The 72089-nt window shown below is 46.5% G+C and overlaps 2 protein-coding genes and 1 non-coding gene across 3 annotated transcripts in view; 2 read left to right on the plus strand and 1 right to left on the minus strand.

Annotated features, from left to right (window-relative positions):
- Positions 1 to 893, plus strand: part of LOC109758992 (probable cinnamyl alcohol dehydrogenase 5) — a 2664-nt gene extending 1771 nt beyond the window's left edge. Inside the window, exons 2-4 of the mRNA XM_020317837.4 lie at positions 1 to 79; positions 163 to 316; positions 450 to 893. The exon at positions 1 to 79 is cut by the window's left edge and continues 549 nt beyond it. Coding sequence (XP_020173426.1) covers positions 1 to 79; positions 163 to 316; positions 450 to 667 — 451 coding nt within the window. The 3' untranslated portion in view covers positions 668 to 893. The remainder of the gene's footprint in view (positions 80 to 162; positions 317 to 449) is intronic.
- Positions 894 to 2257: 1364 nt separating this feature from the next.
- Positions 2258 to 2399, plus strand: LOC120970113 (small nucleolar RNA Z247). Its single transcript, XR_005764859.1, has one exon. It is a non-coding gene; the product is annotated as a small nucleolar RNA Z247 (small nucleolar RNA).
- Positions 2400 to 13354: 10955 nt separating this feature from the next.
- Positions 13355 to 32846, minus strand: LOC109758991 (uncharacterized). Its single transcript, XM_020317835.4, has 14 exons — positions 32424 to 32846; positions 30367 to 30949; positions 28020 to 28977; positions 27813 to 27890; positions 26672 to 26743; positions 26478 to 26582; positions 26233 to 26382; positions 16219 to 16404; positions 16057 to 16136; positions 15529 to 15601; positions 15352 to 15453; positions 14807 to 14918; positions 14035 to 14119; positions 13355 to 13945 (listed from the first exon to the last, which is right to left on the minus strand). The coding sequence occupies exons 1-14, from the start codon at positions 32740 to 32742 to the stop codon at positions 13723 to 13725; spliced, it is 3126 nt and encodes a 1041-aa protein (XP_020173424.1). The 5' UTR covers positions 32743 to 32846; the 3' UTR covers positions 13355 to 13722.
- Between the last annotated feature and the right edge of the window lie 39243 nt (positions 32847 to 72089).

Raw genomic sequence — 72089 nt, forward strand, 5'->3', positions numbered from 1 at the left:
GCCAGGGAAGAAGCAGGAGGCCCTCGAGAGGCTAGGCGCCGACGCCTTCGTTGTCAGCAAGAACGCCGACGAGATGAAGGTATGCCCATGTGTCCGATCATCAAACAAGACCATAGATGGGTCTTTCTCCGGTGGTGCTTAATTGATATGTTGCGTTTGCAGGCTGCGATGAGCACCATGGATGGCATCATAAACACGGTGTCTGCAAACATCCCCATGGCCCCTCTCTTCGGGCTGCTCAAGCCCAACGGCAAGATGGTCATGGTCGGCCTCCCAGAGAAGCCCGTCGAGGTCCCTCCCTTTGCTCTGGTTGCCAGTAAGTCCTCCCATCTCACAAGCCACCTAGATGTCCTCTCCGATCTCGCAATTGGAAGAAATCATGCATTGATCGACCACATGCATTTTGTGCGTAACTGATACGCATATTGTATGTGTGGCTGAATGGACAGAGAACAAGACCCTGGCCGGGAGCTTCATCGGCGGCATGAGGGACACCCAGGAGATGCTGGACCTCGCGGCGAAGCATGGTGTGACGGCAGACATCGAGGTGATCAGCGCCGAGTACGTGAACACGGCCATGGAGCGCCTTGCCAAGGCCGACGTCAGGTATCGATTCGTCATCGACATCGGCAACACCCTCGACAAGGCCGCCGCCGCCGCCGAGTGACCGACTGACTGCCAGATCAGCCTGACTGCCAGACATAACTCAGCAATGCTCACGGTCTACTTTGGCCTCTGGTCCTGTGCTATTGTCAGTACTATTAACAATGAAGAATGTAAAATTCTTGTCAGTGATGTATTGTGCAATGTTGTTCATGAGAAAACTGCGTTGGCGGATGGATGGAAAGTTTGCTTCTTGACGGGATAATGGAGCTTCTTCCTACTGTTTCCTATTGTCTAAGGGCCTCTTTGATTTGAAGTAGTACTGTCAAAGGAATTGGAGGATGCCCCTGGAAATTTTCATCCACTCCAACCTCCCGTGAAGATTATGGTTTTCTTGTGCACAATTAAACGTCCAAACATTCATGTAGTATTTGAAATGGCATCATGTTATTCATGTGTTTTAGAATTCCTGCAGATCATAGTAGTAAACTGTTATCGTCCAGGTCCAGCTATCGAGTCATTTGTGTGCACTGAGCTCTAGCCACAATAATTACTCCATCCATTTTATCCATTCCACTTCAAAATATAGGACATTTTGTTTTGTTAACACGAGAATTTTACCAGAAATAACAAAATATTTGAAGTGGAAGAATTATTTGTTAACACCCCAGAATTAACGAAGAAACGACACAAATATGTTAGAAAATATTGTACATGTATATACGGTATAACTATAAGCCGTATATACTTCTGGTAGGATCTGGTGTTGCGTGAGTTAACTTGTAATCAGGTGGTTAGGTAGTTAGGATTTATCCTCATCTTGTATAGCCTTTCTTGAGGATCAATCCAGCTCTACCGAACCACCAAACTCTGTAACCTATCGATCTCTATATAACACGCGGCGTGTCCCTGCCAGAGGCATACACTTCAACCAATTATTTCATGGTATCAGAGCCAAGAGGTCTTGAGTTCAAAACCCTGCCAACGCAGTATTAAATAAAACGATTCTGCGGCCTACATCAATCCCACGTCTAAGAACTAAAATAGCCTAGACGTGGGGGGAGTGTTGAAATATATTGCCCATCTCTCTCCATCAGTTCGGACTTTTGGATGAGTTGGCTGGAGCATTAATTCAATATGGTATCAGAGCCTACTTTCTCTTCAACATCCAACCCTAGATATGGCTAGCTCCAGCGCCGGCGCCGCCGCTTTTCCTCTCATTCCCATCGCTGACAAGCTTCACCGGGGCAATTACCTGGTGTGGCGCGCGCAAGCCCTAGCCACCGTCCGAGGAGCGCAGCTGATCGACCACCTTAACCCCGATCATCCGTTCCCGGAGCCCAAGCTTGTTGACAAGGATGGCAAGCCAACCGATGTGCCCAACCCGGCGCATCTCATCGCACTGGCACAAGACTCTTAGGTGCTGAGCTTCATCTTCAACTCGATCTCAGCCCCTGTGATGATCCAGGTCGCCCACTGCACCAAGGCCGCGGTGGCATGGACCGCCATCAGGGAGATGTTCCTCTCCCAGACGCAGGCCAACATCGTCAACACGCAGATCGCCCTCTCCAACACCAAAAAGGGCACCACGACCATCGCCGACTACATCGGGCGCATGAAGGCGCTAGGCGACGAGATGGCTTCAGCAGGGAAGCCGCTCGACGATGATGACATGGTCTCCTACATCCTCGCTGGACTAGACTACGACTGCATCTCGTTTGTCTCTTCCATCTGTGCTGCGAGGACCGAACCAATCAAGGTAGCAGAACTCTACTCTCAGTTGATTGGCTTTGAAAAACGCCTTGTTGTGTTCGAAGGTGGCAACCACTCCTCCCAGTCCTCGGCCAACGTCGTCTCCCGTGGCCGTGGTGGTTTCGGCCGAGGTGGAGGTGGCCGCGGCAATGGTGGTCGCGGCAACGGAGGAGGTGGACGCGGCAACAGAGGCCGTGGAAATGGAGGCCACGGCAACGGCAACGGAAACGGAGGAGTTGATGATCTTCCTAAAGTCACTTGCCAAATCGGCAAGAGGCAAAACCACACCGCCCTCAAATGCTAGCGCCGCCTCGACATCTCCTTCACCAAGAATGACAAGAGCGCAGGGTCGGCCACCACCTCTTCCTACGGGGTGGACACAAATTGATACCTTGATACAGGGGCTACCGATCACATCACCAGCGAGCTTGACAAGCTGACGGTTCGCAACAAGTACAACGGCAATGAACAAGTCCACACTGCAAAACGGAGAAGGTATGGAAATTAGTCATATTGGTCAATCTACTGTTCGTACTCCAACTCGTGATCTTCATCTAAAAGACATCTTGCATGTACCTGATGCCACCAAAAATCTAATTTCCGCTCATCGTTTGTCCACTGATAATCACACCTATCTCGAAGTTCACCCAAATTTCTTTTTTGTTAAGGAACAGGGAACAAGGAAAACCCTTCTCTGGGGCAGATGTAGACGTGGTCTCTACCCCCTTTCATCGGCTCCTTTGAGTTCAAGCAATCAAGTTTTTGGCGTCAATAAACTGGTGGCATAGCCGGCTAGGACACCCTTCATCCACCATAGTGCGTCATGTCCTTAGCCAAAACAACATTCCTTTCTCAAGTAGTGAATTGAATAAAGAAGGTGTTTGTGATGCATGCCAAATGGGCAAAAGTCACCAACTTCCTTACCCTAGTTCGATGAGTGTTTCCAAAGCTCCTTTAGAGCAAGTTTTTTTCCGATGTATGGGGGCCTGCCCGTGATTCTATCAATAAGAAAAACTATTATGTCTCATTTATTGATGATTACAGTAAATTCACATGGATATATCTCCTTAAACACCGATCTGAAGTGTTCAAAGTTTTTCATGAGTTTCAAACTCTTGTTGAAAGGTTATTCAATAAGAAAATCATCACTATGCAAACAGATTGGGGTGGCGAGTATGAGCGCCTTAATTCCTTCTTTCTCCAGTTAGGAATTACTCACCATGTCTCCTGTCCGCATGCTCACCAGTAGAACGGATCAGCTGAAAGGAAACATCGACATATTGTTGATGTAGGCCTCTCCCTCTTAGCTCATTCTTCTATGCCCTTGAAATTCTAGGATGAAGCTTTTCTTTCGACCACATATCTGACAAACCGCACCCCTAGCAAAGTGATCAATTTTTAAACTCCATTAGCTCGTTTGTTTCAAGAGAAACCGAATTACCATTCACTTCGCATTTTTGGATGTGCCTGTTAGCCAAAACTCGTCCATACAATTCCAAAAAATTAGCCTTCCGTTCTAAACAGTGTGTATTCCTTGGATACAACAACCTTCACAAAGGTTTTAAGTGTCTAGATGTTGCTGTTGGACGCGTTTATATATCTCGTGATGTCATATTTGATGAGACAATTTTTCCCTTTGCATCCTTAAACCCGAATGCAGGCAACCCTCTTCGTTCCGAAGTATTGTTGCTTCGTGAAACATCTCTCTCTGAACCTATTGATCACGAGGGCGAACTTGTAGTTGATCAATAGACTAATTTTCGTACTAATTCTAGAGAAAATCCCGCTATTATTCATCATTTTATGCAGTCACAACAAGACAAAGATAGCGTCGAGCACGACGAGGATCCAGGTGCTGCGGCAACTGATCCCGAGGCAGCGACAGGCGCAGACGGCACGACAGCAGTAGGCACAGGCGGCCCAGGCGGCGAATCTGTCTCGGGCTCACCAACTCCACCCAGGGAGCGCCGTGCGTCGCGGGCTGGCCCGCAAAATCCTGCCTCCCCTGGCGGGCCAACAGCCGGAGGACACGTTGTGCAGGATGGGCCGCATGAACCCGCGCGGCGATCGTCTCCTCTCGCTGGCTGTCACGTGGACGAGTCCCATGCAGGAGCAGCGTGTGGCGCGTCTCGCGCGGTTCCTGAACGACAGGACGCGCGATCCTCTGCCGCTGACAGCGGATCTGTCACGGGATCCCGTGCCGCTGCTCCCTCCTCTACGAGATCGTCTGTGGCACACCCTGTTGCAGCATCTGGTGTGCCAACCCGAGTAACCAGATCACAACATGGTATTGTGAAACCTCAAATACGTACAGACGGTACGGTCAGGTATGACAAGTTAAAACTGTTGGAAATATGAGCAATTTACCAAATAATTTTGCTAACGGAAATACTAGATAAAGCATGACTAATATAGCAGAGATAAAGTAAGTCATGCAATCTGACAGAGTGAAGGTAAATAGCATCTGCATATACGAACTTGAACTAAACACATCTAGAACAGACACTAGATGAAGTTGCATATATGAAGTAGAACCTATCATATGTAGGGCAGAAACTAGAGCAAAGAACTGTGTCATGACATCTAACAGAAAGAGCAAGAACACGTACGGGACAGTAGCAGCAGAAGCACTGGACTTGGGGTCGACATCCTCTCCAGCCATGTCGTTGCTGAGGTAGTCGACGTCGGGGAAGAAGTCATCGTCAAGGAAGTAGTCGTCGGAGTCCGTAATGAAGAAGCCAGTAGTCGCGCGGAGCGCTCCCCAAAAACCTTATCACCCTTCTCCCGTACAGGACTCAAAAGGTGCGGTTCTGGAGGCCTACTGTCCCGACCTGTGGTGCACGCCGCAATCTGGGATGAGGAAGATCGTAGCAGTAGCTCAGTGGTCAGGAACTTGGAGGCGAGAGAGTTGTGCTGTTCTGGTGTGTCTCTCTGGGAGGAGCGACCTCCCTTTTATAGGCACAGGAGAGGGACGCGAACAGGCTGCGACGGGAGGTGAAGCAATGGAGGGAGACGAAGCGAACAGGCAGCGGCCGAAGAGGCGCGCCGTTCAAATTCAGTGTCCACTACAGAAAACGTTTCAGCTCCCACGTGACCTTTCGTATACCCGCCGCGCGTGGCAAAAACTTAGACATCGGCTCGGCTCACTCCCGCAACCCGCGGCGCGTCGCGTTGTGACGAGGCGTGGCGTGGCGTGGCATGGCGAGGCGGGCGGCGGAGGAGGAGCGCGCGTGGATGTCCCTCTTGTTCTCATGCTCATACATGTGGGGAAAGAACCTCCCTTATAAAGAGGTCCGACTCCCTCTAAACTAGCAATGTGGGACTAAACTTTAGTAGTGTCCCTTGCCTTGCACGAATGGGCTAAGTGGGCCTCTAAGATTTATTAGGAATTTCTGAAATTGTTATTGGGCTAGGCCCATAAATAGATAAAATTCCAGCAATCCCCCACCAGATCCTAGAGCCACATAGAATTTGCCTTTAGTTCCAAAACACTGTTTTATATACCGGTACTGCAGTGGAGACTGTTAAGTTGAACTTCCACCTAGAACTATATGCTAGACTAGTAAGCAACTTGAACAGTGGACTGGGCCTTGAACTGCAAGTTTTCTGCGAATCTAGCTTCACATAAAGCCTTGACCGATACGTGGCTACCGTGGGTCTTCCCCGCGGGTGGAGCTTATGCGTCATACTCCGAGACCTTTCATGAGTTTACTAGAGAGAACCCTACTCTCATAGATTGCGACGTTTAACAATCAGACTCATATAGGTGTGTTCTTCAAAAGATGTTCTGCAGGACAACATCTCTGCTTAAATGAGCCACTTAGAACACATTAAGATATACATCAACCTGCCATACAGTTTTAGGAGAGTATTGCATCTTCATGGAGTGGTATTGTTAATAGTAAGGATACTCTCCTCTCAGTTGATCAACAGCTTGTCTTCCACATCTAATTCACGGGATCTCCGATCACAAAGAATAGGTTACCACTGTGAACAACTCATATTGTGGGTCTTATACCCATCTCCCTCGATGCATTATCTATCACATTACGTGATAGACCCTTAGTAAAAGGATCTGCCAGATTTTTAGACATTTGGATATAATCCAATGCAATAACTCTGGAGTTTCTCATTTTCCTAACAGACTTTAACCTTCTCTGAACGTGTCTTGATGACTTCATGTTATCCTTTGAGCTGCTCACTTTCGTGATCACAGTTTGATTGTCGCAGTTCATAAGGATACCCGGTACAGGTTTCTCAACAACCGGCAAGTCATTCAAGAGCCGACGAAGCCAATCTGCTTCGACCGTAGCTGTATCTAGTGCTGTGAGTTCTGCTTCCATTGTTGACCTCGTTAAGATGGTCTGCTTGCAAGACTTCCAAGAAACAGCGCCACCTCCATGAGTGAATACATAACCGCTCATGGCCTTTATCTCATCAGCATCTGAGATCCAGTTTGAGTCACTATACCCTTCAAGCACCTTTGGGTGCCTAGTGTAGTGAATTCCATAATTCGCAGTGCCTTTCAAATAATGCAAAACTCTCTCTAGAGCTTTCCAATGCACATCTCCTGGTTTTGAGACAAACCGACTCAGTTTGCTAACAGCAAAAGAGATGTCAGGTCTTGTAGCACTGGCTAAGTACATAAGCGAGCCAATAATCTGAGGATATTTCAATTGATCTCTAGCAATTCTTCGATTCTTTTGAAGTAACACACTCGCATCATATGGTGTTGGAGAGGGCTTGCAGTCACTATAGCCAAAGCGACTCAAGATCTTTTCCACATAGTGAGATTGAAGCAATGTAATCCCACCATCATCGTCTGTCAACAACTTGATGTTCAAAATGACATCAGCCACTCCTAAATCCTTCATCTCAAAACAACGAGATAGGAAATCCTTGACCTCCTTAATAACATTCAGATTTGTTCCGAAAATCAGTATGTCATCAACATACAAGCAAAGAATAACTCCTTCGCCCCCACCATGGCGATAGTACACACATTTATCAGCTTCGTTTACAACGAAGCCTGCAGCGGTTAAAGTTCTTTCAAACTTCTCATGCCACTGTTTGGGTGCTTGCTTGAGTCCATACAAAGACTTCAGCAACTTGCACACTTTTCCTTCCTGACCATCTAGTACAAACCCATCTGGTTGTTCCATATAAATTTCCTCGTCCAACTCTCCATTTAGGAAAGCAGTCTTAACATCCATTTGATGAATGAGAAGACCATGTGAGGCAGCTAGTGAAAATAGAACTCGAATAGTGGTCAGTCGAGCCACAGGTGAGTAAGTATCAAAGAAGTCTTCACCTTCCTTTTGGGTATATCCCTTAGCCACGAGCCGAGCCTTGTACTTTTCAATAGTACCATTAGGCCTAAGCTTCTTCTTGAATACCCATTTGCATCCTATAGGTTTGCACCCATAAGGACAATCAGTTATCTCCCAAGTTTCATTCGCCAAGATGGAATCCATCTCGCTACGAACCGCTTCCTTCCAGTAGTCAGCATCTTTAGATGCATAGGCCTCTGAAATAGAACTGGGAGTGTCCTCTATGAGATACACAAGAAAATCATCACCAAAGGACTTTGCAATCCTCTGTCTCTTGCTCCTAGTAGGAACTTCATTGTTCTCCTCCACAGAATTTTCAAAGTGTTCCATCGAAATGGAAGGTTCGGTAATTGTAACTAGTTCCTGATTCGATGAACTAGGCATCTCCTGATTAGACGAGGTAGACATATCCTTCATGGGAAAGATATCTTCAAAGAAAGTCGCATCATTCGACTCCATGATCGTACCGACATGCATGTCAGGTACCTCAGATTTTACAACCAAGAATCTATAGCCAATGCTATGAAAAGCATATCCCAGGAAAACACAATCCACAGTCTTTGGTCCAAGCTTCCGCTTCTTTGGAATTGGAACATTGACTTTCGCCAAACAACCCCATGTTCGCAGATAAGAGAGTTTTAACCTTTTCTTCTCCCATTCCTCAAATGGAGTTATCTCTTTGTTCTTTGTGGGGACTCGGTTTAGGACATGACATGCCGTCAATATCGCCTCCCCCCACCATGCCTTGGAGAGACCCGATGTGTCTAACATGGCGTTAACCAAATCAGTTAGACTACGGTTCTTTCTTTCGGCCACCCCATTTGACTGAGGTGAGTAGGGGGGCGTCCTCTCATGGATTATACCATGTTCCGCACAAAAAGCATCAAATTCATTGGAAAAATACTCTCCACCACGATCGGACCTAAGCCTCTTGATTTTTCGATCAAGTTGGTTTTCCACTTCAGCTTTATAGATCTTGAAAAAGTTCAAAGCCTCATCCTTAGATTTCAGAAGATACACACGACAGTACCTAGTGGAGTCGTCGATTAATGTCATGAAATATTTCTTTCCACCTTTTTGTCAAAACACCATTCATTTCACATAGATCTGAATGTATGAGCTCGAGTGGTGCAAGATTTCTCGTTTCCGCAGTCGTGTGAGACTTACGAGGTTGCTTAGCTTGCACACACACTTGACACTTAGATCCCTTGACAGTGGTGAAACTAGGGATTAAGTTCAACTTCGCTAGTCGCGACATGCAACCAAAGTTAACATTACAAAGACGTGAATGCCACACATTTGATTCACTATTGTTGCAAATATGATTAACAACTTTATTGCAAACGTCTGATAAGGATAAACGAAACAGGCCTCCTGACTCATAGCCTTTACCAACGAAGGTTCCATACTTGGATATTACAAATTTATTCGACTCAAAGACAAGCTTGTAGCCATCTCTACACAGAAGAGATCCGCTAACAAGATTTTTATTGACGGAGGGGACATAATGCACGTTCTTCAGCCGCACGATCTTCCCCGAAGTAAACTTCAGATCGACCGTGCCAACACCACGAACAGAAGCACTTGAACCGTTGCCCATCAGCACGGTTGAAGTCCCTGCGGTCTGATAAGATGAAAACATGGAAATATCACCGCATACATGCACATTAGCACCCATGTCAATCAACCAATCAGGAGAATGACATACTGAAAGAATAGTGGGAAATATACCATACCCAGCATCCTTTATGTCAGTGTCTCCAATGACAACATTAGCGGTCTTGCCGCCTTTCCTAGGATGACGCTTGTCATAGCGATTAGGGCAACTAGGAGCCCAATGATCAGGATCCCCACACACATGACAAGCACCTTTCTTCTTGTCATTCTTCTTCTTGAAATTCGTGTGTTGCACAGCCTTGTTCTTCCCATCAAACTTTGCTTTACCATCAAACTTGCCCTTGTTCTTGAACTTGTGGGGCTGGAAGTTCTTCTTCTGTACCAGATTGGCACTAGATCCTCCCTCAATACCTCGAGCACGTGTGTCCTTTGCTCTCGCCTTTTCTTCCACATCAAGAGTGACAATGAGATCCGGAACGAAAAACTCCTGCCTCTTATGCTTCAGTAAGGTAGCAAAGTTCCTCCATGAAGGAGGAAGCTTATTGATGATACCTCCGGCAACAAACTTGTCCGGTAGCATACAACTGAAGTGCTCAAGTTCTCTAGCAAATGACTGTATCTCATGAGCTTGCTCAACCACGGAGCGCTCTTCAGTCATCCTGTAATCATAGAATTGCTCCATGATGTACAGCTTAGTGCCAGCATCCGAGACCCCAAACTTGGCCTCGAGTGCATCCCACATATCTTTTCCATTATCAATTGACGCATAAGCATCAACTACGTTCTCACCAAGAACACTCAAGAGAGCAGCCTTAAACAGAGTATCCATTTTCTGAAAAGCTTGTGCCTGTTGAGCATCAAGCTCTCCTTCAGGTTTGCCAAGAGTGGCGTCATAGCAACTAATGGTTTGAAACCATAAGACTGCTCTCACGCGCCACCTCTTATAGTGGATACCCTCAAACATAGGAGGTCTCATGGAAGCAGCACAACCACTTGGTGTAAATTGCCTATAATAAGGTTTTTGGATTGTTGGAAATATGAGCAATTTACCAAATAATTTTGCTAACGGAAATACTAGATAAAGCATGACTAATATAGCAAAGATAAAGTAAGTCATGCAATCTGACAGAGTGAAGGTAAATAGCATCTGCATATACGAACTTGAACTAAACACATCTAGAACAGACACTAGATGAAGTTGCATATATGAAGTAGAACCTATCATATGTAGGGCAGAAACTAGAGCAAAGAACTGTGTCATGACATCTAATAGAAAGAGCAAGAACACGTACGGGACAGCGGCAGCAGAAGCACTGGACTTGGGGTCGACATCCTCTCCAGCCATGTCGTTGCTGAGGTAGTCGACGTCGGGGAAGAAGTCGTCGTCGGGGAAGTAGTCGTCGGAGTCCGTGATGAAGAAGCCAGTAGTCGCGCGGAGCGCTCCCCAAAAACCTTATCACCCTTCTCCCGTACAGGACTCAAAAGGTGCGGTTCCGGAGGCCTACTATCCCGACCTGCAGTGCACGCCGCAATCCGGGATGAGGAAGATCGTAGCAGTAGCTCAGTGGTCAGGAACTTGGAGGCGAGAGAGTTGCGTTGTTCTGGTGTGTCTCTCTGGGAGGAGCGACCTCCCTTTTATAGGCACAGGAGAGGGACGCGAACAGGCTGCGACGGGAGGTGAAGCAACGGAGGGAGATGAAGCGAACAGGCAGCGGCCGAAGAGGCACGCCGTTCGAATTCAGTGTCCACTACAGAAAACGTTTCAGCTCTCGCGTGACCTTTCGTATACCCGTCGTGCGTGGCAAAAACTTAGACATCGGCTCGGCTCATTCCCGCAACCCGCGTCGCGTCGCGTCGCGTCGTGTCGAGGCGTGGCGTGGCGAGGCGGGTGACGGAGGAGGAGCGCGCGTGGATGTCCCTCTTGTTCTCATGCTCATACATGTGGGGAAAGAACCTCCCTTATAAAGAGGTCCGACTCCCTCTAAACTAGCAATGTGGGACTAAACTTTAGTAGTTTAGCAATGTGGGACTAAACTTTAGTAGTGTCTCTTGCCTTGCACGAATGGGCTAAGTGGGCCTCTAGGATTTATTAGGAATTTCTGAAATTGTTATTGGGCTAGGCCCATAAATAGATAAAATTCCAGCAAAAACCTCGTTTCGGAGGATTGACAATCACTGGTGAGCCAAGAAATTTGCAGGAAGCTTTAAATGACAGAAAATGGAAAATGGCTATGAATGATGAATATGATGCTCTTATTAGAAATAAGACTTGGCACCTAGTTCCACCAACAAAAAATAAAAATATTATTGATTGTAGGTGGGTCTATAGGATTAAGAGAAAGGCAGATGGTCAAATTGATAGATAAAAGGCAAGGTTAGTAGCAAAGGGTTTCTGTGTATTTTTTGGTCCCAACCTAATCTCTTGGAGTGCACGTAAACAGGCTACTGTTTCTAGATCAAGTACTGAGGCTGAGTATAAATCTTTGGCTAATGTTACTGCTGAGATTATTTGGGTCCAAACTCTTCTGCATGAACTTGGAGTTGCTCATTCACCAGTTGCTCGTCTTTGGTGTGACAACATTGGTGCCACATATTTGTCAGCAAATCCAGTATTTCATACAAGGACCAAACAAATAGAAGTTGATTATCATTTTGTTCGAGAAAGAGTAGCTAGCAAGCTACTGGATATTCGTTTTATTCACAGGTGATCAAATTGCAGATGGTTTTACTAAGGCCTTATCATGGCGAAAATTGGAAGACTTTAAGAGCAATCTCAACTTGATGAAGTTATGATTGATGGGGCGTGTTAGAAAGTATTGTACATGTATATACGGTATAACTATAAGCCGTATATACTTCTGGTAGGATCAGGTGTTGCGTGAGTTAACTTGTAATCAGGTGGTTAGGTAGTTAGGATTTATCCTCATCTTGTATAGCCTTTCTTGAGGATCAATCCAGCTCTACCAAACCACCAAACCCTGTAACCTATCGATCTCTATATAACACGCAGCGCGTCCCTGCTAGAGGCATACGCTTCAACCAATTCTTTCAAAGTAGAGGTACAATTTTTGAAACAGAATCTCAATAACCTAGTGCTCTTCAAAAGAATATTAACTGCGCTCTTTTTGGAAATTTCTACCACAGCTGCTAACAGACTGACAAAACAGGGTAAACAGAAAATGAAACGTGGAAACTTACTAGCGATCTGGTGATCTGTTCAACAGCTCCTCTTACCAAAGATCCGACGGCACGGTTGGGAGAAGCCCAGAGAGGGTTTGTGAGAGTGAATATTGACGCCGCGTTCAGTTTAGATGCGGAATCTGTTGCTGCAGGAGCTGTGACCAAGATATGACAAAGGTATGTTCGTTGCAGCGAGCTCCTGCAGGATTGCACATGCGGCGGATGCTCTATCGGCAGAAGCTCGAGCACGCCGAGACTGCTTGATTCTTACGGGCCAACCCGGGTGCAACAAGTTAATTGTCAACAGCGACTGCATGGACGTTGTGGAGTGGAGACCATGAATGATGGAGGGCGCTCTAGTTCTCTTGTTGCTGCCATTTACGAGGATTGCATCTTTTTAGTTCATAATTTTTCTAGTATCCTCTTTGTTCATTGCCCTAGGGAGAGTAATGATGTGGCACATGTGCTTGCATCCAAGGCGGAAGGAGACCTGTCCGTGATTTGGCAGAGCGATTCGCCAGATTTTATCGTTGATGTACTTGCAAACGATGTAAGCTTATTTGAGTCTTCATAAAGTGCCATGAAGGCACGAGATCACGGGCATCGTTCAAAACTGGCTGGCCTAGCACAGAGAACTCAGAGGTGAGTCTGCCTCCGAGCTCGCCGGAGGAGAGCTCAGAGGAAGAAGATCGGACAATGGAGAAGCCGGCCGACGACGAACCCGAGCAGGCGATCACTGACAGGGTCAATGTGGAGAGCTCGGAGGACGAAGACCAAACGATGTGTCCGATGCCCTTACTAAATCTCAGTTGTTCATTAAGCCTTTTAATTAGCATTTCTAACCTTTTTTTTGCGAAAGACATTTCTAACCATTCTCTTTCAAAAAAAATGCACCTCTAACCATTTCCATAACCAATCTACTCCTCACTTGTAGATACAAAATGCACCAATATTGTGCAAACTCACACACTTTTCAGACCGTAATTTCTGGCTAGTTGCTTGTATTTCTATGACCGAGATTCACGGAAATTATATCAACCACGGCAGCTTCACTTGGCAGCGCGTCAGGTGCCATTCGTTCAGCATGCAAAGAAACTCCTACTCCATACAAGATGCTCGCACAACCAGGAGGATTAGGAGCACACTGGGCTACTCCATTTGCAGCACAATACCTACTCAAGATCGTTCAGGAAGAGGGTCAGCTCCGAGAGCGGCATTTACAGAAGGTGGTGGTATCCCATCAGATGATCAGATCTCCTGCACAGCTTGCACTTGGCGGCCTGACAGGCAATGTGTTAACCAGCTGGGACACCATCCGGCATAGCCTGAGGATCATCACACGCCCCGGCTGAAGGTCGTCCCTTATGGAGGCCATCAGCTTGTCCAGGTTTGGCTGCGACAGTGTTGTCTGAGCTTGCCACACCTTGATCGGCAGCTCCGATGGCTCAGAAGGGTACACCGCGCTGTTCCAGATTAAGCAGAGGTGCCATTGTAAGCAAATGGTGTAGGTATGCATAGATAGATATATAGGCTCTGGTTTCGCTGGACTAACCGGCTCAGGTCTGTCATGTCAATGGTGAAAGCAACCCTCTTGGCGCTCTCGTAACCGATGAAGCGCAGACTGAAGATGAGTTGCCCTGCTTGACATGGTACAGATTTTGTAGTGACTACACAATTTTCAGGTTAACAGTGTAAATAGAGCTAGGAAAGAATTGAGCTTGCGATGGAGTTCATACTTACGAATCTTACATACTTAAATTAGTAAGGCCATCATGTGGTGCTCTCCGAGTAAACTCGGAGTTGTTAGCATGCCACTATCTTTTGGTCATATGCCCTTTTAGTTTTATCACATAAATACTTACACATATACTCCCTCCGTTCCAGAGTAGAATCCATTGCTATCTATAATGAGCAGTTTTAACTCCATGTGGAAAAAGGAGGTAACAGGGACCATGTTAAAATTAGCCATCTATAATAAATCGTAACGGTTGTATGGGTCAAGTAAAGTAGTCTCCTCATTTCCAGATGTACCTTCAGCAAGCAACGCGTGGCAACATCTCCATATTTTTCCATTAGTAACACTTGCCAGAAGTTCTGCTTACAGCCTAGCATGTGCACTATCTGCTTACCTACTTTCCATAAAGCAAAATAACAATAAAGACTACACACTGAGGATTTGTCTGAAAATAGTCGTGCATGTACCCGTTCTGTGAAACTTATTAGGAGTGTTGTAATATGTTAATAATATATGTTTATGAGTTAGTGCTTTATGATACAAGCAGTCACTGCATGAAAGTACAAAAGAGAATGGATAGAGAGGAAACCTGTCTGGGAGTCCACACTAAAATCTGCAGAGATCAGACTCAATAATTCCCCTTTAGCATCCTCGATTTCTTCTAGGACATCAATAAGATTACCGAGAAGCAAACTTGTTTCCTGCAAAAATATGTGGGGTTCATTATACTGAATTTTGCTATGTAACTTCCGAGACATGACAGCTGTTGTGGTTGACGCACACAGTTGTGAAGTCAAGCACCGAGGGTTGGGTCTCACTTCTACCTTGATTTTAAAAGTGTAGGGGAACAAGTCTTACCCCTCAAATCTCGATTCTTTTACCAAACCTAAAAGCTTAAGTGTCTTAATATTATTATAGGCATAACATCTCTCAAACTACAAATCAGTACACAAATGTGGTCTAAAATATGTGTATGCCGTATGTGTACAAAGGTAGTGCCCCAATGTCTGCTTAAGGCACACAAATATATTTCATATGCAACTGCATATTATAAGAATTACTTTTAACTTTACTCACAAGAATTAGTCCAAATTGTCTCATATGTAAGAACTTTCAAAGTAAAGGCAAACTCACCATTGTCTTCTTCTGCAAGGATCGTAAGTCACTGAGTCTTTGATTCTCCTCAGCTTTGAAAAGGAAACTGAATGCCACAGTTGCTTTCAAATTTGGAAATGCCTGACCAAGAGAACAGTACCATGAGTTTCGTACATGCAGACACAGAAGAAGAAAATATCAGTTTCCTCATCTCACCTTTTCTATTTTGGTTCCCATCAGTGAGTTACTCACAAATAAGGTTGACATATCACTAAGGTTTAAGATGATCCTGTAAAAGGCACAGTAACACAAGACGTAAGACAAAGACACATGATAACAAGGTTGTCTTCCATTGCTGGCTTGCTGCTACCAATTGTTTTGCAAAACTGGCGGTCACAAGCAGGTACAAGATTGGCAAGATTATGTGCCCCAGGTTCAGGGTTAGACACCACCAAACCTCCGATGTCGGGTTCATTTTACTAGCAAAAAGTTTTGGCTGGTTGAAGAAAGGTTTCATTGAACATAGACATCCTTCCAAAATACGGTAAATAACTTGCCAAGTCCATGCAGGTTCGTCAGGACTAGAGAAAAACAGTTTAAGGTTTAAAGTACATTGGGCCAGTTAAGACCGGTAATTGGTTTCAACAAGTACCAAAGACCTGGAAGTTTCCTGTTCCACAGTGGAGAGGGAAATCATGGTTGCTACACTATGCAAAAGGGAAGGTGAATACAAGGAGTCAGTACCTTTGTAAGAGCAAATTGCGATAGTTGAGAATGACATCACGCTTATTTTCCCTTTTAACAATGTCTTTCAACTCCCAGAGCTAAAAAACAAAAAGTAAATGTAAATGTAAATCACTGAAGGAAGAGAAGTATATACGGTAGACCTAAGGCATGCACCAATACCGATGCTTGCTGGTTGATGATACGACACTGATTTCTCATCTTCAATTGCTCTTCAGCAACCCTGAGGACTTCACTAATATCACCTTTAATGTTGCAAAAATGTTCAAGCGAAATCTTGAGGTTCTCCACCTTCTGTTGAATCATGCTGAGTGCAAGCTTCTTTTCAGTTATCCTAGCATTTCCTTCCTGGGGAAACACATGATACGTTCCCCATAAAAATGTGTGAGTGTCTGACTGAACACACAAGTATTTGCACAAGTGCTATATTTTGGCAAATGCAAGTATGTAACGGGATGATGGTAGAAGCAACTGAATTTATGGAAAAAGAAAGGATAAACTAGAATAAGAACAAATGAGATAACTGGAAGTAAGAGCTGCATTAATGACAGTAGCAATATACTATTATAGCAAGAATCGTTGGTACTGATAGTTGATAGCCCAGAAGTAATACATCAGCTTCACGAAACATAACAGCAACCAAACAAAAGAAAATATATTGCCGAATGTCAGATCTTTTGCAGTTATTCAGTTAACAGACTCTTACAACTTTGGCAAATAAAACAAACATGGTCATTTGAAAGGAATAACTCCGCCTATGTTGTCTCAACATAGCCGGTCCCAAGCCCGGGTAAAGGAGGAGGGTTGTGATAGGCTTGGCGAGCCAATGTAAAAACTCAGCCACTCTTATGGAGATGAAACCCAAAAGATTTTCGTTGGGGTGTAACCCTCTCAGCTGTTAGATGTGTATAGCCCTTTTCTGTTTATCCCCATTGTATAAGGGGTCTCTTGCACTTTACCATACACATGTATATGTATTGGCCTTTGGCCCTCCTGTGAAGGTAGTTGCTGATTATCCAACATGGTATCAGATGCTAGGCTAGCCCCCTCCTCCCGCACGCTGCAACTCCGTGCCCCTCGTTCCTAGCCTGCTCGTCTCCGACCGTCCTGCCGTTCGGCTGCTGCTTCTCCGGCCCGGTCTGCTGCTCCTCCAGCCAGACGCCGTCTCGTCCGGCTCCTCCGGCTGCCTCCTCCGCCGCCCCGTCCGGCAGTTGCGGCCGTTGCCTCGTCCGGCATCCGCGGCCGCTCCCTCGTCCTCAGCTGCGGCCGTTGTCCCGCTCAGCTCCGCCTCTGGCTAGCGCTGCCAAGGCTGGCTAGCGGTTTCTGGATCGGCCGCCCGCTCCTCTCGATCCGTTTCTGGATCGGACGCTCGCCCCCTCCCTCGATCCTCCCTGGCGCATGAGCGCGTGCTGGTCTGCTCGCCTCTCTCGATCCAGATCGAGGCTGTGGGTTCGTTGACTTCCAAAAAAAAACAGAGAGCTCCTCATGTCTTCTTCGGGCTATGTCGTCGTTCCTCGATGTTCGGTGATCTTCGATGGCACCAACTATGCCGAGTTTGCGGGGTTTATGCGTATCCACATGCGCGGTCTTCTTCTGTGGGGTGTTCTCTCTGGCGAGGTCCCCTGCCCACCTTGCCCGGTTGCTCCTGTGGCTCCTACCCCGCCAGCACCGCCGGTTCTTGCTGCTGACGCTTCTCAGGCCGATCGAGATGCCGCCAAGGCTCTCGATGATGCTGCAGTTGATGCTTATGATCAACAGATGTCAGCTTATTCGGATGCCCTGTCTGCCTACCGTGATGATCTGTCTGCTTACACTCAGTGGTGCAATGATGATGCTCGTGTTGCTGCTGTTCTTACTGCGAGTGTCCTCCCTCAGTTCGCCTCGGAGTTCATGGGACTTGGCACAGTTGCAGCGATGTGGTCTTATCTCTGTCAGCGCTATCAGCCCTCTGGTGATACTCTCTACCTCTCTGTGGTGCGTCAGGAGCACGCACTCCAGCAAGGTGATTCCTCTGTTGATGAGTTCTATTCCCAGTGCTCTGCCATCTGGCGTCAGCTTGACTCTCTTCGGACAGTCGTTTGTGGAACTTGCCGTTGCTGCCAGACTACACGGTCCGATTTGGAGTTTCAGCAGGTTCACGAGTTCTTATCTCGTCTCCGCTCTGAGTTCGAGCCTCAACGTGCTCACATGCTTGCTCGTGGTCGTGTTCCTATCTCGGAGGTGCTTGCTGAGCTTCGTGCTGAAGAGACCCGCCTTCGCTCTGCTGGGTTACTTGTGGTTCCATCAGTGTTGGCCGCCCGAGCTCCTATGCCACCTGCTCGCCTCACCGCTCCACCGCTCTTGCCTACTCCTTCAGGGGGGGTGGGTCGCCCTTCTTATGCTGAGAGGGGCCGGTCGCGCCGTGACACCTTCTGTGGTTACTGCTCTCGGCCAGGTCATCCAGAGTCTGATTGCCGTGAGAAGAAGCGAGACCAGAGGCGCTCCTCTTCCAGTGGGACTCCTGGATCCTCCTCGACTCTATCACTCACTGACCAGGACATTGTGAGGCTCAAGCGTCTCTTGGCTTCCTCAGGCTCTTCGTCGACCAGTTCCGTTGCTGCTGTGACTGCATCCACTTCTCCACCACCGCAGGCATCTACACAGTCAGGTACATCTTCGTGGGTTCTCGATTCTGGAGCCTCCTTTCACATGTCTTCTGATTCTTCCATGCTGTCTTCTCTTCGACCTCTTGATTCGCCTGTTAATGTTCTTACCGCTGATGGCACACCTCTTCCTGGTGCTAGTCGTGGTCTTCTTTCCACTCCATCTTTTTCTGTTCCTAGTGTTTCACATGTTCCTCGCCTCACCATGAATCTTTTTTCCGCTGCCCAACTTACTGATTCTGGTTGTCGTGCCATTCTTGATACCGACTCTTGCTCCATTCAGGATCGTCGCACCAAGGCTTTGGTTGGTGCTGGCCCCCAGCGCCATGAGTCAGAGGGCCTTTGGGAGGTTGACTGGCTTTGTGTTCCTTCCGCTGCCACCACTTCTGCCAGCTCCCATGCTCTTGTTGCCTCTTCGTCTGCGTCCTTCCAGCAGTGGCATCATTGCCTTGGTCACATCTGTGGCTCTCGCTTGTCTTCTTTAGTTCGTCAGGGCCTCTTAGGGTCTGTATCTGGAGATGTTTCTTTACATTGTAATGGCTGCAGACTTGGCAAACAGACCCAGTTACCTTATCTCAGCGTCCTTTTGACTTAGTTCATTCTGATGTATGGGGTCCTACCCCCTTTGATTCGAAAGGTGGTCATCGCTATTATATCTTGTTTATTGATGATTTCTCTCGCTACACTTGGCTCTACTTCATGAAATCTCGCAGTGAGGTTCTCTATATACAAACGTTTTGCTGCCATGGTTCACACCCGGTTTTCCACGCCCATTCGTACTTTTCGTGCTGACTCCGCTGGTGAGTTTATCTCCCAGCTGTTGCGTGGTTTTCCTGCGGAACGGGGTACTCTTGCCCAGTTCTCATGTCCTGGTGCACATGCTCAGAATGGCGTTGCCGAACGTAAGCATCGTCATCTACTTGAGACGGCTCGTGCACTAATGATTGCCGCTACCCTCCCACCCCACTTTTGGGCTGAGGCTGTTTCTGCATCCACCTATCTCATCAACATTCAGCCATCGACTGCTCTGCAGGGTGGTATTGAGTGTCTCACTGGTCGCTCTCCTGACTACTCAGCTCTTCGTATGTTTGGATGTGTGTGTTATGTCCTTGCACCGCGAGAACGCACCAAACTGACTGCTCAGTCGGTTGAGTGTGTTTTCCTTGGCTACAGTGATGAGCACAAGGGCTATCGCTGTTGGGATCCTATTGGTCGTCGTTTGCGCATCTCGCGTGATGTGACCTTTGACGAGTCTCGCTCTTACTACCCACATCCTTCTTCCTCGAGCTTCTCTGTGGACGATATTTCTTTTCTTCTTCTCCCTAATACACCCTGCTATGTACCTCATGTTTCCCCTCCTCCTCCTGCACCTCTCCTTCCTTCTCCTTTCCCACCAGCACCATCTTCCCCATCCTCCTCCTCCACCATCATCTCCAGTCCGTCGCCCTCTCTCACCATTTCCTCTCCACTATACTCGTCGCCCTCGTTCTGAGGATGCTTCCCCTGACGCGCCTTCCACCTCTGGTGCACCTCCTTTCACGCCTCCTCCGGTTCATAACCTCCGTGCTCGGCCTTGCCCCCCGCCTGATCGGTACTCTCCTGATCGGTACGGTCTCTCTGTTATTGCTGAGCCCACTTCCTATCGGACTGCCATGACTCAGCCTGAATGGCAGCTTGCGATGGCCGAAGAGCTTGTTGCCCTTGAGCGCTCTGGCACATGGGATCTAGTTTCCCTCCCTTCCGGTGTTCGTCCCATCACCTGCAAGTGGGTCTACAAGATTAAGACTCGCTCCGATGGTTCTCTTGAGCGCTACAAAGCGCGCCTTGTGGCCCGTGGTTTTCAGCAGGAGCAGGGATGCGATTATGATGAGACATTCGCTCCTGTGGCCCACATGACCACTGTTCGCACTCTTCTTGCTGTGGCTTCTGTTCGTCATTGGTCTATCTCTCAACTTGATGTTCAGAACGCCTTTCTTAATGGCGAGTTGCGTGAGAAGGTTTATATGCAGCCACTACCGGGGTACTATGCTCCTGATGGTATGGTCTGCAGACTTCGCCGCTCCCTCTATGGTCTTAAACAGGCCCCTCGCGCCTGGTTTGAGCGTTTCGCCTCTGTGGTGACTGCCATTGGTTTCTTGCCCAGTGATCATGATCCCGCGTTGTTTGTTCACACATCTCCTCGTGGTCGGACTCTTCTCCTTCTCTACGTTGATGACATGATCATCACCGGTGACGACTCTGACTACATAGCCTTTGTTAAGGCTCGCCTTCGCGACCAGTTCCTCATGACTGATCTTGGTCCACTTTGCTATTTTCTTGGGATTGAGATCTCCTCGACCTCTGATGGCTTCTACATCTCCCAAGAAAAATATATTCAGGATCTTCTTGCTCGCGCTGCTCTCGGTTATGAGCGCACTGTTGTGACTCCTATGGAGCTCAATGTTCAGCTTCGTGCCTCTGATGGTGACCCTCTCCCTAATCCCACTCGCTATCGTCACCTTGTTGGCAGTCTTGTCTATCTTGCTGTTACGCGTCCTAATATCTCCTATCCTGTCCACATCCTGAGTCAGTTCGTTTCAGTCCCCACCTCTGTCCACTATAGTCATCTCCTCCCTGTTCTACGATATCTTCGTGGCACGATCTCTCAGCGCCTTTTCTTTCCCCGCTCCAGCTCTCTTGAGCTCCAGGCCTACTCTGATGCTACCTGGGCTAGTGATCCCTCTGATCGACGCTCGTTGTCTGCTTATTGTGTCTTTCTTGGTGGCTCTCTTATTGCCTGGAAGACAAAGAAACAAACTGCAGTTTCTCGCTCGAGTACAAAGGCTAAGTTGCGAGCCATGGCTATGCTGACGGCTGAGGTGATCTGGTTACGGTGGTTACTTGAGGATTTTGGTGTGTCTGCTACTACCTCGACTCCCTTATTGTCAGACAGTACTGGTGCTATTAGTATTGCGCGTGACCCGGTGACAGGCCCGTTGACAAGGGAGGCCAAATTGGCCGACCGCACAGGGCCCCCAAATTTTAGGGGCCCCAGTCTAGAAAATATTATGTGTATATATGAGAAAAGGGCCCAGTAAACCAACACTTAGGCAGCCCATTCTAGCAACCAAATACATGCACGCACGCAGCCTCGTGCCTGCCTGTTGGTTTGCCGTAACTCCCGATCGCATCGCCAGTTTTATCCCTGATTTAGCTATCCCTAGATCGAGGAGAGGTCTCTAGCAGCGCAAGGGGCGGCTGGCGACGGCAGGCGAGGGCGGCAGGAGTAGGAGACGTGCGTACGCGCCGCCGGCCGGCTACGCTCCACGGCGCCGTATTAGGTATTACAGCCGCTACGGCGCATCGTCCCTGCCGGCATAAATCCTTTTATAAGAAGCCCTATTTTATTTTGCTAGAGTAGACTCATTTTTGTTAAACAATTTTTTACAATGTTACATCAAGGTGAAGTATGTTTTATACAAGGTGAAATATTACATAGAATTCGAAATGATTCATATTATTTTTGTCTGTTTTGTAAAACAGAAAGAATCATGCATAGAAGGAACTATGATTCTAGTGCTGAAAAGCATATGAAGAAAACAAAACTATAAGTTGATGCTCGATCCCAAAAGGGTACTCTTGATAAATGTGATGAAAGAATCTGATCGCAAAAAGGAGAAGATTAATTATGAAGATATCATCAAAGATTATACTTCTTTTAGTACAAATGAGGTCAGTTTATTGCTTCAGTACCATCTTCACTATTTTACCATTAGTATTCGGTATATTTTCTAAATATTGTATCAAATAACACATATTTGAAGTTATATAATTAAATTAAAATTAGAGTATGCTTTACTTACATTAGTTCTTTAGGTATAGGTATATGATTTAAAAAAAATCAGGGCCCTACTTTGATCCTCGTCCCGGGCCCCCAAATTTCTGGAGACGGCCCTGCCCGGTGAAGCACGAGCTCACCAAACACATCAGTGTGGATGCCCACTTTGTGCGTGCTGCTGTGCAGGATCAGACTCTCGCTCTTCACTATGTGCCCTCTGAGTTACAGTTGGCGGACTTCTTCACGAAGGCACAGACTCGAGCGCAGCATAGTTTTCTTCTCTCCAAACTCAATGTTGTTGATCCACCATGAGTTTGAGGGGGGGTGTTAGATGTGTATAGCCCTTTTCTGTTTATCCCCATTGTATAAGGGGTCTCTTGCACTTTACCATACACATGTATATGTATTGGCCTTTGGCCCTCCTGTGAAGGTAGTTGCTGATTATCCAACATCAGCGACGCGCCACATCGAAACCCGGGTGTGGTGGAAAATGAGCAAGGGTCGGGCCGTCACCCCCCAGGTGGCGCGCCGTATCTTGATCCGGATACGGTGGCAAGTGAGCGAGGATCGGGTCGTCGCATCCTTAGTGGCGCGCTACATCGGCGCCCGGATGTAGTGGAAAATGAGCAAGGGTCTTCGCATTTGACTCGACGAGTGCGAAGGGTAAGGAGCTAGCCGAGCCTAGGAGGATTCGCTTAGGTAGCTGGAACGTAGGGTCTCTGACAGGGAAGCTTCGGGAGCTAGTTGATGCAGCGGTGAGGAGAGGTGTTGATATTCTTTGCTTCCAAGAAACCAAATGGAGAGGACAGAAGGCGAAGGAGGTGGAGGATACCGGCTTCAAGCTGTGGTACACGGGGACGGCTGCAAACAGAAATGGCGTAGGCATCTTGATCACCAAGAGCCTCAAGTATGGAGTGGTAGACGTCAAGAGACGTGGGGACCGGATTATCCTGGTCAAGCTGGTAGTTGAGGACTTGGTTCTCAATGTTATCAGCGCGTATGCCCCGCAAGTAGGCCACAATGAGAACACCAAGAGGGAGTTCTGGGAAGGCCTGGAAGACATGGTTAGGAGTGTACCGATTGGTGAGAAGCTCTTCATAGGAGGAGACCTCAATGGCCACGTGGGTACATCTAACACAGGTTTTGAAGGGGCGCATGGGGGCTTTGGCTATGGCATCGGGAATCAAGGAGGAGAAGATGTCTTAAGTTTTGCTCTAGCCTACAACATGATTGTAGCTAACACCCTCTTTAGAAAGAGAGAATCACATCTGGTGACTTTTAGTAGTGGCCAACACTCTAGCCAGATTGATTTCATCCTCTCGAGAAGAGAAGATAGGCGTACCTGGAGAGAGTGTTGTACCCCAGCATAAGCTGGTGGTTGCTGACTTCCGCTTTCGGATTCGTGTCCAGCGGGATAAGCGTGCCAAAGTCGCTAGAACGAAGTGGTGGAAGCTCAAGGGGGAGGTAGCTCAGGCGTTCAAGGAGAGGGTCATTAAGGAGGGCCCTTGGGAGGAAGGAGGGGATGCGGACAATGTGTGGATGAAGATGGCGACTTGCATTCGTAAGGTGGCCTCAGAGGAGTTTGGAGTGTCCAGGGGAAGGAGAAGCAAAGATAAGGATACCTGGTGGTGGAATGATGATGTCCAGAAGGCGATTAAAGAGAAGAAAGATTGCTTCAGACGCCTATACCTGGATAGGAGTGTAGACAACATAGAGAAGTACAAGATGGCGAAGAAGGCTGCAAAGCGAGCTGTTGGTGAAGCAAGGGGTCGGGCATATGAGGACCTCTACCAACGGTTAGGCACGAAGGAAGGCGAAAGGGACATCTATAAGATGGCCAAGATCCGAGAGAGGAAGACGAGGGATATTGGCCAAGTCAAATGCATCAAGGACGGAGCAGGCCAACTCTTGGTGAAGGACGAGGAGATTAAACATAGATGGCGGGAGTACTTCGACAAGCTGTTCAATGGGGAGAATGAGAGTTCTACCATTGAACTGGACGACTCCTTTGATGAGACTAGCATGCGTTTTGTGCGGCGAATCCAGGAGTCTGAGGTCAAGGAGGCTTTAAAAAGGATGAAAGGAGGCAAGGCGATGGGCCCTGATTGTATCCCCATTGAGGTGTGGAAAGGTCTCGGGGACATAGCGATAGTATGGCTAACCAAGCTTTTCAACCTCATTTTTCGGGCAAACAAGATGCCAGAAGAATGGAGACGGAGTATATTAGTACCAATCTTCAAGAACAAGGGGGATGTTCAGAGTTGTACTAATTACCGTGGAATTAAGCTGATGAGCCATACAATGAAGCTATGGGAGAGAGTCATTGAGCACCGCTTAAGAAGAATGACAAGCGTGACCAAAAATCAGTTTGGTTTCATGCCTAGGAGATGGACCATGGAAGCCATTTTCTTGGTACGACAACTTATGGAGAGATATAGGGAGCAAAAGAAGGACTTGCATATGGTGTTCATTGACTTGGAGAAGGCCTATGATAAGATACCACGGAATGTCATGTGGTGGGCCTTGGAGAAACACAAAGCCCCAGCAAAGTACATTACCCTCATCAAGGACATGTATGATAATGTTGTGACAAGTGTTCGAACAAGTGATGTCGACACTGACGACTTCCCGATTAAGATAGGACTGCATCAGGGGTCAGCTTTGAGCCCTTATCTTTTTGCATTGGTGATGGATGAGGTCACAAGGGATATACAAGGAGATATCCCATGGTGTATGCTCTCTGCGGATGATGTGGTGCTAGTTGACGATAGTCGGACAGGGGTAAATAGGAAGTTAGAGTTACGGAGACAAACCTTGGAATCGAAAGGGTTTAGGCTTAGTAGAACTAAAACCGAGTACATGATGTGCGGTTTCAGCACTACTAGGTGTGAGGAGGAGGAGGTTAGCCTTGATGGCCAGGTGGTTCCCCAGAAGGACACCTTTCGGTATTTGGGGTCAATGCTGCAGGGGGATGGGGGTATTGATGAAGATGTGAACCATCGAATCAAAGCCGGATGGATGAAGTGGCGCCAAGCTTCTGGCATTCTCTGTGACAAGAAAGTGCCACAAAAGCTAAAAGGCAAGTTCTACAGGACGGCGGTTCGACCCGCAATGTTGTATGGCGCTGAGTGTTGGCCAACTAAAGGGCGACATGTTCAACAGTTAGGTGTTGCAGAGATGCGTATGTTGAGATGGATGTGTGGCCACACGAGGAAGGATCGAGTCCGGAATGATGATATACGAGATAGAGTTGGGGTAGCACCAATTGAAGAGAAGCTTGTCCAACATCGTCTGAGATGGTTTGGGCATATTCAGCGCAGGCCTCCAGAAGCTCCAGTGCATAGCAGACGGCTAAAGCGTGCGGAGAATGTCAAGAGAGGGCGGGGTAGACCGAATTTGACATGGGAGGAGTCCGTTAAGAGAGACCTGAAGGATTGGAGTATCACCAAAGAGCTAGCTATGGACAGGGGTGCGTGGAAGCTTGCTATCCATGTGCCAAAGCCATGAGTTGGTTGCGAGATCTTATGGGTTTCACCTCTAGCCTACCCCAACCTGTTTGGGACTAAAGGCTTTGTTGTTGTTGTTGTTGTTTGGTCATTTGAAAGGAATGCCTGACAGTATGATATTTTGATATGCAACACAGAAAGAGCAGGAAAAAGGATATAAAACTATGAATGACCATAATTATGCGAAGAACGGTAGTACACAGTGATGTACCAGTCTGTCACAGGTATTAATCAAAGTTTCTGTATAAAGAGGACCTCCCTTCATCTGTGCAGCACCCATTGTAGGACGACGAAGCTGTGAAATCTTGGATTTCAAATAGCGGCATTCTTGAATTCCAACTTGACATAGTTGTGCTTTGTTCTGCACCAAAACAGACGGGGGCAAGCTAATAGCTTACTGCACTTGTACCTTATAAGCTATCAAAAAAGCTGAAAGGAAGACAAAGAAATTCTTACTCGCAGTTTATCAAGTTTAACACGATTTATTTGCAGTTTTGCCTTTTCATATGAAAGCTTGCCATGGAGAGTCATTGCCTCAGCTAGTCTGGGATCTTGCATCCTCTGCATTCAGAAAACGAACACAACAGATAAGTGGAAGTAATTTTCCTAACAGCGACAGGCAATATGACAACTAATTAATGATAGCATACCACAGCAGCAGGAAGCCTCTTATATGTTCTAGCCACATGAACCTTCCCCAGCATATCTCCTAACATATCAAGCTTCATTAAGAAAACAAGATAAATATATAAGATACAACAAACTCACGCTCCAACATTTCCACAAGATATTTTGAATGCTAGATCATTAGGTTGAACTACAGAATTGAACACATATAAGAATAAATCAAGTTGCAGCAAAAGGAAGTTCACAAAAGAGATATAGAGAACCATAGATTCTGAAGATCAATTAGTAACTGTACACAAGCTCCAAATAGGCAAATGTGCCATATCAGATTGTCTCTAAAAAGTCTGCCAAAACTTGATGGGAGAGGAATTCACTAAGGACCGCAGCTTCCAGATTTGCGAATAGAAACAGATATGTTTGGAACAATCAAACGATGTTTGAAGGAATGTGGTCAGAACTAATCCTAGATTACTTTTTCCAGCCACCTTGTGTGTTTATTACGGAAGATAATGCTACCTCAAAACTCTTGAGAGTTAAAAGATGATTGCTTTCCAAACACAGTTACAAGGTTCGAAGAACTATGTGGAGCCAATGTTTGATCCTAAAGACCACAATAATATATTTGCTCAGCTAAAATTGAAGGAATAATCAAGATCGAGGCTAACAACTTGAGTATGAGATCGTGATGCAAGAATCTATAGGACTAAAGAATTATTTTCACAGTGCAGTAGATATTTCATCTAAACAGTGTAAAAGGTTTTATTCATTTGAAGAGTTAGCATAGTTAAAAAAGGCGCGCCTAGGCAGGCGCTTAAGCACACCTAGGCTCCAGGCGATAGCAAAACGCCTAGTGCTTAATATGCGCTGCGCTTAAGCGTGCGCTTTGGCCATAAAAATGCAAGGCGGTAACAAAATGCACAATTAACTCCTAGCGTTTTTTTTTAACTTCGAGAGTTAGTGAGTTATACCTATGTTTGTAACTAGTTTTGAACAGAACCAGCAAAGAGAATAATTCGAGTAGAGTAATGTACTACTCCCTTCAGTACGAGCAATTACTGAAGCACATCAAAATAGAATAAGCAGTACTGCAAGGGTCTCTGAAGTATTCGAAGTGAATGAACAAGAAGACAGTAACTTAGTCCAGTAACAGGGCAAAATGCATACCTGTTGTAGGTTAAGCTTACTAATAGATTCTGGGCGTATATGCATTTGCTTCATGGAATCAGATACGCTGAATACTACCTGCACGAGGGAAACACTCAAGATTTTATACTGACTATTCACTCCGAAGTTCAAACATCTTGAAGACCAACAAACATGAATGACTTTGAAATCTTGGATACAGTTTAAACTGGCAGCTTTCTGTCTTACCTTGTTCCAATCATCACTTAATGATTGTGCACTATCATGAGCCTCACTCTGACTTTCTTCTGCCATACGAGAAGACAATGATACACAAGGAAGTTGTTTTCGTGATGTTACTGGGCTTCTAGGTCCCTTTGCTCTTTTCTCAGGCAATGAATGTTCAGCACAGACATTTTCTTCAGAGCTCCTTTTTCTTCCAGTGCCATCCACATCCATATGAGAATTGCATTCATGATTTGCTAGGCTACCCAAAGCAGGGACATCGCACAGAGTATCCTGAACCTCAGTGGCCTCACTCAGCTCCTGCCTTGGAGGAGCACCTAGAATAGAAGCCTGACCGGTTTTCTCTGGCTGTTGTGGTGTTTCAGAATAAGAAGCTGACACGGTGCAGCCATGATCTTCAGCTTTGCTGAATGTGTTATGTGGTTTCTGAACAAGCTCATTTCTCTCAACTAACGGTAATCGACAATTATGAGCTACAGGTGATTCATGAAGCTTGAACTTTAGTACATGATCGAGATCTGAAATTCTCTTACCATGTTTCATAAACTCACTCCCCAAAGAAGATGCCTCATGGCTTACCGCATTACCAGTGGAATGAACAATAGGACTGAAGATTTGCTGCCTTTTGGAGCGTAGGGAAGATACAGAACCTTGCGTAATTTGCAACGGCTGAACTAGTGTTTTAGGAGTATGTAAAACAGTTTCCGAATTCAAGATTTCACTTTGCTGGTGCAACTGCTCAGCATCCCTCGTTGAAAAGGTAGGAACTGCACTTGCAATTTGATTTGCTCCATGTGCTTCATCTTTTGACAATGATTGATCCAATACAGGAGGTTGCAAGTCAATATTACTCATGAAGGACCCATAAGGTGGAGGTGGAGAGAGCAACGAAGCAGTTTTTACAGTTCTATTGACATCAGGATGAACGGTTATATGATCATCACTGCAGTTCTCCTGCAAACTAAGCAATTCCAAAAAACAGGTAAGTGCCAAAAAAATGGATTGCCAGCAAAGCAAGTCAACTAATTATTAGTTTCGAACCAAATCACAGTAAAGAAATTAAGAGAAATATGAGAAACAACAAACTTGTAAATGATTTTAGCTTATATTCAACAGTCCTATGGTAGTATAAGTGCATAATTGTCTCCAACTATTGCTATGGAGAATGTTTACAGAAACAATGGCATGCTAGATAGCACACTAAGCTGAACGATCAAGTTCAGCCTTCAGGCTTCAGGTGCTTGACCCAATAGGTCACTAAGAAATCTCTGAAGTACAAAGCATCCATAAACAGTTAGGGGGTGTTCGATTTGTGACTATGGTTGTCTTAGGTTGCCACGCCCCTTATGACCAAATTAGTGGGGTGTTTGGTTCAAGCCTAACCTTAGGCAAGATTTTTTGTCACACTAGGACCCCACATCACAAAAACTCAAAAAGTGTGGCAAGATTCCCTTAGGCTTGCCAACTTGTGGCTTCCATTTTATTGTACTAAGCTTAGGCAAGTTTAGCAAAAAAATGTGTGGCAAAGTGTGGCATTGCAAAGCTTAGAACCAAACAGCCCCTTATGATTTTCATGTTTGCTATCAAGAATATTTGAAGTTTTTTATTACATAAAAAAATGTCATCAACACTGATTGCAATGATAATTCCTAGGACATACCAATAATACGGACAGAAAACTGCCAAAAAAAACTTCTCAGTGATATGTTGACCATAGTATTGACAGAGTGAGATTATTTGTGATTGAGGTGTTATGTGACACAATGGGCTAACCGGTTATATCAGATATTTCTCGCTTTAAGCCATATATTATTGTTATATTTCTAGAAATTCAGTTAAATAGGGCTAAACCAAGTTCTCCAAAAAGACCGGATCCCAACGAGAACCTAAGTACACCAAAGGTTCTAAAGCTTGTACTATTATTCACTCTAGGCAAGCAATTTACACATTGATTTAGCAGGTACCCACAGATGCTTATTGTACTCGCGTCACTTAATACAACAGCCATAGGTAACAATAGCATGCCTTATGCCGCAAGCCCGCAAATACTTCTTAACTGACACCAAGTAACAAAGCTGCAAGCAACATGCCCAATCACGTGCTATGAAATGCAATCATGAAACCTTGTGTGCATTCACTCTTTTGCTACTTCTAACCAACAGATAGCTATATTGGCGCATGAGAATCTTTGAGCCCGAATTAAACCAACACTGGGAAGTAGGACAACCAAATAATGTTTAGAGACTTTAGTAACACAATTTAATGTCACAGGTTCATGAATTGCAGTGATATCATGCATGGGCTGCTTTCTCAAAGAAAAAAAGGCAAATAAGAGAGAACTGTCAAATACCTGATCTGAGATTTATCATGAATATCAACTACCATTGCATTGTCTTCTTCGGTCGGATCAGAGCTACTAGTAATGTGCTCCTCAAGAGAACTAACGGAGCCCAGCTCATCAGAAGACACACCATTGCCAATATATGATTTTTCTCGCCTGTGTTCTTTCTCAGATGCAGGCAGTGTCAAAGCATGCTTGGAAGTTATGAAGTTCGTTTCATCTTTAGGAGACGTTGGTTCCTGAACCTCTTGCAGTAAATTGTTCAATGTGGGTGACAAGTTAGTATAATCATAACGTTTAGGGTTTTCTGCACACAGACTCATGTCGGTCAACGCATCCCGGCCACCACTTGATTTTACAGACTCTGATCCCTTCAGCGCCTTTAGCGGTGTTGCAGATTCCGAACCGAGTGTCCTTAGACTTCCAGCTGAGTGGAGTGAACAATCATCTGGAGGAATAACATTGTTGAAATGCAAAGAAAACGTGTGGGAATCTAAAGTTAAATCATGGCCATTGTCCTCCGACATTCCAGAATCTGATGGTCTCCCAGATTGAATAAAACTTGCTGACACGACCCCAAAGAAGTTGTCATCTGTCAAGACAAACAAGCATGCAGGTAAGAAGATATAGCACCTGCACACAGAATAATCCAGCACACTAGCTAAGGAATAACTAAGAAAACAGAATGGCTAGTGGCTACAGTAAAGGAACGGATAATTTGCCGTTGATCTAAACTACCATACATCATAGCAACATTTTAAGAGAAAGATATAGTGAAACTACTAACATGTAACCTCAAATGCATTAGCAAGGTGTGGTCTGGAGATCTTAGTGAGCAGACAGTAACAATATCTGGTCCTTACTATATTAAGCAATAAAATACCCAATATAAATATGTATTTGCATGTATATTCAACAGTCTACCAGTCAACAGTCACTTTCTGTACACTCTGCATCAAACAGATCGAAGTGATACGGAAAATGATTTTGGAACCCAAATTGCTCAAGTTCTCACAACAAAGCATAAAGCCCAGCCTTAAGTGCTCACTGTGACACACTTCACACAACACTCGGACGAAATAAAAACTATGGCATCGTAAATGAGTAATTTCCATCTTCAACCGTCTGCGGCCTCAGCTTTCTAAGGCAAATGCGTAGACAAGGACAAAAAAGGGCATGACCGAAATCTTTGGTTCCAGCAAGAAAGTGAGCAAAAACAGAAAACCTGAAAGCAACTAAAATTAATGTTATGTTTTCATATGGAGGATTTGGATTCAAATCCTATAGAATTTGACCAAAAACGAAAGCCTCCAAAAGATATCTAACTCATTCCAACACTCGTTGCCATTAGTGTTTCTAGACTCTTTTTTCAGAAGCAAGGGGAAAAATAATGCCTAAATTCTAAACGAAAGTAGAAGTTCAAGGCCTAGTTAATTTAATTATCTCTTCCATTCCAGGGACCCGAGAATGCCAATATTAGCACGAATTCGTATGGAAATGTAACTCAGTATTCAAACAACTATTCAGAGTTCCTAGAGCTCCTTGTACGGCCTGTTGGAAAACCCGCTGTCGGACCTGATTCATTGCCCTTTGTTTTTCAAAATAAAGGGTTTCGATTTTAGACTTTTCTAATTGTTCCAAACTAATAGAAGTAGCATTAATCAAATTTGCTTTTTCTCGTTCTATCTCAGAGTATCCATTCATTTGATACTCATCCGCTTCTAGTTCGACTTTCTGTAATCGAATGCGAGCTTTTAAACATAAGCAAATGAACATGGCTCAGCAACAAGTGAAACCGTTTGTCCATTGAAGACTGAAGGGTGAAGGCCAGCCTTAAAATAAACCATTGACTCGAGCAGTTAAAGTGAGGTGAGGAACCCCTGATAAACAAACATAACTAATCTAAAAATTGGCTTGATAGATGCAACATTCTGAGCCTCGAAATTAATTAATGCCCAAATTAACCAGTGTGCATCACTTGTAATGAGCTAAATGTGGGCTGGTAATGAAATGAAACAAGCTACTCGCAAGAAGAAAATCTTAGACAAACAAAAGGAGGAGGCTACCTCCTTCGAACGAGGACATGGACCCGGCAGCGCTGCCGGGGGAGGCGGAACTGGCACCCACATCCCCGAGCCAACCGAAGGGTGACTCGTCCTCTCCCTCCGTCTCGTCGCCCTCCGCCGCGTCGCCCGCGAGGGGCCTCCCGGGAGATGGGGACGGGGAGGCGGGGCGCTCGTCCGGGGGCGTCTCGAAGTCCTCGTCGCGGTCGAACACGTGCACGGCAGTGGTGTCCGCGAAGCTCACGCGGCGGGAGCGCTTCCGCGCCATCGTCTCCTCCTCCGTCGCCGGCGACTGGAGGACGGCCCCGCCGCTGGTGTCCATGGGAGCGGGGCTCGGGGTGGTGGAGCTAGGGTTCCGGCGTTGGAAACGGTGGGGAAGACGACGGGGGACTGGGGTGCGGGCTTTTGGAGGGAAATTGTTTTGGGTTGGCGAATTTCCGTGAACGGGACGAAAAGGTTGTTGCGCAATGGGCTTCCGTTTTTTTTTCAACACAGTACAGACGCAAGCGTTCATATACACGCGCATACACTCACTCTATGAACGCACACACGCACATCCCACCCCTAGAAATTCTGAAATAAATTCAAAAATAAATGCGAGCACCAGGACTTAAAACTTGATGGCTGGGGATACCACAATCCCTCTAACCATCCAACCACAAGTTGGTTCGCCGCAATGGGCTTCCGCTACCACGTTTGGAAAGGGTAAAGTGTGCGCATATCTTGGCTGAATATTTTTTTAAGAGCTATTACTATTTGCATTGTGTTGTCAACAAGAAAAATACTATTTGCACTATGGTGTAAAAAAAACTCTATTCGCATGGAAAAAAAGGCGCGTGGCGACATGCAGAGGGTCAGATCGGTTTGTCCGGTTGCAAAAATCCGTTGGTGCTCCGAGAGCACCCGCTCCTACGTGCAAAATTATTTTTTGAAATATCAACAAAATTCTATGTGTTTTTTGTCATATCCAAATGCTACATGCAGATTTGTAGGCAAAAAGATTGAACATTTTGGCCCGTGCAAAAATAACAAAATAAACACCAAATGTAACCTCAAAATGTCATCCTGAATTTGTTTTTTTCACCGGCAAAACACCGTTGCTCCGTTTCGCATGAAAATTCTCAAGGATGCTTGCGACACTAACACGAACATCTACAAAAAAATTCAGAATTCTTTTAAAACATTTACTATATTTTTTTATTTACTATTCATGAGGGAGCGCTTGCTCCCGGGAGTCAAAACGCCATTCTCGTCCGATTGGACCAACATTAGCCGCTAGATTTGGATCTCATCCCCCGCACACATCCCTAGTTGCAGTCACGTTACGTACAGTTGCAGTCAGGAGCAACGCTTCAGTTTCACTTTCAACAATAAGTCAAAAGTGAGCGCTCGTCTATCTCATCATCGACAGCGCCCATTTGGCTCAAAGCAAATGGCACAATTGGCGGCCATAGACATCCCGCCCCCTAGTGTGAGGAAAAAAATACCATGGCGTAAAAAATCCAGTTCTACCTTGTGTACTTGCTAATTCTCCTACTAAAACTTGAAAAGACCATCCTAAAAGCATAACCAAATATGACATTCAAAAAATAATAAATGCAGTAAAAAATAATGAAAAATGGCCAACAAAATGTATGAAGATTGCCGAGGGTTCATTCCGTAGACTAAAACTGGAAATTTGAATTTAGTTGCTCACATGGGTTTGCTACCGTTTCAGAGTTCTTAGATACAGTCAAACAAAAATCGAAAAAACACATGGGCTATTATACACAAGTGGTTGGCTGAAACCAAAGTGGCATTGGAGTTCAAAGCCATGCAACTTTGACGGCGAGTTTCTACCAACAAACTGATAGCAATCATTAACTTTATCCCATTGTTGATTGAAAATGAATGGGAAATCAAAGTGGCAAACCCTCGTCGAGGAGCTCAAAAGGCGGCCCCAAGAAGATAAAGAAAAACGATGGCTCTAGCTCCCTTGGATTGGATGACGAAGAGGGGCAAAGTGGAGGAACGGACATACAAGCCACATGCCAAAGAGGAACCAACAGGTGATGGGAAACAAGTGGGAGAAAGAGGGTCACATGTGATGGCGCGACAAGAAAAATGTCTGTCACATGGACGGGTATTTTTTCCGCCAAGGAGCTGAAGGGCGAAAGAGAAGTTGAACATTGAGAGGGAGAAAACAGATTTGTAGAGGCAAAAGAACATGACTACGATCTTTCGAAGATTGAGGTTCCTAACAACTCAACCCCCACCCCCACCCCGCACCGCCACTCTCGGGCGACTCGAGGGTGACCCACATGTTGGGGAACGTAGTATTTCAAAAAAAAATCTACGATCACGCAAGATCTATCTAGGAGAAGCATAGCAACGAGCGGGAAGAGTGTGTCCACGTACCCTCGTAAACCGAAAGCGGAAACGTTTAGTAACGCGGTTGATGTAGTCGAGCGTCTTCGCAATTCAACCGATCAAGTACCGAACGCACGGCACCTCCGCGATCTGCACACGTTCAGCTCGGTGACGTCCCTTGAACTTCTAAATCCAGCTGAGGTCGAGGGAGAGTTTCGTCAGCACAACGGCGTGTTGACGGTGATGATGAAATTACCGACGCACGGCTTCGCCTAAGCTCTACAACGATATGACTGTCGGTGTCAAAACCGGCGAATCTCGGGTAGGGGGTCCCGAACTGTGCGTCTAGGATCGATGGTAACAGGAGACGGGGGACACGATGTTTACCCAGGTTCGGGCCCTCTCTATGGAGGTAATACCCTACTTCCTGCTTGATTGATCTTGATGAATATGGGTGTTACAAGAGTTGATCTACCACGAGATCGTAATGGCTAAACCCTAGAAGTCTAGCGTGTATGACTATGGTAATGAATATATTCTATCCGGACTACTCTCTCCGGTTTATATAGACACCAGAGGGATCTAGGGTTACATAGAGTCGGTTACATAAGAAGAAATCTTCATAGTTGGTCGCCAAACTTGCCTTCCACGCTAAGGAGAATCCAATCCGGACACGGGTAGAGTCTTCGGCCTTCATGTCTTCACAGCCCATCAGTCCGGCCCATGTGTGACGCCCGGATAATTAGACTACAGTAATTCCCTACTAATGATGCCACGTCATCTCTGTCACTATAGTTAATATCAGGTTAGTTCAAAATCGATTAAAATTCAAAATTGAATTAAAGGCAAACAACAAAAGTTTTCAAACTTTAAAACTAAAATGTCCGGGTTGAGCCAAATAATGCATAGGTAATTATGGCGGAGAAACCACACTTTCATAAAATGTTTAAATAATCTAAAATGAATAAAACAGTAGCTAAAACAATTAAATAAATGCCTTTTGAATTTTATAAGATACTAAACTATTTTGTTCAGGGGTAAAAACTTTTTGTGACAGTATAGTTGGAATTTTAACTCTATTTTAGGTGTGGGTTTTACTTTTTGTAAAACTATAAACTATTAAAGAAATAAAAGAAAACTTAAAACGAAGGTAAGAATAAAACAAAACAAAACAAAAAAAAACCAAACCCCATTTCCCTTGGGCCGTTTGTCCCAACCGAGCATCCAGGCCACCAGGCCCAGCCCACCAGCTCCCCATCTTCAACCCCTATTCATCAGGGGAGTGCTGGCCGTTGCTCGTGCATCCATGGACGGATCGTCCACGCGCCGTTCATCCATGGCTCCTCGACGGCCTATAAGATTCCCCTCGACGTGTTGACGAACCCTAGCTCTCCTTTTTCCCCACCCCTGTGCTGCTTTCGTCCCCGCAACCCTTGGCCGAACCTACATCGCCATGGCCTCTGACATCCACTCGCCCACCGAGCTCCCCGCGCCCAGCACCTCGTCCGTGAGCTTCGCCGACGTCCACTCCTTCGACTACGTCCACCAGTTGGAGCCGGGAGCCACTGGATCGCAGGGGTCGACGTCGTCTTCAACCTCCAGCCACCGCGACGCCATCGACGAATTCGTCGCCGTCGCTCCACCCTCGGCCTTCTCGAGCTCGCCTACGACATTGCGGTGAGGTCCTTACTCGATTCCCGCTCTTCCTTGCTCGATCCATGCCTATAGCTGTCGTTCCCCACAGAACTCCGGCCGCCGTTAGTCCTCGCCGCCTCTTGCTCCAGCCACCTCCACTGCTGCGCTACTGCTGCTACTGTCGCGCACGCTCGTTCGCTGCTGCAGCTTGCGCTCCCGCACGCGCCCACCCGTGGCCTCGCCTTCGCCTACCGCCGCTCACCCGCTGTCGTGCCTCTGCCTCGCCTGGCCGCGTCGACCGTGGCCGCCATTGCCGTCCACGCGCGCGACAGCGCGCCTGGCGCTGCTCACCGCCCACGACGCGCCTGCTTTCCCTGGTCGCGCCCCTGCACCACCGCGCGTGCTCGCCGCCGTGCCCGCTACCCCCCCCCCCCCGCGCTGTTGTGGCTGCTACTACGATGAGTTTGCTGCTGCGCTGCTAATAGCTGTCGCTGTTCAGCTGCTCTGCTTGCCACTATTGCTCGCTTATACTGCAGCTGCTCAAGCTGCCGCCGCCGCGTGCTACTAACTACTGTTGCTCACTTGCTGCTATTGCCTTCTACTGCTACCGCTCCTGGCCATGGCCGCCAAGGCCCCTGTACATCTGTACAGGCCGTGTGTGAGGCCGGCTTAGGCCTTTGCAGCTGGGGCTAGCCCCGTTTAGACTAGATAATAGTTAGTGGTTAGATTAGTCCATGTATAGATGACATGTGGGACCTTGCCAGTTAATCCCTGTTAAACTGGCAGTGTATGACATATGGGTCCCGGTGGTCCCTTTGACCAGTCAACGGGTCCATTTTGACTGCTGACTGTGCAGTCAACTAGACCCCGTTTGTCAGCCCCTCTGTACCCTATCCTGGGTACACTTTTGGGTGCACATAGAATTTAACTGTTTAACAATTTCGAATTAATAATATTCCTAAAAATCCAGAAAATAATTAAAACTCTAAAATTAATATAAAATAATCTGTAACTCGGATGAAAATACTTTGTACATAAAAGTTGCTCAGAACGACGAGACGAATCCGAATACGCAACCCGTTCGTCCGCCACACATCCCTAGCATAGCAAAGACGCAACTTTCCCCCTCCGGTTCATCTGTTCGAAAACGCGAAACATCGGGGATACTTTTCCGGATGTTTTCCTCCTTCGTCGGTATCACCTCCTACCGCGTTAGGGCACACCTAGCACCGCTCATTGTCATGTCATGCATCGGCATGCATATGTTTGCATTATATCTATTGTTTCTTCCCCCTCTTCTCTCGTTAGACACCGAGACCGACGCCGCGGCTATCCAGTACGACTACGGTGTTGACGACCCCTCCTTCTTACCAGAGCAACCAGGCAAGCCCCCCCCCTTGATCACCAGATATCGCCTATTTCTTCTCTCTACTGCTTGCATTAGAATAGTGTAGCATGTTACTGCTTTCGGTTAATCCTATTCTGCTGCATAGCCTGTCATTGTTGCTACAATTGTTACCCTTACCTGCAATCCTAAATGCTTAGTATAGGATCCTAGTATTCCATCAGTGGCCCTACACTCTTGTCCGTCTGCCATGCTATACTACTGGGACGTGATCATTTCGGGAGGTGATCACGGGCATATGCTATATACTTTATACTGTTACATTACTTATGGTACTGTTCGGAGATGGGGGCTGAAGGGGCAGGTGGCTCCATCCCGGTAGAGGTGGGCCTGGGTTCCCGACGGCCCCCGACCGTTACTTTGTGGCGGAGCGACAGGGCAGGTTGAGGCCACCTAGGAGAGAGGTGGGCCTGGCCCTGGTCGACGTTCACGGATATTTAAAATAACATGCTTAACGAGATCTTGGTATTTGATCTGAGTCTGGCCACTAGCCTATACGCACTAACCAACTACGCGGGAACAGTTATGGGCACTCGACGTCATGGTATCAGCCGAAGCCTTCTTGATGTCAGCGTGAAAGCACAAGTGCTCCCTGGGTGATTTGGTAATTAATGTCAACATATCTCTTGTTGGACTAATGCTTCTACCTAGTATGTTTCAGATAAGTTCAACAATGGAGTGGCATGGACAAGAGGATGTGGAAACCCTTCAAGATGCTAAGGACAAGGGATTGGCTCAAGCTCAAAGCTCAAGACTCTACATGTTCTATTTTAGTGATCCAAGATCACATTGAGTCCATAGGAAAGCCAATACTATTAAGAAGGGATCAGGTGTTGCTTAATGGCTTGCTTGCTCAAAGTGCTTAGTGATATGCTCCAAAGCCCTCAACCACTTTCTCACTTCCACATATGTCCTAATCCAAAAATTCCAACTCGGCCCCACCGATTCTTTCCATCCGGAGCCACCGAGTTCGGTTGACATAGCCACTGCCAGAAACCCTAATCAGTTCGGTCTCACCGATGGGATCTCGGTCTCACCGAGATGGGCTTGCAAACTCTCTGTTGTCTGTTGCAACAGTTTCGGTCCCACCGAGACTTGCAACCGGCCCCATCGAGTTTGCTTGGCCAACATTATGTTTCACTTATTACCCAAATCGGTCCCACCGAGTTTGAGTAATCGGTCAAACCGAGTTTTGGATTTACCCTAACCCTAGCACATCGGTCCCACCGAGTTGATCAAGTCAGTCCCACCGAAATGCCTAACGCTCACATTATGAACCAAATCGGTCCGACTGAGTTCTCTGAATCGGCCCCACCGAGTTTGGTGATTTGTGTGTAACGGTTAGATTTTGTGTGGAGGCTATATATACCCCTCCACCCACTCTTCATCGTGGAGAGAGCCATCAGAACATGCCTACACTTCCAATACATATTTTCTGAGAGAGAACCACCTACACTTGTGTTGAGTTCAAGATATTCCATTCCAACCACATAAATCTTGATCTCTAGCCTTCCCCAAGTTGCTTTCCACTCAAATCTTCTTTCCACCAAATCCAATCCTATGAGAGAGAGTTGAGTGTTGGGGAGACTATCATTTGAAGCACAAGAGCAAGGAGTTCATCATCAACACACCATTTGTTACTTCTTGGAGAGTGGTGTCTCCTAGATTGGCTAGGTGTCACTTGGGAGCCTCCGACAAGATTGTGGAGTTGAACCAAGGAGTTTGTAAGGGCAAGGATATCGCCTACTTCGTGAAGATCTACCCTAGTGAGGCAAGTCCTTCGTGGGCGACGGCCATGGTGGGATAGACAAGGTTGCTTCTTCATGGACCCTTCGTGGGTGGAGCCCTTCGTGGACTCGCGCAACCGTTACCCTTCGTGGGTTGAAATCTCCATCAACGTGGATGTACGATATCACCACTATCGGAACCATGGATAAAAAATCTCCGTGTCTCCAAATTGCGTTTGCACACTCCAATCCCATCTCTTTACATTCTTGCAACTTGCTTGCTTTACTTTCCGCTGCTCATATACTCTTTGTATGCTTGCATGTTTGCTTGATATGTATTGTGACTGTTTAAACTTGTGCTCAAACTTCACATCAACTAAAGGAAATTAAAAACTGCAACTTTTCTTGATTAGAGTCTATTCACCCCCCTCTAGACACCTCTTCTCGATCCTTTCAATTGGTATCAGAGCTTTGGTCTCCATTGCCTTGGTTTAAACACCTTTGGAGGAAGATGGATGTGTCTACTTTGGGGAGTCTTAGACGTTGAGTGCCTATTCTTGATGGAGAATATTTTCATGAGTGGAAAAATGAAATGCTTGATATTTTCAATGAATATCATTTGAACAAGTACATTACTAGCCCTTGTGCACCTCATATTGATCCTTTGCATCCTACACCCGAAGAGGATCTTGACATGATTCACAATCTTAGAACCATAAATCTTATCATTAGAGGATTGCCCAAAATTTGATTGCTAGTTTACCTACTCTTGATTGTGCCTATACCATATGGAGATTTCTTGAGGAACGATTTCCAAATTATTCCTTGAAAAATTTAGACGAAATTCTCCATAAGTCTATTGCCTTGAGTAAAATGAATTCAAGTGATCCTAGCTTTGGTGATTGTTTATTTGAGCTTACCAATCTCATGCGTGCCATAGGAGATGTTGGGATCATTAGCAATATTATTTCCGAAGCTATTAGAATTCATAAAGATAATCATAGAAATGATCATTTGTCTAATGAATTACCCTCTCTAGGAATTGATCAATCACAAGATGATGTTGAACATGGATACTATGATGAGGATGATGATAGTGACTATGATCTTGATGATGCGATGAGACACTTTGGTCTTATGGCAAATCTTCGCGGCTACATGGCCGGAGGAAAGGAATGGGTCCTTGATAGTGGATGTACTGATCATATGACCGGAGATAAAGATATGTTCCGTGAGCTTGCTGAAAACGACGGCCCTCGAAAATATGTCACTTTTGGTGATAACTCAAAGGGTAAGGTGGTTGGCCTCGGTAAGGTGGCCATCTCACATGATAGCTCCATACAAAATTTCATGCTCGTTGAATCTCTTGGGTACAATTTACTTTCAGTTTCTAGACTTGCTGATTTCGGTTTCAATGTCCTATTCACTGAAGTAGATTGCCAAGTGTTTCGTAGAGACAATCGTAAAATGGTCTTTACTGGTATACGTAGAGGTGGTCTTTACATTGTTGATTTCACTAAAAAGGCTCAACCTAGAACTTGCTTAATTGCTAAATCTTCTAAGGGTTGGCTGTGGCATAGAAGGCTAGGTCATGTGGGTATGCGAAATCTTGATAAGCTTATTAAAGGTGATCATATCCTTGGAGTAAAAGATGTCATATTTGACAAGGATAGACTTTGTAGTGCTTGTCAGGCAGGGAAACAAGTTGGAGGAAGTCATCGCGCGAAGAACATCATGACCATGAGAAGACCACTCGAGCTACTTCACATGGATCTCTTTGGTCCAAATGCCTACAAGAGTCTCGGTGGTAACTCGTTTGGACTAGTCATAGTTGATGATTTTTCAAGATTTACGTGGGTGTTCTTTCTTGATGACAAATCGCAGGTCCAAAAGATCTTCAAAAACTTCGCTAGGAAGGCCCAAAATCAATTTGACGTGAAGATCAAGAAGGTTCGGAGCGACAACGGAACGGAGTTCAAGAACACAAATGTGGATACCTTTATTGACGAAGAGGGGATTTCACATGAGTTCTCGGTTACGTACACACCTCAACAAAATGGAGTCGTTGAGAGGAAGAACCGAACTCTTATTGAGATGGCAAGAACGATGCTTGATGAGTACATGACTCCAAAACACTTTTGGGCGGAAGCGGTTGAGACAACTTGTCATGCAACAAATCGCTTGTATCTTCACAAGCTACTCGGCAAGACGGCATACGAGCTTCTCACCGGTAACAAACCCCAAGTTGGATACTTTCGAGTATTTGGCTCAAAATGCTACATTCTTGATAAGCATCGTCGTTCTAAATTTGCTCCTAAATCTCATGAAGGTTTCCTACTTGGTTATGGCTCAAACTCTCACACTTACCGTGTCTACAACAATTTCACCCAAAAGGTTGAAGAGACGGTAGATGTGAAGTTTGATGAATCTAACGGCTCGCAAGTAGAGCAAATGCCAATTGATGTAGGAGACGAAGACCCTTCGGAAGCAATCCAAGACTTGTCTATTGGCAAGATTCGTCCAACGGAGGTGGAGGAGAGTACCTCGTCCGTCCAAGTGGAAGCTTCTACCTCACGACAAGGTGAACCAAGAATTGATATGGAAGCATCCACAAGTGGGACACACCAAGACGAAGAAAACGAGGAAGCACACCAAGATGAACATCAACAACCTCCTTCTCCACCACGACAAGAGAATGACAACGTCAACAATGAAGAAGGCCAAGAAGAAGAAGATGATGAAGAAGATATTCCACCCCGAGCCAAGCCAAAGCTCCCACGAGTTCGAGCAAGAATCGCCAAAGATCATCCCGTCGAGCAAATCTACAATGATATCAAACCGTGAGAATAACTCGCTCTAAAACTCGTTTGGCTAATTTTTGTGAACATTACTCATTCATCTCTAGCATTGAACCTATGAAGGTTGAAGAAGCATTGGAAGATCCGGACTGGATAAACGCTATGCATGAAGAGCTACACAACTTTGAGAGAAATCAAGTATGGACATTGGTCGAGAAGCCTGACAACAACCACAACATCATTGGTACCAAATGGGTGTTTCGCAACAAGCAAGATGAAGATGGTCAAGTCGTCCGCAACAAAGCACGCCTAGTCGCCCAAGGCTACACTCAATTCGAAGGTATGGACTATGGTGAGACATATGCTCCCGTTGCTAGACTTGAGTCCATTCGCATCTTACTTGCTTATGCTAATCACCATGATATCACCTTGTACCAAATGGACATTAAAGGTGCTTTTCTAAATGGTGAAATTGAGGAGGAAGTTTATGTTAAGCAACCTCCCGGCTTTGTCAATCCTAAGAAACCTAATCATGTCTACAAACTTCACAAAGCCCTTTATGGTCTTAAACAAGCTCCTAGAGCGCGGTATAAATGCTTGACCAAGTTCCTTATTGAAAAAGGCTTTGAAATTGGTAAAATTGATTCTACCCTTTTTACTAAAAGGGTCAATGGAGAGCTATTTGTGTGCCAAATTTATGTTGATGATATTATATTTGGTTCGACTAACCCTCATTTTAGTGAGAAGTTTGGAAAGCTAATGTCGGAGAAGTTTGAGATGTCTATGATGAGTGAACTCAAATTCTTTCTCGGTTTGCAAATCAAGAAAACTAAAGAAGGTACCTTTGTCTCTCAAACAAAGTACACCAAGGACTTATTCAAGAAGTTCAATATGCAAGAATGCAAAGGTATGACTACACCCATGCCTACTAGTGGACATATTGATTTGACCAAAGATGGTGAACCGATTGATCAAAAAGTTTACCGCTCTATGATTGGTTCATTGTTGTATCTATGTGCCTCTCGTCCCGATATTATGCTAAGTGTGTGCATGTGTGCACGATATCAAGCGGCACCTAAAGAATGTCATCTTAAGGCTGTGAAAAGGATAGTGAGATACTTAATACATACACCAAATTTTGGCATTTGGTATCCTAAGAGGGCTTCCTTTGATCTTGTTGGCTACTCCGATTCGGACTATGCCGGAGACAAGGTTGATAGAAAGTCCACTTCGGGTACTTGTCAATTTCTTGGTAGATCTCTTGTGTCTTGGTCCTCCAAGAAACAAAACTCGGTATCCTTATCCACCGCCGAAGCGGAATACATTGTCGCTGGTTCATGTTGTGCTCAATTACTTTGGATGACCCAAACTCTTAAAGATTATGGGATATATGTGAAACATGTTCCATTGCTGTGTGACAATGAAAGTGCTATTAAGATTGCTCACAATCCCGTGCAACATTCTCGAACTAAACATATTGAAGTTCGTCATCATTTCATTCGAGACCATGTTGCCAAATGGGACATTAATCTTAAGCATGTTCACACCGATAAGCAATTAGCGGATATATTTACCAAACCGCTTGATGAGAAAGTCTTTTGCCGTTTGAGAGGTGAATTGAACATCATTGATGCTTCAAACTTGGAGTAGGAATTCCATTTGGATACATACAAGGCATGAGTCTTTGACTAATCCTTGATATTTCTTTCATGATGCTATCTATATGTCTTGGATACTTTTGCACCCTTGTATGCTATCTAACCCTTGTAGGTACTTGGATGAAACTAAATCCATGAGATTGCAACTCACTCACATCTTGAGCAATCTCTACATCATCAAGTCTCTATACAATGGTGGTTGAAGTCAAGGAAGCACAAAACCCCTCAAATATATCCTTTGACTCATTCTATGTTAAATTGTATGATTGTCATTTTGGATACACAAGTGCTCTTCCTTGCAAAGCTAACCCATGTAGGAAGATGAACTCAAACTCCAAGTGATGCTCCCAACTCTTGATGAGCTACATCAACCTTGAGCAACCCACACAAGTTCGACTACATGATCAAGATCGACACCACCACCACCCAAGGTATGCTATTCCATCTTAGAGAAGCTTTATTACAAGTCATGGGATAAAGCAACTCAACAAGATGTGAATACATCAAGAAGCTTAAACGAAAAATGGTGACCCCATTTTGAGCTCAAACGATGAGTATGACCAAAGATCAAGTGATCTCACTTGACTCCTAAGTCAATATACTCTAACATAGGTGACTTTGTCACCGCCCACTTCTAGATGAAGTTCTCTTGTGTTTCCTGTTGCATTTGTTTCTTGCATATTTGTTCTTCATCTAGATCTTTTCATTTCTTCTTGTTCTGCATTTTCTGCATCCAATTCATTGCAAATCTTTTAGCTAATTCCTTGCAAATCCTTGTGAGATCTTAAAGTGCCTAGTGAGATGAGGTGACAAGTGTTTTACTGTGATGAACTCAGTCACACCGGTCTGTTTTCTTCGGCCCAACCGAATTCTCTCGGTGCCACCGAAGCACACAACTCGGTGCTACCGATTTCACTACAGGGAAGACAACTTGCCACTTATTCCTGTAGTCCTTTTGCTCCAGCTCCACTCAATGATTCTTGTCCTCTACCAGCATCACATTCAACTTGCTTTGTGACTCACGGACCAAACCCTTCTGCAATAACACAAAAATCCAGAAGAGCCCTTCTTGGAAATTGATGTCAAAGGGGGAGAGAGAGATCACATCAAAGCTCTATGCTTAATCATTTCTATAGGGGGAGAGGATACTCAGGGGGAGTGTGTGTAAGAAACCTCAGACCTCAGATGCTTGGTGTTCAAGAGGAGAGAAATTACATGTCTTTAAGAGGGGAAAGACATGTTCATATTTGATCATATTTGATTGCTTGCTTGCATTAAGCTCAAGCTCTGTTTTTTTTCTTTTGCTCTGATTTTCTGTTCCCTATCTTCTCCCAATATCCCAATGCAAGATTCAGGGGGAGCAAGACATCTAAGGGAAGGAAATCTCTGATTTTATTGCATATCTTTACCTTTGGGGACATGTCTATAACCAATGGGGTACTCAGTACTCACTCTCTACATGTCATCCCAGTCTTGGTTCTCTTGTGGTTTCTTTTGTTTGCTCTGGCTAGTAGGTGTATCTGTGTTGTCTAACCTTGTTTACTCAGGTTCATTCCTTCCTAAGCCAACTCAAGACCACAAGGTAAGTATATGCATCACAGTCATGTGTATGAGGATTTCTTGCTAATGTACATACTGTTTGCAAGAAGGACTCATGGGCATGAAGGTACATTTCCTATATTTACATCATTTGCTATGATGCATATAGCCAAGATACATGTAACACATGGATTACTCTGTCATGCTTATGCATTCACATGCTCCTATGTTTCATATTTATATGATTGCATACATGTAGGGGGAGCCTATGCATGTTACATGTCTTTCCAAATCTTTACTTGTTGCTCTCTATATCTTTATCTAAAGCTTTGATGTATGTTGTCATCAATTACCAAAAAGGGGGAGATTGAAAGCACAAGTGCTCCCTAGGTGATTTTGGTAATTAATGTCAACATATCTCTTATTGGACTAATGCTTCTACCTAGTATGTTTCAGATAAGTTCAACAATGGAGTGGCATGGACAAGAGGATGTGGAACCCCTTCAAGATGCTAAGGACAAAGGATTGGCTCAAGCTCAAAGCTCAGGACTCTACATGTTCTATTTTAGTGATCCAAGATCACATTGAGTCCATAGGAAAGCCAATACTATTAAGAAGGGATGAGGTGTTGCTTAATGGCTTGCTTGCTCAAAGAGCTTAGTGATATGCTCCAAAGCCCTCAACCACTTTCTCACTTCCACATATGTCCTAATCCAAAAAGTCCAACTCGGCCCCACCGATTCTTTCCATCCGGAGCCACCGAGTTCAGTTGACATAGCCACTGCCAGAAACCCTAATCAGTTCGATCTCACCGATGGGATCTCGGTCTCATCGAGATGGACTTGCAAACTCTCTGTTGTCTGTTGCAACAGTTTCGGTCCCACCGAGACTTGCAACCGGCCCACCGAGTTTGCTTGGCCAACATTCTGTTTCACTTATTACCCAAATCGGTCCCACCGAGTTTGAGTAATCGGTCAAACTGAGTTTTGGATTTACCCTAACCCTAGCACATCGGTCCCACCGAGTTGATCAAGTCGGTCCCACCGAAATGCCTAACGGTCACATTATGAACCAAATCGGTCCGACCGAGTTCTCTGAATCGGTCCCACCGAGTTTGGTGATTTGTGTGTAATGGTTAGATTTTGTGTGGAGGCTATATATACCCCTCCACCCACTCTTCATTCATGGAGAGAGCCATCAGAACATGCCTACACTTCCAATACATATTTTCTGAGAGAGAACCACCTTCACTTGTGTTGAGTTCAAGATATTCCATTCCAACCACATAAATCTTGATCTCTAGCCTTCCCCAAGTTGCTTTCCACTCAAATCTTCTTTCCACTAAATCCAATCCTATGAGAGAGAGTTGAGTGTTGGGGAGACTATCATTTGAAGCACAAGAGCAAGGAGTTCATCATCAACACACCATTTGTTACTTCTTGGAGAGTGGTGTCTCCTAGATTGGCTAGGTGTCACTTGGGAGCCTCCGACAAGATTGTGGAGTTGAACCAAGGAGTTTGTAAGGGCAAGGATATCGCCTACTTCATGAAGATCTACCCTAGTGAGGCAAGTCCTTCGTGGGCGACGGCCATGGTGGGATAGACAAGGTTGCTTCTTTGTGGACCCTTCGTGGGTGGAGCCCTCCGTGGACTCGCGCAACCGTTACCCTTCGTGGGTTGAAGTCTCCATCAACGTGGATGTACGATAGCACCACCTATCGGAACCACGGATAAAAAATCTCCGTGTCTCCAAATTGCGTTTGCACACTCCAATCCCATCTCTTTACATTCTTGCAACTTGCTTGCTTTACTTTCCGCTGCTCATATACTCTTTGTATGCTTGCATGTTTGCTTGATATGTATTGTGACTGTTTAAACCTGTGCTCAAACTTCACATCAACTAAAGGAAATTAAAAACTGCAATTTTTCTTGATTAGAGTCTATTCACCCCCTCTAGACACCTCTTCTCGATCCTTTCACAGCGACTGAGGGGCGCGCGCCGGATTGGACCGTAAGCCTGCGCTTGCATTAAGGGGGCTAGGTCTGCTTCCGGCCGCCCTCGCAACGTGCAGGTGTGCAATGGGTGATGGGCCCAGACCCCTGCGCCATAGGATTTAGACCGGCGTGCTGACCTCTCTGTTGTGCCTAGGTAGGGTTGCGACGTGTTGATCTCGCGAGGCCGGACATGACCCAGGAAAATGTGCCCGGCCAGAGGGATCGAGCGTGTCGGCTAATGTGGTGCACCCCTGCAGGGAAGTTTATCTATTCGAATAGACGTGATCTTCGGTAACAGGATGACTTGGAGTTGTACCTTGACCTTATGACAACTAGAACCGGATACTTAATAAAACACACCCTTCCAAGTGCCAGATATAACCCGGTGATCGCTCTCACACAGGGCGACGAGGGGAGGATCGCCGGGTAGGATTATGCTATGCGCTGATACTTGGTGAACTTACCATCTACTCTCTTCTACATGCTGCAAGATGGAGGCTGCCAGAAGCGTAGTCTTCGCAGGACTAGCTATCCCCCTCTTATTCTGGCATTCTGCAATTCAGTCCACCAATATTGCCCCTTTACACAGATACCCATGCATATGTAGTGTAGATCCTTGCTTGCGAGTACTTTGGATGAGTACTCACGGTTGCTTTTCTCCCTCGTTTTCCCCTTTCCATTCTACCTGGTTGTCGCAACCAGATGCTGGAGCACAGGAGCTTGACGCCACCGTCGACGACGACTCCTACTACACCGGAGGTGCCTACTACTACGTGTAGGCCGCTGACGACGACCATGAGTAGTTGAGGAGGATCCCAGGCAGGAGGCATGCGCCTCTTTCGATCTGTATCCCAGTTTGTGCTAGCCATCTTATGGCATCTTGTTTAACTTATGTCTGTACTCAGATATTGTTGCTTCCGCTGACTCGTCTATGATCGAGCACTTGTATTCGAGCCCTTGAGGCCCTTGGCTTGTATTATGATGCTTGTATGACTTATTTATGTTTTTAGAGTTGTGTTGTGATATCTTCCCGTGAGTCCCTGATCTTGATCGTACACCTTTGCGTGCATGATTAGTGTACGATTGAATCTGGGGCGTCACAAGTTGGTATCAGAGCTGACTGCCTGTAGGAATCCCCCTTTCCAACTCCTTGGCCAAAGTTGAGTCTAGTCATTGCAAAACCTTTACTAACATGGTTGTGTGGCCTATGGGCCCACGTCGCCATTGGGTGGTATTAGGATCTTTTATTCCTCGTCTATGCTCTGGGACTCTTATCTCTCTTCTACTCGGGTTAAATGGTTTTACTAACTCTAACTCTAGGTTCTCGTAACTACTTCCTCCTGGAGAGCCACTCGATACACATGATCACTTGATGCACTAGAAGATTCCGAAGTTACTCTCCGATGTTCCCTCGATACTTTGTACCATCACTTTTGCAATTCCATTCCATCGATAAACCCCAATGGATAACCAAGTACACTTGCCATTCATACAATCATTCCTCGTTGATCTTGCTATTGCAAGATACCCCGAAATTCTCTCTAATGTTCTGAGAATACTTTGTGCCTACTGCCTTGCAGTTCTTTGCCACATGAATACCCCTACGGATAAATTTCTCGCACTTACCGAGTATCCGCTCATTCCTGGTTGTTCATGTGTTTCACAAAAGTCCTCGAAATACCATTCAATTTTCTGGAAATCCTGAGCAGCCTATGGCTCTTGAAATTCTTGCTTGCTTGCATTATGGTTAATCCCATAAGTCTCATAATCTGATTGACATCACTTGTCATTATCATTTAGAGTCTATTGATTCGATATGTTGCGGATGCTTGCAGTCCTCAGGATTTATCCTTCAGGCTCAGACATTATTTTAAACATGAGCTGGTTCTCGACCAATCGGATTGCCATCGATTGTACCCCTAAGCCTACGCAACTTAACCATCCTTAATCAGAGTGTTTGCTTCTGATCCCTTGATCGGAAATCATAATTCTTTTGCATTTGAGCTTTGAATTAGTCAGTTGTTTCTATAGTCTGATGTCCTTGCATTGTTTCTTCCTCTGGTTGAGTACCGATACTCACATCAGATCCTTTGTGGACCATCAAGTCCTTTGTTGGATTGTTATCCGACAGCGTCCTTCAGATTTAATCACCTTGTGAGTTATTTCCCTGATACATAATACCATTGGTAAATCCTATACTCTGATTTGGCCAACCATGCTCTGCTCTCGAGCTGGTGATGTTTACTATGAAGTTTGTGCTATTTGTTCCTAAGATGCCCCGATGGGTTGAACCAACGCCTTCCCTAATCTGTGTGAACCTGAAAGATTTTGCGGGTCATACTTATCTGGTATTGCACCAGGTAAAACTTTCCACAACTAATGTCATTTTTGAAATACGAGAGGTCAATGTAAGGTTATACATTGAAGAAGTGGGAGTCGACCTTGAACTTTGTGTTCATGCCCATGGAAACGATGTAGATCCTATCATGGAAGCTTCTTGTAATAATAACTATTTCCCTGATATGATATCATCTGGTATCTGTGAATTGATCCTTTGCAATCGTGGTTCTGACCATGATTGTTCTCCTTTGATTCCATTTCTCAGACAAGATGAAGTACTTGTCTTCTGCAGATCATTTAACGCGTCCACCCTCTACTCTGCTCTACCGTCGAGTATTACACTCTGGTATCTCGAGAATATCATGGAACTGCATAACTTCTTATGGGTTCTTCACCAACTGTTATTTCTCACTGATTCCAATTTTCCTGGGTTCTGGGTTGTCGTCAACCGAGAACACCGCATTGTGAATCGAGTCCGCACTCCGATTCGATAACTCTAAGTAATTTTCATTGCTTAATAGTTTAATAATCCTCCAAGTCATCCCAAGCCTTATCGGCTATATCATTATCGTGCTAAATTTTAACTGTGCTACCTGGTCCTTATCCCCGGAGCACAAATTTTGACGATGAGCTAATCTTACGTCGATCTCCCTCGTCATATCATTTCTCCTTGAACAACAAACTTGATTTCGAGTTTGTGTCGTACTCGTGGTTCCAATAACCTTTCGCTTCATCATTCCTTTGACTTGATGTCATCGCCGATTGATTACATTTTCATGAAATCTCTCGACAATTGTGTCGTGATCATCATCAACATTCTAAGCTCTTACAGTATATCAATCAAATTCGTGTTGAGAAATACCATCCTTGCCCCTCGATGATTTGTGTTATCATTGACAACATTCTTGCCTTCCCTCCAACACAAACTTGATCCTGTTTTATATTATACCTTGAGTTCCTTGCTATCCAGCATTTTTTCTTCCTTACCTTGGAATATTACCACCTTTTATGTCCAGAATGTCGTGGGAATTTCACCACCTCTTAAGAAATTCTTGATGCGGTGATACTTCTTGCCATATCCGTTCATATCTTGGTCCCTGTGTTGTTTCTAACCGGGATACCAGCCATTTAACTGTGATGTGTAATTCCAAAACATCTAGCAACCCTATTGCTTGAAGTTAATGGTTGATAGCTTGATTCTTAGACTATTGGTTATCGAATCACCCTTCTAACATTGATCTTGCTACCTAAGCCCATATATCGAGTGCACCTTTCAACCAATGTTTAATTGTGTATGTTTTTTTCCCTGAGCATACATCATCATATCATTGGATATGACAAATGTTATCTCCTTGTTCACATAATTGTGGAAATCCACCTTTTTGTAAATCTCAATGAATTGTCGCTGAGCCCATCAGCCACCTCCTCATCCTCTCCTTGGTTTAATGATGAACTCTTGTTTCGGAACTCGCTTCCGTAGTTCATTTCCTGAGAAACTTACTATGTCATCTCGTCAAATTGTGTTGCACCTTGTATTCTTAGACATCTTGAGTCTGAGGTATCCTGACACCAATCAGATCTGAAACTCGGTCAGATATGATCGTTGGAACATTTTCCAAGAGTTATAACATTGGTCTCTACATAACCCGGTAAGGTGGTGTCTTTGCTTAGCACCCCTGGCCGGAGGACCTATTGTTATAGTATATGTGTCCTTTTATCAAGGTTAGCCATTCTTCCATGAGGAAATTGTAAGACTTATTTTATAGTTGTTCCTGATGGATCCTTTGTGTATCCAAAGTCTGATCTTTACCCAATGACCATGTCAATGCTATCTCGAAGCATGTCTTTGGTACTCCGATTTTCAATAAGAACATTTGAAGCACAATGCTAAATTTCTTTATCAACTTATCCAAACATCGTTGTATGGGTAAATGTCATGAAATTTCTCTCCCCTTTCCTAAAGGGTTTTCTACAATTATATCATGTCATGGATATCATGCTCTCCTTGTCCTTGGGAAGGATATACCCCTGAATTATGTGTTTAAACACATTTTTCCTTTCCATTGTTTTGTTTAACCTTCTTGAGGTTTATATGATCTAAGCAGTGATAAGTCACTACTTTTGTAAGCACCTCGGTGTACAACTTTGTCAATAAGACTGTGTTACTATTGTTGGTGACATTTCGGTAACCACCGATGGATGAGAACTTTGCCTAGTGGTCCGCCTCGTTCAACGAGCAGGAAAATGGTTCTCTTCGTCCCTCGCCCTTGGTACCAATGTTGTTGTCAACATAACTGACCGGCTATCCTCTAACATACCCTGCTATTTTAACCATGCAAGATGTCACCGCTCCTTCTACTTCTAAAACCTCATGGTGGGCCCATAACCCACAGTTCCACAGGATCGAGACCCGACTCTCCTGTACACCCATGTTGCCAAAGTTTTTCCTCGCACTTGATTTCATATGTAATTCATGGGTCATCCTCCTAGTAATCTATTTTGGTATCAGACACAACACTTATTCGCGTTGCTTTGAACCCCTTTCACGCCCTGTTTCAGGCATTGAACGATTGCCTGCCCGCTTGAAACTTCCCATAATACTTCCTCGCTTTGCTCTCGATAATGTCTTAAGTTTCAATTCGAGAGTTACTTTCCGCCACCTTCCCTGATGTTATCTACTAGATAAGCAAACATTATAGCGGTCCGTTCTTCCGTAATACTCCCTTATCCTTTCGTAAGTACGATGGAGTTCTTAAAGAAAGGACGACAACTTCATCATGATGCATTGGAATAAAGAATTGAAGACATCAACGAAAGGGATTAACTTCTTCAAGAAGATCCGTTATAATATCATAACCAGAACTTTCCCCCTTACTCCCCTCTTAAATCTCAGGACGAGATTTCTTGTAGTGGAGGAGAATTTGTGACGCCCGGATAATTAGACTATACTAATTCCTTGCTAATGATGCCACATCACCTCTGTCAGTGCAGTTAATGTTGGAAATATGCCCTAGAGGCAATAATAAATGGTTATTATTATATTTCTTTGTTCATGATAATTGTCTATTGTTCATGCTATAATTGTGTTATCCGGAAATCGTAATACATGTGTAAATACATAGACCACAACGTGTCCCTAGTAAGCCTCTAGTTGACTAGCTCGTTGATCAACAGATAGTCATGGTTTCCTGACTATGGACATTGGATGTCATTGATAACGGGATCACATCATTAGGAGAATGATGTGATGGACAAGACCCAATCCTAAGCATAGCATAAAAGATCGTGTAGTTTCGTTTGCTAGAGCTTTTCCAATGTCAAGTATCTTTTCCTTAGACCATGAGATCGTGCAACTCCCGGATACCGTAGGAGTGCTTTGGGTGTGCTAAACGTCACAACGTAACTGGGTGACTATAAAGGTGCACTACGGGTATCTCCGAAAGTGTCTGTTGGGTTGGCACGGATCGAGACTGGGATTTGTCACTCCGTGTGACGGAGAGGTATCTCTGGGCCCACTCGGTAATGCATCATCATAATGAGCTCAATGTGACTAAGGCGTTAGTCACGGGATCATGCATTGTGGTACAAGTAAAGAGACTTGCAGGTAACGAGATTGAACAAGGTATTGGGATACCGACGATCGAATCTCGGGCAAGTAACATACCGATTGACAAAGGGAATTGTATATGGGATTGATTGAATCCTCGACATCGTGGTTCATCCGATGAGATCATCGTGGAACATGTGGGAGCCAACATGGGTATCCAGGTCCCGCTGTTGGTTATTGACCGGAGAGGCGTCTCGGTCATGTCTGCATGTCTCCCGAACCCGTAGGGTCTACACACTTAAGGTTCGGTGACGCTAGGATTGTAGAGATATGAGTATGCGGAAACCCAAAAGTTGTTCGGAGTCCCGAATGAGATCCCGGACGTCACGAGGAGTTCCAGAATGGTCCGGAGGTGAAGAATTATATATAGGAAGTCCAGTTTCGGCCACCGGGAAAGTTTCGGGGGTTATCGGTATTGTACCGGGACCACCGGAAGGGTCCCGGGGGTCCATCGGGTGGGGCCACCTGTCCCGGAGGGCCCCATGGGCTGAAGTGGGAAGGGAACCAGCCCATAGTGGGCTGGGGCGCCCCCCATGGGCCTCCCCCCTGCGCCTAGGGTTGGAAACCCTAGGGTGGGGGGGGCGCCCCACTTGACTTGGGGGGTAAGTTACCCCCCTGGCCGCCGCCCCCCCTCCAGATGGGTTTTGGCCGGCGCCCCCCTCCCAGGGGGCCTATATAAAGGGGGGGAGGGAGGGCAATAACACAACAACCTTGGGCGCCTCCCTCCTCCCCTGCTACACCTCTCCCTCTCGCAGAAGCTAGGCGAAGCCTTGCCGAGACCCGCTACATCCACCACCACGCCGTCGTGCTGCTGGATCTCCATCAACCTCTCCTTCCCCTTGCTAGATCAAGAAGGAGGAGACGTCGCTGCACCGTACGTGTGTTGAACGCGGAGGTGCCGTCCGTTCGGCACTCGGTCATCGGTGATTTGAATCACGGCGAGTACGACTCCGTCATCCACGTTCATTGGAACGCTTCCGCTCGCGATCTACAAGGGTATGTAGATGCACTCCTTTCCCCTCATTGCTAGTATACTCCATAGATGGATCTTGGTGAGCGTAGGAAAATTTTAAAATTATGCTACGATTCCCAACAGTGGTATCAGAGCCAGGCCTATGCGTAGTTACTATGCACGAGTAGAACACAAAGCAGGAATGGGCGTTGATGTTGCCAATTCTTCTTGCCGCTACTAGTCGTATCTTGTTTCGGCGGTATTGTAGGATGAAGCGGCCCGGACCGACCTTACACGTACGCTTACGTGAGACAGGTTCCACCGACTGACATGCACTAGTTGCATAAGGTGGCTAGCGGGTGTCTGTCTCTCCTACTTTAGTCGGAACGGATTCGAGTAAAAGGGTCCTTATGAAGGGTAAATAGAAATTGGCAAATCGCGTTGTGGTCATACGTAGGTAAGAAACGTTCTTGCTAGAAACCTACAAGCCACGTAAAAACTTGCAACTACAATTAGAGGACGTCTAACTTGTTTTTGCAGCATGTGTTATGTGATGTGATATGGCCAGAAGATGTGATGAATGATATATGTGATGTATGAGATTGATCATATTCTTGTAATAGGAATCACGACTTGCATGTCGATGAGTATGACAACCGGCAGGAGCCATAGGAGTTGTCTTTATTATTTTGTATGACCTGCGTGTCATTGAATAACGCCATGTAAATTACTTTACTTTGTTGCTAAACGCGTTAGCCATAGAAGTAGAAGTAATCGTTGGCGTGACGACTTCATGAAGACACAATGACGGAGATCATGATGATGGAGATCATGGTGTCATGCCGGTGACGAAGATGATCATGGTGCCCCGAAGATGGAGATCAAAGGAGCATAATGATATTGGCCATATCATGTCACTATTTGATTGCATGTGATGTTTATCATGTTTTGCATCTTATTTGCTTAGAACGACGGTAGTAAGTAAGATGATCCCTTATGATAATTTCAAGAATGTGTTCCCCCTAACTGTGCACCATTGCGAAGGTTCGTTGTTTCGAAGCACCACGTGATGATCGGGTGTGATAGATTCTAACGTTCGCATACAACGGGTGTTGACGAGCCTAGCATGTACAGACATGGCCTCGGAACACACGCAATACACTTAGGTTGACTTGACGAGCCTAGCATGTACAGACATGGCCTCGGAACACGGAGGACCGAAAGGTCGAGCATGAATCGTATAGAAGATACGATCAACATGGAGATGTTCACCGATCTTGACTAGTCCGTCTCACGTGATGATCGGACACGGCCTAGTTAAACTCGGATCATGTTTCACTTAGATGACTAGAGGGATGTCTATCTGAGTGGGAGTTCATTAAAATAATTTGATTATATGAACTTAATTATCATGAACTTAGTCTAAAATCTTTACACCATGTCTTGTAGATCAAATGGCCCATGTTGTCCTCAATTTCAATGCGTTCCTAGAGAAAACCAAGCTGAAAGATGATGGCAGCAACTATACGGACTGGGTCCGGAACCTGAGGATCATCCTCATAGCAGCCAAGAAAGATTATGTCCTAGAAGCACCGCTAGGTGAAGCACCAATCCCAGAAAACCAAGACGTTATGAACGCTTGGCAATCACGTGCTGATGATTACTCCCTCGTTCAATGCGGCATGCTTTACAGCTTAGAACCGGGTCTCCAAAAGCGTTTTGAGAAACATGGAGCATATGAGATGTTCGAGGAGCTGAAAATGGTTTTCCAAGCTCATGCCCGGGTCGAGAGATATGAAGTCTCCGACAAGTTCTTCAGCTGTAAAATGGAGGAGAATAGTTCTGTTAGTGAGCACATACTCAGAATGTCTGGGTTGCACAACCGCTTGTCTCAGCTGGGAGTTAATCTCCCGGATGATGCGGTCATTGACAGAATCCTTCAGTCGCTTCCACCAAGCTACAAGAGCTTTGTGATGAACTTCAATATGCAGGGGATGGAAAAGACCATTCCCGAGGTATATTCAATGCTGAAATCAGCGGAGGTGGAGATCAGAAAAGAACATCAAGTGTTGATGGTGAATAAAACCACTAAGTTCAAGAAGGGCAAGGGTAAGAAGAACTTCAAGAAGGACGGCAAGGGAGTTGCCGCGCCCGGTAAGCCAGTTACTGGGAAGAAGTCAAAGAATGGACCCAACCCTGAAACTGAGTGCTTTTATTGCAAGGGAAGTGGTCACTGGAAGCGGAACTGCCCCAAATACTTAGCGGACAAGAAGGCCGGCAACGCCAAAGGTATATGTGATATACATGTAATTGATGTGTACCTTACCAGTACTCGTAGTAGCTCTTGGGTATTTGATACCGGTGCGGTTGCTCATATTTGTAACTCAAAACAGGAACTACGGAATAAACGGAGACTGGCGAAGGACGAGGTGGTGATGTGCGTCAGGAATGGTTCCAAGGTCGATGTGATCGCCGTCGGCACGCTACCTCTGCATCTACCTACGGGATTAGTTTTAAACCTCAATAATTGTTATTTAGTGCCAGCTTTGAGCATGAACATTGTATCTGGATCTCGTTTAATTCGAGATGGCTACTCATTTAAATCCGAGAATAATGGTTGTTCTATTTATTTGAGAGATATGTTTTATGGTCATGCCCCACTGGTCAATGGTTTATTCTTGATGAATCTCGAACGTGATGTTACACATATTCATAGTGTGAATACCAAAAGATGTAAAGTTGATAACGATAGTCCCACATACTTGTGGCACTGCCGCCTTGGTCACATTGGTGTCAAGCGCATGAAGAAGCTCCATGCAGATGGACTTTTGGAGTCTCTTGATTACGAATCATTTGACACGTGCGAACCATGCCTCATGCGTAAGATGACCAAGACTCCATTCTCCGGAACAATGGAGCGAGCAACCAACTTATTGGAAATCATACATACCGATGTGTGCGGTCCAATGAGTGTTGAGGCTCGCGGAGGATATCGTTATGTTCTCACTCTCACTGATGACTTAAGTAGATATGGGTATGTCTACCTAATGAAACACAAGTCTGAAACCTTTGAAAAGTTCAAGGAATTTCAGAGTGAGGTTGAGAATCAACGTGACAGAAAAATAAAATTCTTACGATCAGATCGTGGTGGAGAATATTTAAGTCACGAGTTTGGTACACACTTAAGGAAATGTGGAATAGTTTCACAACTCACGCCGCCTGGAACACCTCAGAGAAACGGTGTGTCCGAACGTCGTAATCGCACTCTATTGGATATGGTGCGATCTATGATGTCTCTTACCGATTTACCGCTCTCATTTTCGGGCTATGCTTTAGAGACTGCCGCATTCACTTTAAATAGGGCTCCGTCGAAATCCGTTGAGATGACACCGTATGAATTATGGTTTGGGAAGAAACCTAAGCTGTCGTTTCTAAAAGTTTGGGGATGCGATGCTTATGTCAAGAAACTTCAACCTGAAAAGCTCGAACCCAAGTCGGAGAAATGCGTCTTCATAGGATACCCTAAGGAAACCATTGGGTATACCTTCTACCTCAGATCCGAAGGAAAGATCTTCGTTGCCAAGAACGGGTCCTTTCTGGAGAAGGAGTTTCTCTCGAAAGAATTGAGTGGGAGGAAAGTGGAACTTGATGAGGTGATAGTCACCCCTTCCGTGCCGGAAAGTAGCGCAGCGCGGGAAAATGTTCCTGTGGTGCCTACACCGACTGGGGAGGAAGTTAATGATGATGATCATGAAGCTTCGGATCAAGTTACTACTGAACTTCGTAGGTCCAGAAGGACACGTTCCGCACCAGAGTGGTACGGCAACCCTGTCCTGGAAATCATGTTGTTAGACAACGGTGAACCTTCGAACTATGAAGAAGCGATGGCGGGCCCGGATTCCGACAAATGGCTAGAAGCCATGAAATCCGAGATAGGATCCATGTATGAAAACGAAGTATGGACTTTGACTGACTTGCCCGATGATCGGCGAGCCATAGAAAATAAATGGATCTTTAAGAAGAAGACAGACGCGGATGGTAATGTGACCATCTATAAGGCTCGACTTGTCACTAAGGGTTATCGACAAGTTCAAGGGGTTGACTACGATGAGACTTTCTCACCCGTAGCAAAGCTGAAGTCCGTCCGAATCATGTTAGCAATTGCCGCATACTATGATTATGAGATATGGCAGATGGACGTCAAAACGGCATTCCTTAACGGCTTCCTTAAGGAAGAGTTGTATATGATGCAGCCGGAAGGTTTTGTTGATCCTAAGAATGCTAACAAAGCATGCAAGCTCCAGCGCTCAATCTATGGGCTGGTGCAAGCATCTCGGAGTTGGAACATTCGCTTTGATGAGATGATCAAAGCGTTTGGGTTTACACAGACTTATGGAGAAGCCTGTGTTTACAAGAAAGTGAGTGGGAGCTCTGTAGCATTTCTCATATTATATGTGGATGACATTTTATTGATGGGAAATGATATATAATTCTTGGAAAGTATACAGGCCTATTTGAATAAGTGTTTTTCAATGAAGGACCTTGGAGAAGCTGCTTATATATTAGGTATCAAGATCTATAGAGATAGATCGAGACGCCTCATTGGTCTTTCACAGAGTACATACCTTGACAAGATATTGAAGAAGTTCAATATGGATCAGTCCAAGAAGGGGTTCTTGCCTGTATTGCAAGGTGTGCAATTGAGCACGGCTCAATGCCCGACCACGGCAGAAGATATAGAAAAGATGAGTGTCATCCCCTATGCCTCGGCCATAGGGTCTATTATGTATGCCATGCTGTGTACCAGACCTGATGTAAACCTTGCCGTAAGTTTGGTAGGAAGGTACCAAAGTAATCCCGGCATGGAACACTGGACAGCGGTCAAGAATATCCTGAAGTACCTGAAGAGGACTAAGGATATGTTTCTCGTTTATGGAGGTGACGAAGAGCTCGTCGTAAAGGGTTACGTCGACGCTAGCTTCGACACATATCTGGATGACTCGAAGTCACAAACCGGATACGTGTATATTTTGAATGGAGGAGCAGTAAGCTGGTGTAGTTGCAAGCAAAGCGTCGTGGCGGGATCTACATGTGAAGCGGAGTACATGGCGGCCTCGGAGGCAGCGCAGGAAGCAGTCTGGATGAAGGAGTTCATTACCGACCTAGGGGTGATTCCCAATGCGTCGGGCCCGATGACTCTCTTCTGTGACAACACTGGAGCTATTGCCCTTGCGAAGGAGCCCAGGTTTCACAGGAAGACCAGGCATATCAAGCGTCGCTTCAACTCCATTCGTGAAAGTGTTCAAAATGGAGACATAGATATTTGTAAGTACATACGGACCTGAATGTAGCAGATCCGTTGACTAAACCTCTCCCGAGGGCAAAACATGATCAACACCAGGACGCAATGGGTGTTCGATTCATCACAATGTAACTAGATTATTGACTCTAGTGCAAGTGGGAGACTATTGGAAATATGCCCTAGAGGCAATAATAAATGGTTATTATTATATTTCTTTGTTCATGATAATTGTCTATTGTTCATGCTATAATTGTGTTATCCGGAAATCGTAATACATGTGTGAATACATAGACCACAACTTGTCCCTAGTAAGCCTCTAGTTGACTAGCTCGTTGATCAACAGATAGTCATGGTTTCCTGACTATGGACATTGGATGTCATTGATAACGGGATCACATCATTAGGAGAATGATGTGATGGACAAGACCCAATCCTAAGCATAGCATAAAAGATCGTGTAGTTTCATTTGCTAGAGCTTTTCCAATGTCAAGTATCTTTTCCTTAGACCATGAGATCGTGCAACTCCCGGATACCGTAGGAGTGCTTTGGGTGTGCCAAACGTCACAACGTAACTGGGTGACTATAAAGGTGCACTACGGGTATCTCCGAAAGTGTCTGTTGGGTTGGCACGGATCGAGACTGGGATTTGTCACTCCGTGTGACGGAGCGGTATCTCTGGGCCCACTCGGTAATGCATCATCATAATGAGCAAAATGTGACTAAGGCGTTAGTCACGGGATCATGCATTGTGGTACGAGTAAAGAGACTTGCCGGTAATGAGATTGAACAAGGTATTGGGATACCGACGGTCGAATCTCGGGCAAGTAACATACCGATTGACAAAGGGAATTGTATACGGGATTGATTGAATCCTCGACATCGTGGTTCATCCGATGAGATCATCGTGGAACATGTGGGAGCCAACATGGGTATCCAGATCCCGCTGTTGGTTATTGACCGGAGAGGTGTCTCGGTCATGTCTGCATGTCTCCCGAACCCGTAGGGTCTACACACTTAAGGTTCGGTGACGCTAGGGTTGTAGAGATATGAGTATGCGGAAACCCAAAAGTTGTTCGGAGTCCCGAATGAGATCCCGGACGTCATGAGGAGTTCCGGAATGGTCCGGAGGTGAAGAATTATATATAGGAAGTCCAGTTTCGGCCATCGGGAAAGTTTCGAGGGTTATCGGTATTGTACCGGGACCACCGGAAGGGTCCCGGGGGTCCACCGGGTGGGGCCACCTGTCCCGGAGGGCCCCATGGGCTGAAGTGGGAAGGGAACCAGCCCATAGTGAGCTGGGGCGCCCCCCATGGGCCTCCCCCTGCGCCTAGGGTTGGAAACCCTAGGGTGGGGGGGGGGCGCCCCACTTGACTTGGGCGGTAAGTTACCCCCTGGCCGCCGCCCCCCTCCAGATGGGTTTTGGCCGGCGCCCCCCCTCCCAGGGGGCCTATATAAAGGGGGGGAGGGAGGGCAGTAACACAACAGCCTTGGGCGCCTCCCTCCTCCCCTGCTACACCTCTCCCTCTCGCAGAAGCTCGGCGAAGCCCTGCCGAGACCCGCTACAACCACCACCACGCCGTCGTGCTGCTGGATCTCCATCAACCTCTCCTTCCCCTTGCTGGATCAAGAAGGAGGAGACGTCGCTGCACCGTACGTGTGTTGAACGCGGAGGTGCCGTCCGTTCGGCACTCGGTCATCGGTGATTTGAATCACGACGAGTACGACTCCGTCATCCACGTTCATTGGAACGCTTCCGCTCGCGATCTACAAGGGTATGTAGATGCACTCCTTTCCCCTCGTTGCTAGTATACTCCATAGATGGATCTTGGTGAGCGTAGGAAAATTTTAAAATTATGCTACGATTCCCAACAGTTAATCTCGGGTTAGTTCAAAACCGATTAAATTCAAAATTGAATTAAAGGCAAACAACAAAAGTTTTCAAACTTTAAAACTAAAATGTCTGGGTTGAGCCAAATAATGGATAGGTAATTATGGCGGAGAAACCACACTTTCATAAAATGTTTAAATAATCTAAAATGAATAAAACAGTAGCTAAAACAATTAAATAAATGCCTTTTGAATTTTATAAAATACTTAACTATTTTGTTCAGGGGTAAAAACCTTTTGTGACAGTATAGTTGGAATTTTAACTCTATTTTAGGTGTGGGTTTTACTTTTTGTAAAACTATAAACTATTAAAGAAATAAAAGAAAACAGAAAACAAAGGTAAGAATAAAACAAAACAAAACAAAAAAAACCAAACCCCCCTTTACCTTGGGCGGTTTGTCCCAACCGGGCATCCAGGCCACCAGGCCCAGCCCACCAGCTCCCCATCTTCAACCCCTGTTCATCAGGGGAGTGCTAGCCGTTGCTCGTGCGTCCATGGACAGATCGTCCACGCGCCGTTCATCCATGGCTCCTCGACGGTCTATAAGATTCCCCTCGATGCGTTGACGAACCCTAGCTCTCCTTTTCCCCCTCCCCTGTGCCGCTTTCGTCCCCGCAACCCTTGGCTGAACCTACATTGCCATGGCCTCTGACATCCACTCGCCCACCGAGCTCCCCGCGCCCAGCCACCTCGTCCGCGAGCTTCGCCGACGTCCACTCCTTTGACTACGTCCACCAGTTGGAGCCGGGAGCCCCTGGATCGCAGGGATCGACGCCGTCTTCAACCTCCAGCCACCGCGACGCCATCGACGAATTCGTCGCCGTCGCTCCACCCCCGGCCTTCTCGAGCTCACCTATGACATTGCGGTGAGGTCCTCACTCGATTCCCGCTCTTCCCTGCTCGATCCATGCCTATAGCCGTCGTTCCCCACAGAACTCCGGCCGCCGTTAGTCCTCGTCGCCTCTTGCTCCGGCCACCTCCATTGTTGCGCTACTGCTGCTACTGTCGCGCACGCTCGTTCGCTGCTGCAGCATGCGCTCCCGCACGCGCCCACCCGTGGCCTCGCCTCCGCCTACCGCCGCTCACCCGCTGCCGTGCCTCTGCCTCGCCTGGCCGCGTCGACCGTGGCCGCCATTGCCGTCCATGTGCGCGACAGCGCGCCTGGTGCTGCTCACCGCCCGCGACGCGCGCGCTTTCCCTGGCCGCGCCCCAGCACCACCGCGCGTGCTCGCCGCCGTGCCCGCTAACCCCCGCGCGCTGCTGTTGCTGCTACTACGATGAGTTTGCTGCTGCGCTGCTAATAGCTGTCGATGTTCAGCTACTCTGCTTGCCACTGTTGCTCGCTTATACTACTGCTGCTCAAGCTGCCGCCGCCGCCTTCTACTAACTGATGTTGCTCACTTGCTGCTATTGCCTTCTGCTGCTACCGCTCCTGGCCATGGCCGCCAAGGCCCTTGTACATCTGTACAGGCCGTGTGTGAGGCCGGCTTAGGCCATTGCCGCTGGGGCTAGCCCCGTTTAGACTAGATAATTATTAGTGGTTAGATTAGTCCATGTATAGATGACATGTGAGACCTTGCCAATTTAATCCCTGTTAAACTGGCAGTGTATGACATATGGGTCCCGGTGGTCCCTTTGACCAGTCAACGGGTCCATGTTGACTGCTGACTGTGCAGTCAACTGGACCCCGTTTGTCAGCCCCTCTGTACCCTATCCTGGGTACACTTTTGGGTGCACATAGAATTTAACTGTTTAACAATTTGGAATTAATAATATTCCTAAAAATCCAGAAAATAATTAAAACTCTAAAATTAATATAAAATAATCCGTAACTCGGATGAAAATACTTTGTACATGAAAGTTGCTCAGAACGACGAGACGAATCCGAATACGCAGCCCGTTCGTCCGCCACACATCCCTAGCATAGCAAACAGCAACTTTCCCCCTCCGGTTCATCTGTCCGAAAACGCGAAACATCGGGGATACTTTCCCGGATGTTTTCCTCCTTCGTCGGTATCACCTCCTACCGCGTTAGGGCACACCTAGCACCGCTCATTGTCATGTCAGGCATCGGCATGCATATGTTTGCATTATATTTATTTTTTCTTCCCCCTCTTCTCTCGTTAGACACCGAGACCGACGCCGCGGCTACCCAGTACGACTACGGTGTTGACAACCCCTCCTTGCCAGATCAACCAGGCAAGCCCCCCCCTGATCACCACATATCGCCTATTACTTCTCTCTACTGCTTGCATTAGAATAGTGTAGCATGTTACTGCTTTCGGTTAATCCTATTCTGCTGCATAGCATGTCATTGTTGCTACAATTGTTACCCTTACCTGCAATCCTAAATGCTTAGTATAGGATGCTAGTATTCCATCGGTGGCCCTACACTCTTGTCCGTCTGCCATGCTATACTACTGGGCCGTGATCACTTCGGGAGGTGATCACGGGCATATGTTATATACTTTATACTGTTACATTACTTATGCTAATGTTCGGAGATGGGGGTTGAAGGGGCAGGTGGCTCCATCCCGGTAGAGGTGGGCCTGGGTTCCCGACGTCCCCCGACTGTTACTTTGTGGCGGAGCGACAGGGCAGGTTGAGGCCACCTAGGAGAGAGGTGGGCCTAGCCCTGGTCGACATTCGTGGATATTTAAAATAACATGCTTAACGAGATCTTGGTATTTGATCTGAGTATGGCCACTGGCCTATACGCACTAACCAACTACGCGGGAACAATTATGGGCACTCGATGTCGTGGTATCAGCCGAAGCCTTCTTGACATCAGCGACTGAGCGACGCGCGCCAGATTGGACCGTAAGCCTACGCTCGTATTAAGGGGGCTAGGTCTGCGTTCGGCCGCCCTCGCAACATGCAGGTGTGCAATGGGCGATGGGCCCAGACCCCTGCGCCATAGGATTTAGACCGGTGTGCGGACCTCTCTGTTGTGCCTTGGTAGGGCTGCGACGTGTTGATCTCCCGAGGCCAGACATGACCCAGGAAAGTTTGCCCGGCCAGAGGGATCGAGCATGTCGGGTAATGTGGTGCACCCCTACAGGGAAGTTTATCTATTTGAATAGACGTGATCTTCGGTAACTGGACGACTTGGAGTTTTACCTTGACCTTATGACAACTAGAACCGGATACTTAATAAAACACACCCTTCCAGTGCCAGATATAACCCGGTGATCGCTCTCACACAGGGCGACGAGGGAAGGATCGCCGGGTAGGATTATGCTATGCGCTGATACTTGGTGAACTTACCATCTACTCTCTTCTACATGCTGCAAGATGGAGGCTGCCAGAAGCGTAGTCTTCGACAGGACTAGCTATCCCCCTCTTATTCTGGCATTCTGCAATTCAGTCCACCAATATTGCCCCTTTACACAGATACCCATGCATATGTAGTGTAGATCCTTGCTTGCGAGTACTTTGGATGAGTACTCACGGTTGCTTTTCTCCCTCTTTTTCCCCTTTCCATTCTATCTGGTTGTCGCAACCAGATGCTGGAGCACAGGAGCTTGACGCCACCGTCGATGACGACTCCTACTACACCGGAGGTGCCTACTACTACGTGTAGGCCGCTGACGACGACCTTGAGTAGTTTAGGAGGATCCCAGGCAGGAGGCCTGCGCCTCTATTGATCTGTATCCCAGTTTGTGCTAGCCATCTTATGGCATCTTGTTTAACTTATGTCTGTACTCAGATATTGTTGCTTCCACTAACTCGTCTATGACCGAGCACTTGTATTCGAGCCCTCGAGGCCCTTGGCTTGTATTATGATGCTTGTATGACTTATTTATGTTTTTAAAGTTGTGTTGTGATATCTTCCCGTGAGTCCCTAATCTTGATCGTACACGTTTGCGTGCATGATTAGTGTACGATTGAATCGAGGGCGTCACACCATGGATAACAGGCCAGACGCCCGAGGACCCCTTAGTCCAGGACTCCCTCAGTAGCCCCTGAACCTGGCTTCAATAACGAGGAGTCCGGCGCGTAGATTGTCTTCGGCATTGCAAGGCGGGTTCCCCCTTCCGAACTCCAAGGTAGTCTTCAGAAGTAATGATTGTATCCAGACTTGTATACACAACTGCAGAGGATATAATTTCACGAGTCCAACCCGTCGACATCTTTCGGTATTATAACATCATGCCTACTCGGCCATTATTTTCGAACCGTTAGCTGGCCCGTCGTCCCACGTCTCAAGACGTGGTTTTATTGGCCTGTCTTATCCAAGCAGAGATCGTGTCTCCCTTTTTTAAGGGATTCTTGTCAACCCGGACGTGGGTAACCCAACCGTCGTTTGGGTACAACTCCTTGGGAATAGGCAAGTTTTGAGGCCCAGGACGAGACGTTTGATATTCGCAGTCTTTATATAGGGGTACAAACCCGTCTTTTTCTTTCATGCTTGCTTCCCCCTCAACCCTTACTCCCCTGAGTTCCAACACCCGGGTTTTAGTCGCCACAAACCCCAATCATGTCCAGGTCCAGCCGTCAAGGCCGGTGGGTAGCTTCTTCTGTCACGGAGGGAGATATTGCAAAGCTTCGGGCGGCAAGGTATCTGACCGCAGAAATCCACCATCGGCTTCCAGCCAAGGGGCAGGTTATTCCCACCCCCAGATCCGGCGAGAGGGTCGTGTTCGTGTCCCACTTCCTCCGCGGGCTAGGGTTTGCACTTAACCCCTTCGTTCGAGGGCTCATGTTCTATCACGGGCTAGATTTTCACGATCTGGCCCCGGACTCTATTCTTCTTATCTCGGCGTTTATCGTCACGTGCAAAGCCTTCCTCTGGACTCCTCCGCACTTCGGCTTGTGGCTCAAGACCTTCGATGTGAAGCCGCAAGTGATAAAAGGGGAGCAAGCCGAGTGCGGCGGCGCTGTAGTGAGCAAGCTTGCTAGTGCCGTTTGGATGAAAGGATCCTTCGCCAAATCTTCCGATTTATGGCAGCAAGGGTGGTTCTATATCACCGAGCCCCGTGGCCCCAAGTGGGCAGCTGCGCCTGCATTTCGATCCAGCCCCCCAATTCAGCTTGCATCATGGATTAATAAGGGGCTTGACCGGGGATCAGCAGACGAGGTGCAAACTCTGCAAAGTCGCATCCGAAGCCTCACTGAGAGGAACATCAATATCGTCAATGTCGTTCAAGTAATGTTAGTTCGTCGGACCCTGCCGTGCCAGCGACGGCCTCTCCGTCCGTGGGAGTTCAATCCAGAAGGGCCGAGGACTCTTCAGCACTTCTTCGGCATTACACACGAAGGAATGTGGAGATTATTCTTCGGGAAACGAAGGCAATGGCCGGACACCACCGAAGATGTCGGCCTAGACTGTAACCATCCGGATACCCCGGTGAGTACCCGTTTGCCGAATACCTCATAACTAGATATCCAACAACAAGATATTGACAGAATCATCCTTTTTCAGGGTTGGATAAAGAAGGTGGAACGGATTAGGTGTCCGGCTCCCCTTCCCGAAGACTCGGCTACTCCTGTGCTAATAAGGATGCTGGCCTCGGTACCATACCAGGCGCCGGCAAGGGAGGGTGAAGAGGAGAGTGAGAAGACCCAAGATGACCTTGGCTCCGGAGGTAAGTCGGACACTGAGTCCGGAGAAATCGACCTTTCCTCGCCTGAAGACAGAGGCAGAAAAGGACCCAGTATCCCTTCTCCAAGCAGGAGGAAAAGGGCCGCCTCCGAAGATTGGGAGGGGCGGTCTTCCAAGAGGGACAAGATGCCACCGTCCAGTGGCTTGGGTTTGGAAAGCGATGCCGTTGAACAGCTCCCACAAGGGGACAAGCCCTCGGCCAAACCGTAAGTGAATCCAGAGTACTTTGATAGCATCCCGCTCCGTTGCTGTTTACCGAAGATATACGTAACACGTTCATGCATTTTTGCAGGTCGGCACAGAATTTTTCTGGGCAATCCTCTTCTTCAGGAAGTCTCCTCCCAGAGATGATGAGAGCGAGACGCCTCCTCCAACCTCTTCGCCCAATAAGGCGGATGACTCTGAAGTGTCATCGCGGAGGGTCTCTCAACAAGTTACGCAGGGGACAAAAGAGGCAGCACCCGAAGGTGGATCTCCGACCATCCGAGATTCTGGGGCTGATGATAACAAAGGCCCCGGACTGTCTGGTTCGCAGCCGACAGTGATTCTGGAGACGGGTGAACAGATTCCTTCAAAGGATGGCGGTGCTCCTAGAGCGGCTTCCGGAGACCCGGAGGCTCCGAATATATTGCGGGACATGTTGCGAAAAGCATCTGTCTCGGGGGAACAGCGTACCTTGATGGGTACAGTGGTTGAGAAGATTTTGTCCGCGAAGAGCGGATTGGATGAAGCCTTCATGAGCCTGCTAAAAGGCTTCGAGGTTTGTGATGTAATATTTTCAGCTATGTTTTATTTGCAAAGATGCACCTATGTATTGGTAGTAGCCCTTGAGACTCGGGTTGGCTTCCACTGGGAAGCGAATCGGAGGATCAAAAAGGATTACTCAAGGATTGACCTGATGAATTTGAACGCATGCTGTTTCCCCCTTAGCTACTTCCCGGACTATGGATATTGCGGAGCTGCAGCAGAAGCTTGATGTAGCAGGGGATGACCTTGCGTTAATCAATATGCGTCTTGACGAGTCGCAAGGTATGTATTTGGGGCCATCCCCATACATTTTTGGTGGTATAAGCATGATGCTAAAATCTGTATGCTGGAATATGCGTGGCTGCAGATGGTGCTGCTGCCATTGAAGTTCTTCGAGCGGAGCTGGCCCGGGCCAAGGAGCAGGCCCAGCGTAGCAATGCTGCTGCCGAAAAGGCATCGACTGAGCTAAAAGCCGAACAAGCTGCACGACGCCAAGACGAGGAGAAGATGTCCACAGTGGCGCTCGAACTGGAAAATGCCACTGGCAGCTGCGAATTTCTGGAGAAGGAGAATAAAGCCTTAACGGCTGAGCTAGACAAGGCCTTACAAGAGGCGAAGGAAGCGCGATCGGAATCCAGAGCAACCCGTGAGGAGGTTCGGCAGGCTAGGGAGATTGCGTCTGGAAAACACTTTCTGCTACAAACTAAGTTCGGTGACCCGAACTATGCTCAGCTTAACCAAATATGGAGTTCTTCGGACGAGTTCTTGGACTTGCCGAAGAGTTCTTCCGATGCGGCGCAGTATTACCAAGCGCGAGATGGGCATGCAACGGAGAAGCTTTTTTGGTCGCAGTTTGGCGCATCGAAGCGCCCTCTGTTACTCAATGAACAGATGCCCCAATGGGCCGAACTTCATAGGATATCCGGCGCTGCCATGAAGGATGTCATAATCCGGTTGTGTCCAACCGAGCCTATTCTGAATAGCTATTTCGGTTTGGTGCAGAGGATTGTTGACGTGGTGCCGCGTATCGACGCTGTGAAGCGGTCAACGTGCATTGAGGGTGCACGGATGGCTTTTGCCCGAGTCAAGACATTCTGGGGAAAGATGAAGGCCATCGAGTCGCGGCTAAGGGTCCACCCAAGGGCAAGGACCGTCCTGAACCGGAGCATTATTTTGAAGACGTCCTAGAGGCCGCCCGCTTAATAGAGGGTCAATGCTCGAAAGACATAATGTTCGAGTAAGGTGTATGATAATTGTAAAACACAATTTTATAGTTAATCCATTTTTATGTCTTGCTTTGAAAGCTTGAATTCCTCCTGTGCGGCCGTTTTAATATAATCTGAAAGTTTTCCAGTCGTCGGCTTCAGCCCCCTCGTAGGAAGTACGGGGGTGTTCGGAAAAGCATTTAATCACTCTTTATCCAACGTCTTGGTCCATAAAGGAGGTGATAATGCAATGAACCAGGCAATCGGACTATAGGGCGTTAACACTTTCACTTAGCCATAGGAGTTTTATGGTGGGACTACGACATAGCCTCTGGTATGTATGCGGCGTATGGTGCCTTACATATTTGATCTGAAAAAGATCATTCGTGTGACATGGAGAATCGCTAGAGATTCCAAGAAATCGCCAAGTGGTTGAACAGCTCTCGCCGCATCATGACAGTCAGTTTTCGGCTTTCTCTACTGAGGTAATTGACCAAATGATCCGGAAGCACAATCGCAATAGTTCTCCCTTTACTACCCTAGCCGATAGAGCGGAACGTAGGGTAGCAAGCACAGGAGCCGGGCAACCCAAGTATTGACCCAAGACAATGATTCGGAGCTGATGCATATAAGGCCAAACTTGCGACACCGAAGTACGTTGTAGAGCTGTTCGGGCTTTTGCTGGCAACTCATTTATTTCCATACCGAGCCCCTGGCAGGTTATGCCAAGGTATGTCTATGAAACAACCATGGAAGCCGTATTTAGTGGTGAAACAACATGGATGATTAATTCGGATACTGGGAGCTGAGCGATATGCCAATGATTTATTTGTTATATATATAAAGGCCATCCACTCGGCTATTTGACATGCTCGGGGTCGGAGGCGGAGGAACAGGCATAGTCCAGGCTCGAAATAGAGAGTGCGGTCTGCAAAAAGTTATTTTGGACCTCCTGTCGCACGTTTGCGCCGCCAGTCCTCGGCGGGGGGAATCCTTGACGGAGATAGCCCCTCAGGTGAGCGTACGGATCCGAACTCTGATAGAGTCAGTTTCAGATGTTTGTCCTATTCGTCACCTGTTTCTAAGGGATAGTGAAGGAGGAAATAAAAAGAAAATGGATAAAAAATGTTATTGGGATGCTTGCAGGCTTGTCCGTAGTGTGCCTCCGCCAATGCCCATGGTATCTTGAGTGCGTAATGGTGTATGCACGTCACAAATTTTGTAGGTGTACGAGGTGGGCGGCGGAAGCCGGACTGCTATTTCCGCTCCGGGAGTAGTTGACCTTGGGTGGAAATTGCTTCATGCCCCTGGTATTTGGTTGGTGAACCTCTCCGTCGTCCCTGTCGCCTGGCGGCCTCTTCCCCTTGTGTTCGGCGTTGAGCTTGCCGGCCTGTTTAAAGACCCAGCAGTTTCTGTTAGTATGATTAGCTGGTTTGTCGGGGTGGCCGTGAATCTGGCAAGGTCGGTCCAATATCCTGTCCAGGTTGGATGGTTCGTCTCGTTTCGCCTTGAATGGCTTCTTCCGTTGACCGGGCTTGGGATTGCTGAATCCGGCGTTGACCGCCATGTCGCGTGATCTTTCATTATCATTGTGACTGTTGTGTTTGCTTCGTCATGGCTTGCCATTGCCGTCTCGGATTTCAGAAGTGCCCGGGTCACTCGCGCTGCTGCTTCTACGAGCGAGCCAGCTGTCTTCTCCCACGCAAAAGCGGGTCATCAGAGCAGTGAGGGCTGTCATGGATTTAGGTCCTTCTTGACCGAGGTGGCGTGCAAGCCATTCATCCCGGACACTGTGTCTGAAAGCCGCAAGGGCTTCCGCATCCGAACAGTCGACGATTTGGTTCTTTTTGACTAAGAACCGGGTCCAGAGCCTCCTGGCTGACTCTCCGGGCTGCTGGACAATGTGACTTAGGTCATCGGCATCCGGTGGCCGGACATATGTTCCTCGAAAGTTGTCGAGGAAGGCCTCCTCCAAGTCCTCCCAACTGCCTATGGAATTTTCAGGCAGGCTGTTTAACCAGTGCCGAGCTGGCCCTTTTAGCTTTATTGGGAAGTATTTAATGGCGTGGAGGTCATCCCCATGAGCCATATGGATGTGGAGGACAAAATCTTCTATCCATACCGCGGGATCGGTTGTTCCTTCGTATGATTCAATGTTGACGGGTTTGAATCCTTCGGGGAATTCATGATCCATTACTTCATCAGTGAAGCAAAGCGAGTGTGCGGCACCTCTATGTTGGGCCACACTGCGACGTAACTCCGAAGGAGTCCATTTGCGGTTTTCGGCTCGGGCGTAGCTCGGTTTGTCACGTCCGAATAGGTAGCTGTCGTCGCGTGTCGTGGCATGCCTTTGCGATCCGTAGATCGGCCTTGCATGTTCTGCACTACTGTCCAACTCCCGCTGCAGGTCGTCTGGACAATCGTGAGCTGCGTTATTCCTGCTTTTACGGTGAGGTGGGGCGGTCTGGTGTTCGGCTTGAGTTGCTTCTTTATCCGAACAGAGTTGTCGGCGACCCGCCGCATTGCATGATGATGGTACGGGCTCCAACGCCTCGTCATTGAACTAATGTAGCAATCTATGCTTCGGGTAGCTTTTGGCTAGGCCACTAAGGCCATATTCTTCGGCAACTAGGACTTGGGTCCATCTATCGTTGAGTAGGTCTTGGTCAGCTTGAAGCTGCTGCTGCTTCTTTTTCAGGCTCCTTGCAGTAGCTATGAGCCTGCGCTTGAAGTGCTCCTGCTCGAGGGGTTCTTTGGGTATGATAAATTCTTCGTCGCCGAGGCTTACCTCATCTTCGGAGAGCGGAAGGTAGTTGTCGTCCTCCGAATTGTCGCTGGGCAGGGCCTGTTCATCGGGGCTGGCTTGCCCGTTTTCTTGTTCCTCCTATTCGGATCTTGCTCCAGCGGGGTCTTCATTG

The sequence above is a fragment of the Aegilops tauschii genome, chromosome 7 (genome assembly GCF_002575655.3).
Source record: "Aegilops tauschii subsp. strangulata cultivar AL8/78 chromosome 7, Aet v6.0, whole genome shotgun sequence".
Lineage (NCBI taxonomy): Eukaryota > Viridiplantae > Streptophyta > Magnoliopsida > Poales > Poaceae > Aegilops > Aegilops tauschii.

Coding starts and splice junctions, on each gene's coding strand:
- LOC109758991 (XM_020317835.4), bottom strand. CDS start 32,742: ATGGACACCAGCGGCGGGGCCGTCCTCCAGTCGCCGGCGACGGAGGAG. Junction 15,454..15,528: donor TGGGAACCAAAATAGAAAAG/GTGAGATGAGGA, acceptor TCTCTTGGTCAG/GCATTTCCAAATTTGAAAGC. Junction 14,120..14,806: donor TAGTGTGGACTCCCAGACAG/GTTTCCTCTCTA, acceptor CATGTCAAGCAG/GGCAACTCATCTTCAGTCTG.